Raw genomic sequence first — 70306 nt, 5'->3', positions numbered from 1 at the left:
CTGTTAACTAATGTGCTGGCATTTCAACATGATGATTCACAACATCTTGGTTTCGTTTGGACTACTGAACCCAAACTCTGGCTCTTAGACAAAGCTAAGGCCGGATCAGATTAAACTTTTGTCTAGGCCCATGTAGTTCAGGCCTGGGCCGAGAAACACGAGTGACAGGTGGGGCCCACGGAAATGCTTGGAGAGAGGTAAAAAATCAAGGGGTCCGAGATATCCTGTGGCTTCCCCGTGCTCTCGCCGTCGTTGCCGACCACGCGGACGGACGGCGGCACCGCACGCCGCAGAGGAGAGTGGAGTGGGGAGATTCCGAGAGGAGATGGCGAAGCGGCTGCGCGAGGCGGCGCCGTGGGCCGAGTCGCCGGGCTCGCCGGCGAATAGCCTGGACGACGGCTGCCTCATGCATATCTTCAGCTTCCTCTCCCCGATCCCAGGTTCGATTTGCTTCCCCCGCCTTATCAGGAGAGAATCGGCAGATGTTTTTACATGTGTGGTCGCTTCGCCGCCTGATTGACTTCGGATTGGGTTGAGGGTTGGTGGGGAGGGTAGGAGGTTGGACAAAAAATGGAGTTTGACCTGCTTCTTGGGGGGTGCAAGATAGGATCATATGGCGACTTGTTGTATTGGACACTGATTTCACGCAGCCGTGCTGCTAATTAGTGGGATCTGGGGAATTTCTGTTGGACGTGATGAGATAAATACCTTCAATAATGAAATATGTCTCTAAATTAGATCCTGGATTGGATGTAAGACAAGGGAGTTTTTGCTCAATTGGCTAGCAAACTGCCAGAGTTTGATCACGTTTCACACTCTGAGATTGACAAACTTTATAGGTTGACACCATATTGTCCAACCTAATGTGTTTTGTGGACTGCCGGGGAGGGGATTAGAGTTAGGTACTGTTCTTACATGCCCATTGGTTAGTTGCTGGTTTTGTGGAAGGAAAACAAAATAATCTTAATATATATAGGCCACAATGGAAATTGATTTGGTGGTTTTGGAAAATTTGTCTCATTATATTCCAGATAACAAAACCTAACTTGCTGGTGATGTCCTTAATTGTGTTTCTGCTATCTTTTCTGTTCCATCAAATATGGGCTTTTTTTAGCATTTCATTTTTGAACCTGCAGATAGGTATAACACCGCCCTCGTTTGCCACAGATGGCGCTACCTTGCATGCCATCCTCGGTTGTGGTTGCGTGTCGAGAGGCCACTTAGAAATGTAACGGAGCCTGGAGTTTATACGACTCTTGCGGCTGCTGTTTCTGCTGCTAGGTTAGTTTTATCCATCTGATTTTACATTGCGGACTCAAGGATGTTGTAGATGACCTCTACTTTGCTGAAGGCCTGGTGACACTATTCTAATTGCTGCCGGTAGCACCTATCTGGCATGCAATATCCAAATAAAGAAGCCTCTTTGCATTGTAAGTTTTGCTATCCACGTTCCTTGTTATCTCAGTAGATTTTTTTCTTGTGAAATGTTCTCTTGTGACTGTCGGTGCAATTGTGTGCTTATGTTTGTCATTTTCTATTCGATCAGATTGGCGGAGGTGAGCTTCCTGATGACACTATATTAACATGTTCCCGTGGGTCTGAGAAGTACGTCTCTTTCTTCTGTTCTTGTATTTCCCTGTTTTTTGTACTTACCTACTGCTGCTGCCACTCCCCCCCCCACCCACCCACCCAGACACACACACACAAAGAGTGCAATTGATATACTCGATTATGCAGATTCGTATCATTCACATTACCCGACCTGATGACTAGGGTGCTATATGCTAGTGCTGCTGACACCACACTTATAAGGGATGCTCTGTTTCACATAGCAGTTTTCTCTCTCAGAGCACTTTCTTCCTTCTGTTTTTTGGTCACACTTAGTTGAAAACACCTCTTGTGGGATGTGCTGTGGTAGAAAGGAAAAAGTTTTTAGATACACCTGAATTTAGATTACTCTAAACTAAGTAACTAACAATGTGGAATGTTGAAACTGGGGATTATGTTTATATGTCAGTAAACTAAGTTGGTATAGAAGTTCAGTTTGCTTAGGAAAGTCTGCAAACTGCTATGTGTTGCCTATATACCTTGCCATTTCCCCACTTTATCTCATGTCTTTGTGCACTAACCTGTGTAAGCAGTGCCTTGGAGTTCCTATCCACCTGCAAGATTGCGAACCTCACTATTAAGGCGGAGCTGGGATGCTGCTTGCTTCATCGAAGCGGCAAGTTGACTATTGAGGAATGCTTACTGCAGTGCGAGGAAAATCCTTTGGACTATCTGTCCTTCCCTATAGTTAGCACAGCGATCGAATACAATTCTCTATCGTTGCTCAAGGAGCAAGGACATGGCCTGACTGTCGTTCGCACCCGGATCGAAGGGGGTGCGAAAGCTATCAGAACCAACGGAACCCTAGCATTGCAGCGTGTGCGGGCCATCTACGCCCGTAGCTCTGTTTTCTTCTGGTTCGAAGTAGGAGAAACGTAGGGATTCTCTGTAAACTAATAAGCTTTTGTATTCTGTATCAAAACTAGTGTTCTGCAAACTGTTGTCTGTTGTAAACTATGATGATAGATTGTACTTGACATTTGAATTATCAAGGGCATGTTGTCCTTTGCAAGTGAACCGTGAAAAGTTTCGTGGCACCTCGCTTAGTTGGTTGTTCATGCCGTTCTTCATTGCTAATTTCTGTGATGACCTACTGTACTAATTTCTGTGCGGATCACTTAGACTAGGGTCTAGATACATTCAAATTTATATAAAGTTAAGATTCATAGGATGGAGGGAGTACTAAAGATATAGACCATTTTAAAACCTCGGTACCCGATTGCTATGGATTCTTTGCTGCTTGGTTCATGCATTTACGTAAGTGTAAATTCTTGTGTTGGGTGTGGTGATTTGATACACAACACACACATGACAAAATGTTAATCCAACGCAGGAGTGCTACCTCTGTTCATAAAATGATGTTGAAAGTTTTTTTTTATATTTAGATGTATCTAGACACCTTTTAGTATATAGATAACTTTGAATTTAGACAAACCTTTAACATCCTTTTATGAATGGAGGAAATAAGTAGTTTGTATCTCTTAGAGACTGAACTCACTGAAACTGAAAATGGTGAGTTCAGTCTCCCAAAAATATGAGGTTAGGTTGATTTTGGCACTCCCGCATAATAGAACCTGTAATTGAAAAACTGAAATTAATTTTTTGCGGGGGAATTTGGTGATGCACACATATTAAGACGATAGTTGTTGCTCTGATTGAACATCATACTTACATAATTTGTACTACGCACATAAAATTAACTTCAAATCCTCCGCAGCGCGACCTAATTTCACCAAAATTCGGCCCCGAGGGCCTCTACGTGCGGCGGCGGAGGGGGTGGCGAAGGAAGGCGAGGCGGCGGACGGCGTTGCACGGCCTACTCCGAGTCGAGCTCGGCGATCTCGAGCTTCACGCGGCGGACGCGTGCCTCCCGGCGCGCCGCCTCGTATTCGTGGACCTAGCGGACAGCGTCGGCCTCCTCCTGACGGAATCGTGCTTGAGCCTCCGCCTCGGACACGGCCGCGACCTCCGCGATCACGGCTTCCCCCTCCTGGTCGTCGTGGACGTAGTCGCCGGGGGAGAAGGTCGGAGCTGGCGACGCGTCCTCCTCGTCCTCCGATCTGTTGTCGTACACCGGCGAGGGAGGGGGGCACGACCCGCCGGAGGAGGAGCCCTCGCCACCGTTTGCGTAGCGGGCGAGCTTCCTCGGGGGCTTGAGGCCCCAGTTCGTCCACCGGGGGCACTGTGCATGTGTGCGCCCTCGGACCGGTTCCATTGCCGGTGCTCCGCCTCCTCGCGAAAAACGGGGGGCCGCTGCGACGAGTCTCCTCCGCCCAACCGACCACCTCCCCTCGCGGAGCTTCTGCGGCTAGCCATGCGGAGGTCGTGGTGGAGCAAATGCGGAGCTGGCGGTGGCGTGATTTTTCGTCGGAAGAGGTGTAGGAAGACGACGGAGCGGCGGCCGCATCGAAGGAAAGTAGGGTTCAAAAATCGAACTCCACTCCGTGGCTTGTTTTAATACGGGCCGCTGCTTCTAGCGGGGTTTTTGGTCTCTGTTAAAGTTGCTCTTAGGCTTTCTCCACTACTAGTATTTTAATCCAGTATCGTAGCTAAAATGCTGACGAGCCAAATTGCGAAAGTAAGCAAAATGTTGACGAGGCAAAATGCTGAGGAGTACGGCGCGCCGAGGAGTACATACTTTAATTGGCACTGCAGTCTGCAGTGTCGATGTGACACCGCGAACTGTCTGAAGCAGCGGTGCCTAGTTAAGACATGGTCGTTAAGTACTGTCCAGTATACTACTAAGTGCGTACTAACTCTGTGATTAATCACACACCGATCTCTGTCCTTTGCCTTTGTACCGGAGCGGGGGAACGTACAGTAGGTAACCCACACTGTAATGTCCTCATTGTTTTTTAACCTTTGGAGATGGATTTTGTGCTTGTTACTGCCGGCTCAAATGAGGTAAACCACGCAGGTAAAAAAGGGTTAGCAGCTGGATCCGGTGCAGTTATCGGGGGGTGTCATTCAATCAATAGCTTAAATAGGTCGTTGGCAGGTAGCAATTCAAACCGGCCTCAACGGTCGGTAATCCCAGACCCACTGGACCAGTGAAACAAATTCACGTGTACTGCTCTGCTAAAATAACAACGGTGGCTCCCTCCCAAGCAAGAATTACTGTTGCTCAGTCGACATAGTAAACGACATCTACTATCTGACTGTCTTCCTGCTGATTGATTTTGTTCTGACGGAGTTTTTCATTCTTGGCAAGCCGAGCTTCGAGCGTTCAAATCTCTTCTGTCTTTTTACTGCTGCTCTGCAGCTAAAGCTGGCTCTCTGTGCGCGGTCTCTTTGGCAAGCGCCAAAGCTGACTCCCACCATTTAAAAAGAAGTTGAACTCTGAACTTCTTTTCTCGCCGGCCGGCAGATGCCGTCCGACATGTCACCGGAGCAGGCCTGAGACCGAGGCGACAGGAACAACACACACGGAGGACACGCATTGCTATTTTCCCTGCTTTTCCGTCCCCTGTATTTTGTCACCTCTCGCTTGACTTCTTTCAGCTTGCAAGCAAAATAAAAATCACATCTTTTCCCCCCTTTGAACTCTCACCATCGATCTTCGCCGGTCTAATTTCAGTCCTTCGTTCAGTAGGTCAGCAGAGGGGCGGAGTAACTGCTCCTCTTGACCGTTGATCCCCTGGCGATCAGGCCGGCGGCGGGCCCACGCGCCTTCAGATCACTATTAATGAACAGAGATTTGGGCAGATATAAACAGCCCCTCTCCCTCCAAACCCCGAGGACGAAAACTCTCCTCACAAGCTCGGCAGAGAGAGACGGAAAAAGGAAGGCTTTAATTCGAACGCGTTCGCCTCTCGAGCCCTCCGCCGCAGTATACATCACGCCAAACCCATCCCATCCTATCCAAGGTCAAATCCCCTCTTCCTCGCCGGCTTGCTTGGCCCCTCCCTGGTTTCGATCGCCGCCGCCGCCGCCGCTCCGTCCCTGCTGAGGTATTGCGCTTTCTTTCCTTGTTTCTTGGATGCGGGGTTGGGTTTCTGTGGGATTTTGAGCTGCGCGTGCGGGTTTCTGGTTCGGATGCGCGCGCGAGATGGGGAATGCCTGGCGCGCGGGTGGCGGCTGCCGGCCGCCGGCCGCCGGCTAGGGTTTTAGGTCCGAGTTTGGGGATTTTTGCGGGGCTGGGGGCTGACGGGGCTTATTCATGTCGCTGATCTACTTGTTGGGACACTTCAGCTCGGGAGACGGTCAATTAGTTGTTGCACATTACCCGGTTATCACCGCAGGCGTTCGTACGGCTGATCTGCCGGAGTTTGCCAAACTTCAGTCTGCTAGGTTCTGTTTCTTTTATCGCCAGTCGTTCGTACATAATGGTGTAGTATGCATTCGTGCCGTATCTGGATTCTAGAGTCGTGCATGCGTCTCTCTGATGCTCTAGCCTCATGATTCGGTCGCTGTACTGTTTCTGCATTCCCCATTGCCAAGACTCATGATTTCTAATCGGGAAAGGAAAACAAAAGATTCAGGATTTCCGTTGGCTGGCAATCATTACAGTTCCTGCATGCCGTTAGCATCTCCTTACATGGGTTGGAAAGATGCTTTGTGTGGTGGAGGTGGAGTGTGGACTGCCCCAACACTTCTTGTTTGGGTTGTCTGTTGCGACTTTATGCAGCGGTTTGTTGGCTTTGAGTGCAATGCAAGGTGTAGTGGAGGTCCATGGGAATGTCACCACCTTCTCGGCCTTCCCCTTCCATATTCTTCGACGCCATCATTTCTGTTTCCTCCTCTGGCAAGCTTGCTATTTTCATGTGAAGCAGATATAGCAAGATTAGCTGACAAACCAACATTTCCCCTACTTTCAGTTGATGTGTTTGTGGAAATGAGGATGTGGCACCCGATGTGGTTCTCTGCTGCGGGTGGGCACTGGCTTTTTTTTAGCAAAGTAAAGTTTGTAAGCAGTACTTGAATTCGATTGAAGTACATGGATAGAAACCAAAAAAAAGTAGAACGATTATCTGGCCAGAAAAGTTGAACCAAAAGTGCAGTGATGACTGAAAGCCACTAAATCTTTTGCTGAAAAAGCATTTTATGTTTATTTGTTGGGTGTGTAGTCTTGTAATCTAACAAGACTTGCTGGTCAAATCTCACAAGCCTGTTCTGAATTCCAAGCTATATATGTGCTCATGATTTCTGCATTGGTCATCATCTTCTTTACATAATCTAACAAGAAATGATGTCTGCGAATGAGAAGGGTTTCTGTTTTCAAAAAATAATAATATATTATTTCTCATTTACTTCCAAGCTTAATGTTTCCCCTTGATTTCTTTTTTCCTCCATACAGGATTCTGTATCTATAGGGTTGGCCATGGCATCAGCTGCTTATCTTGATGACACCGATGCTGAAGTTATTGACCCTCCAAAGAACGAGATGTTAGATGTCGCCGAACTCGTCGGTGATCTTATCAACCATTCACCGAAACCAAATATGATAGTTTCTAGCAATGTGCGTGAGCTACTGGAATGCCCTGTGTGTTTGGTTGCCATGTATCCTCCAATCCATCAGGTTTGCCTTTTTACTGAACTGTTTTCGTTTAGCTGGAGCATCTTGGTTGCACTGTACTAGTATTATTCTAGGATTTTAACTTGCCATGTGTATGTCTGTATACATGTGATCAAATAAGAACGTGCAGTTGTAGAAGAATATGAAAATGCTGGTTTACCTTTAACGTAGGCAGAGCTAATATATGTTTTCTGTTGGTAACTTATCATAAAAATCTCTTTCATGCTGCCGCTAACAAGTGTCATCCCTTCCTTTATGGTAACCATCCGATGCATCAGGACCACCTGTGCTTAGCTCTTGATAACATTTTGAACTTGCACATCGCCATGCTCTTCTTTTTCATTTTAGACGTTGTTCAGATTGTATCTTGTCAAATGATTCTCCTAGGAGGGCCTGATAACTGTTTTGATTATATTGAATTTTCTCTCCATACCCTTAAGCTCAGAAAAGAAATTGAAATATGAATTTGTCCATAGGTTTTTTAACAATTTTTTCACATTTGTATGTGCAGTGCTCCAATGGCCATACCATATGTTCTGGATGCAAGCCAAGGGTTCATAATCGCTGCCCAACTTGCAGGAGTGAATTGGGTAACATAAGATGCCTTGCTCTGGAGAAGGTTGCTGCATCTCTAGAAGTTCCATGCAAGTTCCAAAACTTTGGATGCTTGGGAATATATCCCTATTATTGCAAGCTGAAACATGAATCCCAGTGCCAATACAGACCCTATACTTGCCCATATGCGGGATCTGAATGCACTGTCGCTGGTGACATCCCATATCTAGTGAATCACTTGAAGGATGATCATAAGGTTGACATGCACAGTGGAAGCACATTTAATCATCGTTACGTCAAGTCAAATCCTCATGAAGTTGAGAACGCCACATGGATGCTTACGGTAATTATTACCTATCTCTGTATTCTGTGATCTGAAACACTACGGAAAGTTAAGATTAAATTGATTGGACCTATAAATTTTGTTTTCCTTGGATAATAGTACATTACTCCTCACGACCCTCTGTCAATGATCCAGACACTGCAAAGTTATACAGTATCTATGATAGTATTTGACAACATGAGTATATATTTCTGATTGTGTTCGTGAAGTGCCCGTGTGCTTAATGGCGCAGTGAAGCTGCTCATGACAGCGCATGATTGGTTGCTAGCTTCAGCTTATTGCTCAACATTGTTGAACTACTGGTTTGCAGCTTCTGTCTTTTGTTTTTCTCCATGGTAGCTAACTCTGGAATATTTGTACAGGTTTTCAGCTGCTTTGGCCAGTACTTCTGCCTGCACTTCGAGGCCTTCCAGTTGGGGATGGCGCCTGTCTACATCGCCTTCCTCAGGTTCATGGGAGACGATGCTGAAGCTAAGAACTACACCTACAGCCTGGAGGTTGGAGGCATTAATCGTAAGATGACCTGGCAAGGTATCCCTCGAAGCATCAGAGATAGCCACAGGAAAGTTCGGGATAGCTACGACGGGCTCATCATCCAGCGGAACATGGCCCTGTGCTTCTCTGGTGGCGACAGGAAGGAGCTCAAGCTGCGGGTCACTGGGAGGATTTGGAAGGAACAATGAATTGTAACTGCATGCTGAAACGATGCGCTCCTTTATTCTGGCGATCCAAGACAAACTGAAGCTAAATGCGTAAGTAAATCGGTGCGAGGACTTAATTAGGACTAAGTAATGGTGTGTAGATTTGTCTTATGCCAGTGAGCTTGTAGTAGTTCAAAATGGTTTAACGGATGGTTGTCAGTGAACCGAGGTGGTACTGATGATGTGGTAGAACTGGTTGTCATGTGAACCGAGGTGGTACTGGTGTGGTAGAGCTGGTTGTCATGTGAACCTAGGTGGTGATGTGGTAGAGCTGAAGGCAAATCTCCTGTTTTTGCTTTTTACAAGAGCTGGCTGGCCATTGCGCCGCCGTTTTGGGTGAGATATTGTTGGTGATTGTGGAATGTAAATGATGTAGCTCCCCTCCGTATGAGACTCTAATGATATCAGCCCCTCCGATTGCTTTGAATCCCTGGTGTTGGTCATTGAGACGGCCGTTTCTAAGGCTGCTCGGACTGGAATTTTTCTTTCTTTTGTGCATCAGTTGGCCACAACCCCGCAGCTTTACTAGATCATCAAAAGTATATATAATGAACTTCTAGCTGCATCAATCAGAAGACGTTTTCTCTCTTGAGATCATCAAGAGTTCTCCTGGATGAATTGATCACTATTCACCAGGCTTACATTAATGTACAATGGAGAGGAAAAAAACGCAAGGAAGGAGGTTTACTAAGATCATGCAAAACACAGTCAACTATAAATCAAAAGTTTTCCTCTCTTTTGAGACATCAAATATCCTGGGTGAATTGATCACTCTGTGTGGGAGTGCTACATCAATCAAACGACTGCATGAAGAGAACAGCTATAGAGGACGACATGATTAAGGACCCTTAAGATCCATATGTGCATGAAGAAATCAAACAGTAGATAAGATGGATTAAATTAAAGCAAGTAAAGATAAGAGGAGGGAAAAGCAAGAACTAGACAAGAATTAATCAGCCACAAACTCAAGACTTGTTCTTTACTTTAGGTGATCTTCATAAAGAACAGAAGAAAGGTCAAATAGGGCCCTGACCCTCCGTGTCGCACCCCAGGCGGCACCGGGGACGAATCCCAGCGCCGCCGCTGCTGCCGGCCTTCGTGCCGCGGTGGCGGCGGCTCCCCGCTGCCAAATGGTGCCGGGGGCGTCTCCTATCTCGGGGTAGCGCGCGGACGCCAGACTTGGATGGGGCGACGACGGCGGTTCGTCGGGCGCAGTGGAAGCCGAGCGGCAGCCCGGCCGTGGGGTGGCGAATCGGGGCCTGCGCGCCCGGATCTGATGGGGAGGCGGGCTGTGGCGGCGGCTCGGCAGATGTGGCGGCGCTCGGGCCATGTGGATGGCCGGGCGGCGATGCGCGCGGTCCTCGGCCGATGTGCGGTGCGGGGATGATCCCCTCGGTGGCGGAGGGGGTGGTGACGACGCGGTAGGTCCGGCGGGTGGACCGGCAGCATGACGGGTGCATCGGCGGCATCAGTTCCGGCGGCGGCCGTGCGGGCCCACTCGGGCCCGATCCGGCTGCGTGCGGCCGCGTCCCTGATGCGCCGTGCCGTCGCTTGGTTCTGCGGGGCTCCCATGGCAGGCTATGGGGCGGCCAGCTGTGGTGTGGTTCTGGGCCCCGGCTCTCAGTCCTGCAGGTGGCTGCGGCGTTCCCGTCGGGTGCATGGGGCTGGCGGGCGTCGGGCATGAATGGGCTCAGGTTGATCAGTTGGCCCTTCTTCTGGTGGTGGTTGAGCTGCAACGTCGGGCTAATGCCTTGGTCCCGTCTCGCGGCCAGGGCAAACGACGGCGGCGCTTATGGCGCCACTACCTTCTTGAAGGCGTCGTTGAGGCTGTTGCATGCTCCTCCACTTGGGAAGAGCTCCGGGGGAAACCTCAGATCCCGCCGGGGATCGGACGAGGGTGGCGTCTCGCATCACTCACCTCTTGAGGCCTCGTTCTTGGAGTTGGCACTGGCTGGAGGGCTTGCGGAAGACGGAGGTGGTCGGGTGTTCCGGGTGGAGGCTTACGAGGCAACGACAATGGTGATGACTAAGGGTTGGTAGCGTCAAGACCACGTTAGTCGGCTCCGTTCCGGCGTGTTCGAATGTCTTCGTGTTGGTCTCATCTCGCTGTGAAGTCGAAGCCGCTTTTGGGCGGTGTACGATGACCTTTGAGGGGCGGTCTGCTGAAGGTCCCATTCGGCGAGCGGGTCTTACGCATCTCCTCTCTGAGGCTCGTCTTCAGAATTGGAGTTGCCAGCCTCTACTCGAGGAGCCATCTGTTTGGTTTAGGCCGACTTGAGCTTCGCGGTTGTGTAGCTTTTGTGAGTAGCCAGGGTGGGTGTGTCCTTGGGGGTAGTCCTGGCTTGGGCGTGGCCCTGTTGTTTGTAGGTTTTTACCCGGTTTTCTCCTAAAAACCGTGCACCCTCTGCTTAGTTACAAAAAAAAGAATAGGTGGCTTTAGGTTACAGCACAGGGTCCAGGCATAGTAAGTTACAGTTAATGAGTACAGTTGAGTACAACAAATTATGACCTTAAATGACTTGAAGTTGGCACAGTTGGTTCATTTCTTGATGAGGATCGAGCTGTATCGAACTGTATTGCTCGAGGGATTCATGAATAAATTGATCGAAACATTGAACTAATCACTCCAAGCTTGAGTACTTACATCTGTTCTTCGTTTAAATTAGTCAAGCTAATGACAACTGACACTAAAGAATCTGTTCAGCGTTTGAAATATGAAGATGCATGTGAGCATTGCTACTTGCTGGCATATCGGACTGTCAGTACATCACATTTTCTGTTAGGTAGATTTTCACAACTTGGGTGCAAATTTGGCATGCAGTAGTAGATAAAAAGGGTGGCATATATATCACTTGTTCTGTTACATGGATGTTTTATTCATTCACTTGGGCTTGCATACAGTAGTAAGTAAGGATCACAGTACAGATAGAGCACACTTATTAGGACCGGTGGCTGAAGAATCAATACTACCAGTAGTTTACAGTTTCATTCAGGTTGCAAATTCAGCCGGTGTTGGTGTTGGTGTTGGTGGTGCTGTTGTTGTTGGTGGTGTGGGGACTGGTTCAACGACTGGGAGTCCGTTTTGCACCCACGCTATGTAGCCGCCTCCCACGTTCTTCACATTCATGAAACCCTGCATCCATCCATCGTATTCATTCATGTCAGTTCATTTTTTCTTGTCTTTTACAATTTGATCATAGCACAACCAGTTTAATCGTTGGTCTGGCTACTCACTGCTGCTTGGAGATCAACGCATGCTAGCTCCGACCTCTTGCCGCTCTGGCAACCCTGCTCAACATGATAAATAGGATGGAAATTCAGACAAGTGTAGATGCTTTCACAGTAGTGTAAGACGACGTACGATGAGTATGTGTTGGTCTGTGGTGAAGAGCGAGGCGACCTGCTCCACGAACAAACGGTTCTTCTCCCGGGTCCCTGCTGATGGAACACCCATTAGCTAACCTTATTATTTAGTTCATCAACTTTAATTAGGGATCAAGTTGGACGGCTACACGTCCAGGTACACGGACGCATACAGACGTAGTAGCAAATGGATGTGTCAAATTAAACTGAATTAATTAGTTAGCAGCTCAAGAAATAGGTTAATTAATTTGAATGACATGCCTTGGGGTGTGACGAACATGTAGGGCACATTGAGCGAGTTGTGCAGGTGACCCTTGGCCATCTCCTCCTCCGTCCTCACGTCCAGGTACTTCCACACCTGCTTCTCATCCTCCTGCGGCTGCTGCTTCAGCTCGCTCGCCGTTAGCACGTCCACCGTCACTACCTCTGCCGGCGCTGGTGCCGGCACTGATTCCGACCTGCAAATCAGTTAAGATCAATCAAAGCGTTGATTACCACGGATGGATGATCTGACGACGGAGAACCTGATCTCTTCGGGAGGAGGCGCCATGATCTTGAGCTGCTGCAAGCTAGTGCTCTTGATCAGTCAGTCCCTCAGGTGTTGGGACTTGGGAGCACTACGTTGATCCTCACGGCGCAGGCTACCTTCATATAGTATGCTCACTAGTAGTAGCTCAGCAATCAATTGTATGCATTAATATGTGTATGTCACTATGTCAGTTGTGACCTGGCTGTACATCACCAAAACGATAACTAGCACCAAGAAGCTATCCAATTTGTGTAGTATATCGCATGGAATGAGATTGTGGGAAAAAAAGCAATTTATCTAGTCACTTCCATGCCATTTTCTGGTCATTGTTGTTTCTGGACAAAGAAGATCACCTCAGTGCTATGTGGATGATATCATCCATTGCATCATGCTCCAACATGCATAATTGATCTCTAGATCCTTATAGGAAAGAATATATGCCTTTTTTCAATCATCGGATATTGGTCTATTTATGAAGAGTTATAAACTTTCATCACGAGCTTTAATATCATACCATAATGACCAGCTGTAGTGATGATGTGTTCATCCATCCACCCATCGTGTTTGGACCAGTTCGTGGCAGGAATCAAGCAATCATCCTCCTCCTACCTAGAGAGAATACATGACATGGCATGTGTATCCTTACTGTTACAGCATATCATTTCTTCACCCCACTTGGAGAAATTGAGCGCCAGAAAATGACGTTTAAATTATACCGAAACTAAGAGAGAGTTACTACGAACGCTAGCAATAGGCGGTGATTTACCTTTGTGCAAGAACCCTTTACTGTCCTTTTGCGTTGTGTGAAGCACGTCAAATACTGACATGGTTGGTTTGTGTGTTCCGCTGTAACACTGATAATGGAACATGGTACCATTTAGAATCGCGTGGAGAGAGAGAGAGAGAGCTCTATTATAGACCCCAACAAAACAAATGCAAATTAAGCCTCCGAGGCGAAATGAAGAAATGAAAAGAACTTGACATCAATGACATTACTTCCAACTGAACAAGAATCCATCGTCTCCAAGCTTGACTTGTAGAGTAGCCGGAAGTTGAATTTTTTTTCTTCGATAAAAGGTACTTTATTACTCAAAAGTTTTAAGCATTACACACAGTCTTTGCATAACTAGGACGCACGCAGCTGTTCGAGTATCCAAAAGGAACAAACAAAATTATAGAAGAAAATCAAAAGAGAGAACACGGCTAAGCTTCAGCTTGAACTTGAACTTGTTACAAGTAATGTATCTCTTCACATACATATCTACATTCCGCCTCATTTTTGAACAATAAAAGTGATCAGCGAGCATGAGTAGTGTCTTCTCACGTCCAAAGTGACCCATCAACATCATGTTGCGACCTCTTTACGAAGGTGTCTACATGGTTGGAGAATACGCCAAAAAGTTTATTTCTGAACATGGATGACTGCATAATACGTATTGCGACCAATGCGTGAGCTGTTGTGAAAAGCAGAAATTTTCAACGTATGCTAGACATTCTGGCCAAAAACTCTGGTAAGTTTCCTCCGTTCCAAACAGGAATCATAGAGGAAAGATAATTGTCGATTCAGTCTCAAGGTTCAGAAAACCACATGCAAACATGGATAGAATGAAAATCTATATGCTATAAATTCTACTCACTCCGTCTAAAAATAGATGTCTCACTTTTGTCTGGATACAAATATATCTAAATGCATTTTAGTTAGAGATGTTGTGAAGTGTATATGTGGATTTGAAAGAACATCTCTCACATTATGTTTTGTGTGTTTGATGTCAATATATATGATACACTAATGTTTGTTTAAGTGGTACAGGGATTACATAGATATTTATTCATGTGTGTTGGATTTGATCGTCTGTCAAAAGAATTCAGAAAAAGTTGGCCAAGCCGGATAATCCGGGCCGGATATTGTTGAAATATCCGGCCCCCTGTTTTTGGCTAAGTCGTCGAGGAAATGCAGCTCTGTATGGGGGCCGGACATTTGCCCGGATAATGTCCCGGTATTGTACCAGGGCCGGATTATCCGGGCCGGATATTTTGGAAATATCCGGCCCCCCCATTTTTGGCTAAGGACTGGAAGAAAAGCTTCTCTGGCTATGGGCCGGACATTTGGCCGGACAATGTCACACTTTTGTCCCGATGGCCGGATTATCCGGGGGGGGGGGGGCGGATTATCCGGCCCTTACTTAGGCCGGATTATCCGGCCCCCCGGAAGCAGCAACGGCTCCTTTTTGAGAGGGGGTATAAATACCCCCCTTCTTCTACCTTGGTTGCTTGCTCAATCATTGCACAAGAATTCTGCCAAGCCACCTCCATTAGAGCCACCTCAAGAAACTCAAGATTTGCAAGATCTCCTTCCTCCCCCAACCAAATCTCTTGATCTTTGGGGATTCGAAGGAGAAGACACCGATCTACATCCTCACCGAAGCGTTCTTCATTTCCCCCTCTCTTGTTTGAGGGATCTCATGCTAGTGTTCCTATTTGGTTCCCTAGTTGATTTGTGTTGATGTATTGTTGTTGATTGTTGTGTTGTAACAGATTTGGAAGCCTCCAATTTGGTTGTGGATGTGTGCCCCAAGAACCTTGTAAAGGCCCGGTTTCCTCCTCGAGGAAATCCCTTAGTGGAAGTGGGCTAGGCCTTCGTGGCGTTGCTCACCGGAGATCTGAGTGAAGCCTTCGTGGCTGTTGGTTTGGCTTGCGTAGCAACCACACTCCTCCAAACGTAGACGTACCTTCTTGCAAAGGAAGGGAACTACGGGAATCATCTCCGTGTCATCGCGTGCTCCACTCTCGGTTACCTCTATCCCACTCTATCTCTTATATATTGCGTAGCTATCTTGCCTAGTTGATAACCTTGTCATATAGGTAAATTCACTTAGTTGCATATCTAGAGAATTTACCTTTTGTGTCAAGCCTAAATTGAAAAAGAACTAAAAATTGGTTAGCACCTATTCACCCCCCCCCCTCTAGGTGCGGCATACGATCCTTTCAATTGGTATCAGAGCCTCGGCTCTTGTTTCGGGCTTAACCGCCTAAGAGTATGCCGGACGAGGAGTCCTCGGAAGGGGCCGCCAAGATGGTCTCCGTGGAAGATTTCAATTCGTTGAAGTCCTCCATGGAAGCCCAAATGGAAAGCATGAAAAAGATGATTGCCGAGCTTTTGGCTCCGGCCCTTCCCAAGGCTCCTAGTGTAGAGGTAAAAGACACGGGTGCGTTAGATAAGGGAGAGGCTTCGGACTTACCCTCATCTACCAAACCCGTGGAAGGTGATAACTTAAACACTATCAAATCCCCCATTGCATCTCCCAAGGGAACTAGTGAAAGTGAGAGCTACAATCGAGTACCTCCACCTTTCCAATCACCCGATATACCGGTTCCCCATCCCCATTTGAACATTCGGGGCGACCCACCTAAGTTCTCTATTGAAAATTTCGATACTTGGCGATTTGAGTTCCGCTCTCATGTTTGTAGTGCCTCCAATGAATTATGGAGAATCATCATGGAGGGCTTCAATCCATACAACCCCGACAAGTTGACTAGAAGAGAAGCGGTTGATAGTCAACTCAACGTCACCGCCTTGCACATGATTCAAACTAGTGTGGGGACAAAGGAATTGCATCGTGTCCGGAACTACACCACCGCCAAGGAAGCTTGGGATGGTTTGACCTCGAGTTGCATTGGAAGTGAGAGCACAAGGAGGAACAAGTATAATGCTCTCAAGAATAAAGCCGAAGGGTTCATGAGGCTACCGGATGAAGATCATGAAGACATGTATGGAAGACTTCTCACCGTTGCCAATGCCTTCCGGCTTGTTGGTGCCACCCACATCAATGATTCTTGGATCAAGGAGAAGTACATTGAATGCATGATGCCATTTGTACCCATTGATGTCAAGACTCTTGTGGGAAGGGAATTCTATTCCTCTCTCACCTCTCAACAAGTCGTGCACGAGTTGCAAGCTCTCAAGGTGCTTGAGGAAACCTCTCATGATTCTCGCAATCGTGCTATTGGGATGGCAAAAGGTTCCAACCTTGCCTTGGTGGTCAACTCCGTTGAAGAAGTGATTCCTCAAGAATCTTATAGGGCATCTTGGAGTATGACCTATCCGGAAGATTTGCAATGCCACTACCATGATCACATGGCCTTCCATGCAAAATCCTTTTGGGTTGATCCCTCCAAGGCAAAGGAAGACAACATCAAGAGGAACAACAAAAATGGGTTCACTAGCTTTGGTCCAAAGACAAGATCATGCTACAATTGTGATGACAAGCGCCACTTCATTGCCGAATGCCCCTATGAGAATAGAGAGCTTCATAATGGGAGGCTCATTCCCAAGGACAAGAGCAAAGACTCAAAGGGCAAATATTCAAAGCCCCTCAACAAGAAGTTCTACAACAACAAGACCAAGAAGGGCAAGAGGCCCTCAAGAGTTGTGCTAGTAACAAGGGAAGAATATTCTTCCGATGAAGTTGAAAGTTCTAGTGGTGATGAAGATGAAGAAAGCTCAAAGGAATTGGCCGCCATCGTCACCACCAACACACCCTCTTCATCTCTCTTTGAATCTCCCAATGAGAACCCTCTTATCAAGAATGCACATTGCTTCATGGCAAGGTCCTCCTTGGACACACCTATTGTGCTATCAACTCAAGAAGAGTATACCTCCGGAGATGATGATGTTGATGATGAAGAAGATGCAACCTCTAATGGATTGGTCGCTCTTGCCTCCCTCTCCACTAACTCTTCATCACCAAGTGAATCCCCCAATGAGGTCATTCATGTGGAGGAAGAAAGTTGCCTTATGGCTAAATCTTCCGAGGTATCATCTCCTAACCCCTCTATGCCTAGCATTGCTAATGATCTAGGGGTTGACCCCGCTAGTCTAAAAGTGAAACAAGAGATGCTAGAGTTTGATGAGTTCATTAGTAACCTTCAAGGTAACTCTAAGAAGCATGTTTCTAGCCTCATGGTTCGTATAGCTCAACAAAATGATATGCTTGAGAAAAAGGGTCAAATAGAGAGAGAAGATTCTCTTGAAATCCATGCCCTTAAAAATGCTCTTGAGGAAAGTCAAGAAACTATAGCTTCTCTTGAGGAGAGGCTAGATACTCTTGAAGAGCCTCAAGATAAAATTAACAAGCTCATTAAAGCTAGAGATCTTGCTAGAGCTAAGACTAAAGTGCTTACAAAGGAAAAGGCCAAATTTGGTGTTGATCATGAGAAACTTGTGAAGGATCTAGATGAACTAGACAAGGCTCACAAAGCCTTGAAGAGTGAATACACTCTCCTCTCCAAGTCTTATGAGCAACTTCAAATTAGGCTTGCTTCATATGACATACCTAGTACCTCTACTCCTTCATGTGATCATGCAAATATAATTGAGGAAAATGCTAGGTTGAAAGATGAACTTGCTAGGACCTCCTCTCCCCAAAGTAAACTTTCCTTGGATGATCTTTTGAGTAAGCAAAGGTCAAACAATGGGAAGGAGGGACTTGGTTTCAATGCCAAGGCTAAAAAGGCAAACAAGAAAAAGACCAAGCCCGCACATGAGAAAGCTAATGGTGAACCCCGAAAGGGCAACACCATTAATGATGATGGTGCGGGAATAGATAACCCTCACTATGTTCTCTTTAAAGATTATTATGGTGATGTTTATGCTAAATATGTTGGTCCATATGATGGTTATGTTGCTTGGTCTATTTGGGTTCCAAAGACCCTTGTTGCTAACAAAAGAGGACCCATTGAAAAATGGGTACCTAAATCCAAGAATTGATCTCATGTAGGACTATGCCGCCGGAGGTTCAAAATGGGTACTTGATAGTGGATGTACAAGTCATATGACCGGCGGCAAGAACCTCGTCAAGGAGTTGAGGCCTAACATAAATGATATCACCGTCTCCTTTGGCGATAATTCTACATCCGAGGTATTGGGTTTTGGCAAGGTTGTGGTTGCACACAACATTACTCTTGTGGATGTCATGCTTATCAAAACCCTTGGTTACAATTTGCTTTCCGTTTCCGCCCTTGGCAAGATGGGGTTCGCCGTCTTTATTGATAATGATATTGTGGTCCTCTTGTGGAGCAAGACTCTAAAAGTCGCATTCGTTGGGTATCGCGAACACAACTTGTATGTGGTGGACTTTTCGGGGACCACCACGTCAAGTGCGATGTGCCTATTCGGAAAGGCGGACGTGGGTTGGTTGTGGCATCGCCGCCTAGCCCATGTCAACATGAGAACTTTGCAAAGTCTTCACAAGGGGAACCATATTGTGGGACTAATGGAAAATGTGTCTTTTGCCAAAGATCGTGTTTGTAGGGCTTGTGTTGAAGGCAAAATGCATGACTCTCCGCATCCAAGCAAGACCATCATCTCTTCCAAGAGGATCTTGGAGCTCCTTCATGTGGATCTCTTTGGTCCCATTACTCATGCAAGTCTTGGTGCGAAGAAACATTGCTTGGTGATTGTCGATGACTACTCAAGATACACTTGGGTCTACTTTCTCAAGACGAAAGATGAGACTCAACAAATATTCATTGACTTTGCTACCGAGGTGCAACGCCAACACAACCTCCTCATTATGGCAATAAGAAGTGACAACGGCTCCGAGTTCAAGAACTACACACTCAATGATTTTCTTAGTGATGAGGGGATTCGTCATCAATATTCCGCTGCTTACACCCCTCAACAAAATGGTGTTGCGGAGAGGAAGAACCGGACTCTTATGGATATGGCAAGGTCTATGATGGCGGAGTATAAATCCCGCTATAACTTTTGGGCCGAAGCCATCTCCACCGCTTGTCACTCCTCCAACCGGCTCTATCTCCGCAAGGGCTTGAACAAGACTCCATATGAAATACTCACCGGGAACAAGCCTAATATCTCATACTTCAAGGTGTTCGGGTGTAAGTGTTTCTACAAAATCAAAGGGGTTCGTTTGTCTAAATTCGCTCCTAAAGCTTTGGAGGGTATATTTATTGGTTACGGTGCCGAATCTCACACTTATAGAATCTTTGATGTATCCTCCGGGATTATCATTGAATCTTGTAGTGTGAAGTTCGAAGAAAATGATGGCTCCCAAGTGGGGCAAGTTGATGTTTGTGCAGGTGATAAAATACCTCAAGATGCCATAGTAAGAATGGGTGTGGGATTTTTCCGCCCCATTGACGGACACGGTGTGGCGTCTCGGGAAGAACTATGCTCTACCACGGTGGAGCCCTCATCTTCTCAACATCAACAAACCTTACCTAGTGAAGCAAATGATGCACCAACCCAAGAACAAGAACAAGACCCTTCCTCTTATGTGCAAGATCAAGGACAAGATCAAGGTCAAGATCAACCAATCATTCATAATGGCTCCAATGAGGATCCAACCAACTCTTGCCCTTCTCCGAACATTGTTCAAGATCAAGCACATGAGATTGAGCAACCCCAAGCAATTGAGGAAGCTCAAGTTCAAGGTCAAGACGGGGACCCAAATGATCAAGTTGATCAAGTGACACCTCCAAGGCCAAGAAGAACCAAGGAGGAGATCGAGGCCCGTCGTCTAGCAAGAAGAGAAAGGCAACTTGAGCGTCTTGAACACACTCACGACAAGGTTCTTGGTGATGTAAGGGCAAAGGTTTCCACGAGAAGGCAATTGGCTAATTTTAGCAACCATCATGCTTATATCTCCTTAGTGGAACCCAAGAAAGTATTTGAGGCCCTTGAAGATTCGGATTGGTTGGAAGCTATGCACGAAGAACTCAACAACTTCAAGCGCAACAAAGTGTGGACTTTAGTAGAGAAGCCAAAGGGGTGCCGCAATGTTATTGGCACTAAATGGATATTCAAGAACAAGCAAGATGAGTTTGGGAATGTTGTGAGGAACAAGGCAAGATTGGTGGCTCAAGGGTTCTCTCAAGTTGAGGGAATTGACTTTGGAGAAACCTATGCTCCCGTGGCTCGTCTTGAGTCCATCCGTATCCTTCTTGCTTATGCATCGCATCATAACTTTAAGTTACAACAAATGGATGTGAAAAGTGCATTTCTTAATGGTCCTTTGCATGAAGAGGTTTATGTTAAGCAACCCCCGGGGTTCGAGGATCTCAACTTTCCTAACCATGTCTACAAGCTTGATAAAGCACTTTATGGTCTCAAACAAGCACCTAGAGCTTGGTATGAGCACCTTAAGGAATTGTTGGTAGACCGTGGGTTTGATGTTGGGCTAATCGACCCCACTCTTTTTACTAAGAGGGTCAATGGGGAGCTTTTCGTTTGCCAATTATATGTTGATGATATTATATTTGGCTCTACTAACAAAGCTTTCAATGATGAATTCTCAAAGCTTATGACCGATAGGTTTGAGATGTCTATGATGGGAGAGATGAAGTTTTTCCTTGGTTTTGAGATCAAGCAATTGAGAGAAGGAACCTTCATCAACCAAGCAAAATATCTCCAAGACATGCTCAAGAGGTTCAAGATGACCGAGATGAAAGGTGTTGCCACTCCTATGGTTACCAAATGTCATCTTGCACTTGATCCCAATGGTAAAGAGGTGGATCAAAAGGTATATCGCTCCATGATTGGATCCTTGCTTTACCTTTGTGCATCTAGACCGGACATAGTGTTGAGTGTTGGTGTGTGTGCAAGGTATCAAGCTTCTCCTAAGGAGAGCCACATGATAGCTCTCAAGAGAATCTTTCGATATTTGATTGATACCCCGAGATATGGTATTTGGTACCCCAAAGGCTCAAGTTTTATTCTCAATGGGTACACCGATGCGGATTGGGCGGGAGACAAGGATGATAGGAAATCAACCTCCGGGGCTTGCCAATTTCTTGGTAGGTCCTTGGTGTGTTGGTCATCTAAGAAGCAAAATTGTATATCTCTCTCCAACGCCGAAGCCGAATATGTTGCCGCCGCAAGTGGATGCACTCAATTGTTATGGATGAGGCAAACTTTAAAGGAATACGGTGTCATTTGTGACAAAGTGCCTCTATTATGTGACAATGAAAGTGCCATCAAGATTGCCTATAATCCGGTGCAACATTCAAGAACGAAGCATATTGAGATCCGGAATCATTTCATTAGGGATCATGTTGCCCGTGGTGATATTGAGCTTATCTATGTTCCTACCAAAGATCAACTTGCCGATATATTCACGAAGCCTCTTGATGAAGCAAGGTTCACTTATTTGAGGAATGAGCTAAATATCATCGATTCAAGGAGTATAGCTTGACCATCTTGCAAACACACCTTCGTCTCAAAACTTTATTTGGTTTAGATGTGGGCATGGAAATAGGGGGAGTGCGGTTTAAATTATTGAGCTATCCCTCCCCCCATAATGCCAACATTAAAGATTTCATTCTCGTTATATCATATGTTGATATGTGAGCTTAAATGATGAGTATTGGTTTGGACCCAAGATATATCTTCGCGGTGCCATACCATAACACTCATATATGGTGGCCTAGGCCACCACACTCTTCTTCGTGAAGAGTTGGAGTTGTTTGGTTGTTCATTGGATTTTATTGACATCTCCATGTTCTTATGGGAAATCACTCTAGTTTGGCCTTATTTGCCCATATCTTGCAAACTTGAGTGACCATGTACCATTAACAGTTTGTATCTTCTAAAACCTAAGCCTATTCTCTCCTATAAGCCATTTCCATCTTGCTCATTTGTCATGTTTGGTAAAAACTTGGAGTTTGAGGTTTTTCGGTCGGATGATCTAGGGTGCTCCATCTTATTGGTAAATTTGCACCTTATATGTGACGTGATACTTTATTACATCATATATGGGTCTTGCAAATAACCAACGAAAGATGGGCCGGATTCCCGTGATTCTCGGAATTTTCCAACCCGGATAATCCGGCCCCAGGCGACCCCGGAATATCCGGCCCGGCCGGATTATCCGCCCTAAGCTAGGGCCGGATTATCCGGCCTGGGCAGATCTTGAAAGGGTTGAGGTCGAGGGCGCAGGGGGCAAAACGGTTCATACCTTCCCCCCCTCGCGCCTCTCTCCTCTTTCTCCTCTCAAGACCGCCGGATCTCCTCCTCCTCGCCGGAGACGCTCCGTCCGCCCCCTCTCGGAGTTCTTGGGTGGATCGGGTGCATCTCCTCCCTAGCTACCTTCTCCTCCAAGCGGTTTCCACAATGGATGTGGGTATGATTCACAATCTCTAACCCTAGATGTTGTGTTTTATATGTGCTATTTTCTTGGTGGAATTGGTGTCTAGTTGTTCCAAATCACGTGTAGTGTACTCCTCTTGCATGCTATGAGGCCGATCTAGTCTTAGACAAGTTTTTGATTGAAAATCTGCACATCTCGCAGGGCCGGATTATCCGCCCCCCGAGCAGGCCGGATTATCCGGCCGGGCCGGATTATCCGCCCCCAGGGGACACCGGATTATCCGGCCTGGAGCTTCATCGCCGCTGCAGTTTTGCTTCAATCTATCATGTCTAGATTTGTACCGACTTATAGCATGTTTCTCGAGTATATTACTATATCTTACATGACTTATGAGCATTACCTTCTCTTTGCTTCCCGCCTTTGCTTCACACAGGTGGTGCTTCTCGGGGTGGTCGGAGACGCCAAAGGCATGATCGATCTAGTGACGAGTTTGCACCCAATGCACCTCGCAAGTCCGTCACTTCAAGAAGGAAGAACAAGGAAGTGAGGGAGAACTACAAGACCATGGATCCAGTTTCTTATTCCGCTATTCGTTTGAAGAACTGGTATGAAGATGTTCCAAGGGATGAAGAAATAGAGGGCAGGAGATTCTGGTGCATGGAGCAAGTGTTCATCTACAAGGACATCTATGAGCCTATGAAGAATCTGAGACCCATGCAAGCTATCAATGTGGACATTCTGGCTGAAAACAATCACTTTGAAGATGCTATCTGGGTAGCTGGAAGAATGGGCTTGAAAGATATCATGAAGATTCAATGTGACTATAGCCCAGAGTTGGTGAAGCAATTCTTTACCACTTTGGCAATCAAGAATGATGAGGAACGCACTTTGGAATGGATGTCTGGCTCCACTCACTGCAGTGCCACTCTGCACCGTTTTGCTGGTATTCTTGGAGTTCCTATTGATGAGGGTCGTCGTCTTCATGGACCACAACAGACTGACAAGAATGCTCTTGCTAATCTCTATACCTCAGCGGGAAGGATTGGTTATACTAAGGGGCTGCTCCTCATATACAGTCAGTTGCTCCGGTTCTTTCGGGCAACCATTTGCCCAAGTGGTGGTAACAATGATGCTATCCGGGGAGTCCTTGTGGATCTTATGCACCTCAGCTTTAAGTGTGCTCGTGATGGTAATGAGGTGCGGGACTACACTCTTGATATCATGGACTTTATCTTCCATGAGATCCGTGATGCCATGGTCTCCCGGACCACCATACCTTATGCACCCTACATCCAGCTTCTCATCAACAACTACAGTGATCGTGGAGTGAAGATTTGAGTGGGTATCCGTTGGTGAAGCACCATGTCAAGAAGGCCTACAAGCTTAAGCCAGTCTCTTCAGCTGTACCTGCACCTGACTCTTTCATGGGTGATGCTCGTTCTAGTGGTGTTGCTCCTGCTCGTCATCCTGATGTCCCGGCTATGAGGAAGGAAGTGACCCGGCTTAGTTGGTTTCAGCGTCACATCCTTTGCATGAACATTGAGATCCATAAGGAGAACTATGCAGCTAGCCGTGAGCGTTCTGAGATTAAGCATACTCAGGCGGTTATTCTACACAAGCTCAGTGGTGATCAAGGTCCCCCGCCTCAGCCTCCAGTTCACCAGGGTTACAGTGGATGGCACTCTGCACAGGTTCCATGGAGTGATCTTGATGATTGCCTTCACAGGTCCAACACCTCTCGTCGTTCTCCGGATGCTCCTGACACTGATGAAGAAGAAGAAGAAGAAGAAGAAGAGGCGCAAGAGTCCGATGATGATTATGCCTCCGAGTGATTCCCATGGGACGTGTAGCATCGCGCTTGTCCCCTTTTTGGCGTCTCGATGCCAAAGGGGGAGAAGTGTTCTATTAGGATTCTCGGGGATTTGCATGGTTTGGGCACAAGCATATGCGTTTATCATTCTTATATTGCTTGTGTTCCATCTTATTTGAACTATTTGGTTTGTTTGTGTGCCGTTCAAAACTATGTGTTATGTGGTGTGAGACATTGTTATGGTTTTCGGATTTCTATGTGTTGAGATCAAGGATATTACATTATGTGTGATGCTATATCTCCGCATTATATATCTACACATGGGTATGATTTCTTGCATCCTATCTCAACTTCATATGTGTCAATGTCTTTTGTTAGAGCTCATGTTGGATATCTCTTGTGTTGAGGCACCATACTCCTATGTGTTGTGTATTTGTATTCAAATGCAAATTACTTATATGCACACATGTAGGGGGAGTGCCTCTATGTTTTGCCATCATGCTTGTCTCTATAGTGATTCCCTTGCAAATCCGTATATTGTCATCAAACACCAAAAAGGGGGAGATTGAAAGAACATCTCTCACATTATGTTTTGTGTGTTTGATGTCAATATATATGATACACTAATGTTTGTTTAAGTGGTACAGGGATTACATAGATATTTATTCATGTGTGTTGGATTTGATCGTCTGTCAAAAGAATTCAGAAAAAGTTGGCCAGGCCGGATAATCCGGGTCGGATATTGTTGAAATATCCGGCCCCCTGTTTTTGGCTAAGTCGTCGAGGAAATGCAGCTCTGTATGGGGGCCGGACATTTGCCCGGATAATGTCCCGGTATTGTACCAGGGCCGGATTATCCGGGCCGGATATTTTGGAAATATCCGGGCCCCCCATTTTTGGCTAAGGACTGGAAGAAAAGCTTCTCTGGCTATGGGCCGGACATTTGGCCGGACAATGTCACACTTTTGTCCCGATGGCCGGATTATCCGGGGGGGGGGGGGATTATCCGGCCCTTACTTAGGCCGGATTATCCGGCCCCCCGGAAGCAGCAACGGCTCCTTTTTGAGAGGGGGTATAAATACCCCCCTTCTTCTACCTTGGTTGCTTGCTCAATCATTGCACAAGAATTCTGCCAAGCCACCTCCATTAGAGCCACCTCAAGAAACTCAAGATTTGCAAGATCTCCTTCCTCCCCCAACCAAATCTCTTGATCTTTGGGGATTCGAAGGAGAAGACACCGATCTACATCCTCACCGAAGCGTTCTTCATTTCCCCCTCTCTTGTTTGAGGGATCTCATGCTAGTGTTCCTATTTGGTTCCCTAGTTGATTTGTGTTGATGTATTGTTGTTGATTGTTGTGTTGTAACAGATTTGGGAGCCTCCAATTTGGTTGTGGATGTGTGCCCCAAGAACCTTGTAAAGGCCCGGTTTCCGCCTCGAGGAAATCCCTTAGTGGAAGTGGGCTAGGCCTTCGTGGCGTTGCTCACCGGAGATCTGAGTGAAGCCTTCGTGGCTGTTGGTTTGGCTTGCGTAGCAACCACACTCCTCCAAACGTAGACGTACCTTCTTGCAAAGGAAGGGAACTACGGGAATCATCTCTGTGTCATCGCGTGCTCCACTCTCGGTTACCTCTATCCCACTCTATCTCTTATATATTGCGTAGCTATCTTGCCTAGTTGATAACCTTGTCATATAGGTAAATTCACTTAGTTGCATATCTAGAGAATTTACCTTTTGTGTCAAGCCTAAATTGAAAAAGAACTAAAAATTGGTTAGCACCTATTCACCCCCCCCCCTCCCCTCTAGGTGCGGCATACGATCCTTTCAGGATTGCCTAGCCCTTTCCATCAGTTCGGACTTTTGTTCAAGTGGCTAGTGCATGAAGTTTAACATGGTATCAGAGCCCCAGGTCTCGAGTTTAAATCCTGGTTTTCGCAATTAAGCCTAAAAATTGTTGTTGCCCCCTCTTTAGTCACCGCTGTTTCGGTGTGCTCTTCTTCTTTCACGTGTTGACTTTCTCTTCTCCCGTCACACGTGAGTGGGGGTGTTGTGAAGTGTATGTGGATTGCCTAGCCCTTTCTATCAGTTAGGACTTTTGGTTCAAGTGGCTAGTGCATGAAGCTTAACAAGAGATACATCCGTATCTAGATAAATTTGAGACATGTTTTTTTAGACGGAGGAAGTACTATATTAGTAGAGTAAGAAGATATATAAACTACTCCCTCCATCCCAAAATATGTTGCATATAATTTTGGGAATTGCTAAGCTAGTGCTCAATAGATTCTTGCAATATCGGATTTGCATTGTGGTTTCTGCTCTTGAGTTGCAAGTTAGGTTGCAACAGTTGAAACTGGTGTTGCAAGTTGCAACTGAAATATTTCACTTGGAAGTGAGGTTGTAAATAAAAAAAATGCCTCAAAATCGTTAGAATTTTTTCGTAATCCGTGCTAATAGTGAGTTGGAGCATGAATTGCAACTAAGATTCGATGATGTCATTCTACTGATAGCTAAGTTAGTTCTCATCAGTATATTGAGAACTAATCACACCCTATAATTTTTAGTCAAAGTCAACTTTGTTGAGTTTGATTATGTGCATAGACAAATATATTAATTTTTTCTATATCTAATGCGGGCAACTAACTATCGAATCGAAAGTTCCCCCGTAAGCAACCCATCTCCCACCCCCGTGTGGCGGCGCCCCGCGCCGCACTGGGGTGCCCCCGCCGCCTCTCCTCCTCCTCTCCTCTTTGGTGCCTCTCCTCCTGCCGCCGCTGGCGGAGGCATCACCGGGCAAAGCCCGTGTGGTGTGGTGGCGGTGGAGATCCTCGGTCCCCATGGAGGCGCAGCGGCGGTGCCCGCTCCGGCCATCTGAGACCATCTGCAGGCGACGGAGGCGGCCTGGGATCCCGGGGGTCTTCCGGTGACGGGTGCAGCGTGGGGCAAGAGGGCCCGATCTGAGCCCAGATGGGTTTGGCCGGGCCATCCGCACCTCAACGACCTCAACGTTGGCAGCCGATGGTGCTCCTAGGGTGGTCCTGCAGCATGAGGAATCCATGGCGGCGGTGGTCTCCTCTTTTGCCGGAGGGGATCGGCCAGTTTGTGGCCATTTTGGCGGTTCTCGCGATCCGGCAAATAGTACCGGACGGCGAGGCGTGGCTGACGGTGAAAGCCGGCCCTGATTTCGGTCATGGCGGACGATGGCGGCGCATGTTCATCGCTACCTTGTTGAAGGCATTGTCTCTGCATTCTACGTTTTCTTCTCGCCTAGGCTGCTCCGGGGGAAACCCCAGACCCGGGTCTCCCGGATCGTACGATGGCGGCGTGTAGCGTCGTTCTACCTGTTGGGGGAATCATTTTTGGAGCAGACAACAGATGGTTGGTGGTGCTGAGGTGGAGCGGTGTAATTCTGTTGTGTCGTCGTCGTCGAGTCTCGGCAACATGGTGCAGTGGTGTCTCGGAGACAAACACAGTATGATGGACATGTGCATGATGGCGGTAACGTCTGGCACTGTGACGACATCGATGGCAGGCCTGGCAAGATCAATGCGATGATCCCTCTTGGAGATGGGTTCGAGGAAGATGGTGATAGCGATTTCTGCGGCGTGTGCAATGGCGTGGGCTGAGGATATGCTTAACTGGTTGTGGTTCTCACCCGCTAATGGGTGGCTTGGGAAGGCACTCAGTTTTAGATGATGTATGTTGGTGTATTGTCAGGGTAATGGCTCTGTTCATGGTCGCCTCCTTCATCACTTTTGTAGGTATAGCGAGTTGTCGCTGGAAAGGTGACTTCGAGTTGATATTTGTATCTTCCTTGTAAACCTTTGTGAATAATCTAATAAAGAAATTTGTGTGCATCCTTTGGATGCAAAGGCTGGGGCTGTGCTCCCATTTCGAAAAAAAATCTAATGCGGGCACATCATTAAATTTATAATGTGGGCACCTCATAGTCAAATAATTAATTCTTGCAATATAAATTTAATATTATAGATGTTGATATTATTTATGTATATTTGATCAAACTTTATAAATTTTAAGGTTGATTATAAATCATGTGCAATATAATTTAGGATAGATCCAACAGTGTTGTTGAAAAAGACTCCAAAAGTCCAACGTTACGAACAGACGATCCTCGACAACGGTCATCAATAGGGCTTTTCACTTCCCCAAAACTTGTCGGTCTAGAAGATGAACAAAACACAATCCGCGTAAAATTTTTAGGAGATGGACTAGGCGCTTTTTTTTGAACATCATATATATTAAACTGAGCCAGCAGGCCGCCTCATTAAAATCCTTCCAGTCCCCTTAGGTACCCTGAAAGGAAAAGAGTGCGTCTGGTACCTGCTGCTCTTAATCAGTACATAGTTACATCCTTAAGTACAAATGGCAGAATGAAGCTAGGAGGGACTCATCCCATCTAAAAACAGAATTTGTTGTAAAAGCATATCTAGCTAACAGCATGTGCCACCTGATTAGCCTCACTAATACAATGGGTAAAAGCAATATGATCAAACTCTTGAGCCTTTAAGAAGCAGTCATAAAGGATGGCCGAATAGGGACTCCAAACTTCCACCTCAGCATTGCATGCTTGAATAACCTCCAGTGAATCAGATTCAATTGTTACTCTTGTAACACCTATGTCCAGAAGAAAAACCAGCCCTTTGAATAGAGCAAGAGCTTCAGCTGTCGTAGCATCATGTACATGCGATAATGGGCATGCAAGCCCGGCGATAGCCTCCCCTCGGTCATTTCTCAGCACCACCCCGGCAGCACCTCTACCATTAGAGTGGAAATTTGCATCGACATTCAATTTATATGTTCCGCGAGGAGGTTTGCTCCATGAGATGTCCCGCACCATACAAGATGATGAAGCTGCAGGGATAAAATTAGATGTTAGTGCTTGAATTGCGAACGCCGATTGTCTGAGTCCTGCAACTCTCTCCCCCTTCACTATTTCTCTTCTTTGCCACCATAGATACCAACAAGTAACAGCAATAGTTTCCTTAATTTGCAGATTACCCAAAATTGGTGATTTTCTGGCTTGCCGACAGAGTAAGTCCTCAAGAATAGTGGACCCTGAACGTTCACCAATTGCAGCTTGCTTAATATAATCAGAAAGTCCCATTGTTTTCCAAATCTCAGCCAGCGCGATCACAAGTAAAGAGGAGATGTCGCATATCTTCCGTTCCTCTCCTACACACAGGACACTCTGGATTTACGTTTATATGTTTGTCGGCTAGGATCGAGCGTCCAGGTACCACTCCGTGCAAAAATCGCCACATAAATATTCTGATTTTATTTGGTACTGCCAATTCCCAAACCTGTTTCCATACTGGATTATCGGAAGCAGCTCATTGTTCATCTTGTCTACGGATCTTGTTCCCAAATTGGTGATCCCACTCTGTGTAGTAAGCCGACCGAACTGTAAAGTAATATGTTTTTGTATTATTCCATGCAATGAAATCCTCAGGCATAGCATCGCTGAGCGGAATCCGCAATATCTTCTCAGCATCAATAGCAAGCAGATTCTCCCTAATTAAATCTTCATCCCACTCACTAGTAATAGGGTTTATAAGTTCATCAATAGTTCAGAGAATGCTTTGACCCCTCCTTGAAAGAACTTTCCTTGATTTATTATCTGGAATCCAATGATCCTCCCATATATTTATTTTACTTCCATCGCCCACTCTCCATATATGCCCACGCTTGAAAGTCTGTAACCCAGCAACAATACTTTGCCAAGAATAGGAGGACCCCTGCTTAGGACCTGCTTTTAAGATATCGCCATGCGGATAATATTTCGCCTTTAATACTTGGGCGCACAATGAATGAGGGTTAACAACCAGACGCCAGACTTGCTTAACTAACATACCCAGGTTAAAAGAATAAAGGTCTCTAAAACCCATTCCTCCAATTTTCTTCGGGATACACATTCGCCACCAAGCAAACCAATGGAGTTTCTTCTGTTCTTCCGTATCACCCCACCAAAAGGCAGACATTGCATCATTCATCTCTTTACATAAGCTTTTTGGGATTTTAAAGACTCCCATAGCATAGACTAGAATTGATTGAATAATTGCTTTAAGTAATATTTCCTTACCGCCAAGTGACAATTTTTTTTCCTTCCAACCTTTCAACCTCTCAATAATTCTTTCAAGGAGATACAAAAAACTTTCACTTTTGTCCAGGCCAATCATAGTTGGTAGACCCAAATACTTTTCAGCTATTGCCTCTGTCATGATATTCAATTATGTACATATATCCGCCCTTGTACCCACATCAACATTGGGACTAAAGTATATACTGCATTTTGCCTCGCTTATCATCTCTCCTGAACTTGCACAATACTCTTCTAGTACTTGTCTCAATGAGGTTGCATTAGTCATGTCTGCCCGCATAAGAATTAGGGAATCGTCAGCAAAAAGTAAATGAGATACTGACGGTGCATTCCTGCACACCCTAACGCCTTCGATGCCACAAACCTCCTCTTTATGAGCCAGTAAACTAGAAAGACCTTCTGCACATAACAGGAATAAGGAGACAACGGACCCCCCCTGACGGAGGCCCCTGCTAGGAATAAAACCATCTGTCTCTTGATCATTATACCTCACCTTATACTTGACCGACCTTATACTAGCCATGATGAGACCGACAAAGTCCTGATGAAACCCCAGCCTTATCATCATTCTCTCAAGAAAAATCCACTCGACTCGATCATATGCTTTATGCATATCCAGCTTAACTGCACAATAGCCCTTCTTCCTGTCTTTTTGTTTTTGATACAATGCATACTTTCATAAGCTATTAAGATATTATCAGTAATTGACCGACCAGGCACAAAAGCACTTTGAACATTAGAAATAACATCATCCAAAATAACCTTCAGCCTCAGGGCAATCATTTCTGATATTACCTTGTATAGAACATTTCATAGGCTTATTGGTCTGAATTGGGATATTTTCTCTGGGGAGTCCACTTTAGGAATTAGGACTATTACTGTATCATTCCAGCCCTCTGGTATCACCTTGTTGTTTATAGCCTCCAGGACTTCCTTTACAATTGAATCCCCAAGAATACCCCAACATTTCTTAAAGAATAGTGCATGCAAGCCATCCGCCCCAGGTGCTTTTGTATCTCCAATGGAGAAGAGGGCCTTCTTTACATCCTCTGGTGTATAATCAGCTATCAGACCATTGTTCATCTGTTCAGTAACTTTAGGAATCACTCTAGATAATAAAACAGGGTCCGGCTCATCTACTTCAGTAGTAAACAAACCTGCAAAATAATCAGAGATAAGAGGGTTTAAGTATGATGTGCCCTCAATATGATTCCCATTATCATCAATGAGCTTTTTAATCCGATTTTCCTTCCTCCTAGCGGAAGCAGCATTATGAAAATAGTTTGTATTACGGTCACCATATTTCAACCAATCAACTCTACTCCTCTGAGCCCAGTGCTTCTCCTCCATTTCAAGGAGTTTTTCAATTTCATCCGCTAACTCCTTCTGGCGAGCTAGGTTCTCTGGGGACATCGACTGGCGCACTACATTTTCGAGCTCACGTTGTGTTTTCCTCATAGTGTTTTTATTTCTTTTCAGAACAGACATGTCCCATCTATGAAGATGATCATGAACTTTCGCCAGTTTTCCCGCCAATGGGAGATTCATATTTAGCGGATCACTTAAATTCCAAGCACCTTGCACAGTATCCATAAAGTTCTCCTCCTTTAATCACCGTGCTTCAAAACGCAAAACAGGAGCCCCCCCCCGAGTTTCCTCCACCATTGGTTCGTCAAAGCACATCAGAATCGGTCTATGATCCGATCTGTAGTAGTCTAGGTGATGAAGGCATGCGTCAGGGAATTTATCACTCCATGCCTCATTTGCCAGAGCCCGTTCTAGCCTCTCTCTAATGTTGCCACGCTGCCAAGTGAATTTATCTCCAGTATATCCCATGTCCATCAGATTACAGTCATCAATCGCATCTCTGAATGCTTGCATATAGTTAGTAGGTCTAGCTCTCCCTCCTTCTTTTTCAAACTGATATAGAATATCATTCAGGTCTCCCATCACTAACCATGGCATATCGGATATCAAGCTTAAATATCTTAACCTCTGCCACGTTAAGTGTTTATGTTCCCACCTCGGCTCGCCATACATTCCAGTAAACCGCCATATATTGTCATCCAACCCCAATCATCACGTCTATGAAGTTATCAGTTTTGTCTCTCACAGACAACACAACCTCTTTCTTCCAATAAATAATCAGACCCCCACTTCTCCCATCGCTAACAACCACTTCTTTGAAATCCATACGCAGTTGTCTCCTAAGCATCTCTGCTGGAAACAATTCAAGGTGAGTTTCCAACAGAAATACAATGTTGGGGCTCCGTCTACTCATAACGTCGAGGCGGCCCTAATTGCCGCAGCCTTTTTGAGGCCACGACAATTCCAACTTAACAGTTTCATTGCTCCCGGACAACCTCCATCCCGGAGGCCGCCGATAATGGGTTTGTTAGATCACCACTTTCACTTGAACCATCTCCCTTCCTTGTCCTCTTTGGCGGATGTACCTTGCCTGGGGTATTTTCCACATTTTGCACATCCATAGTAGGTCCATTATCAAATTTCCCAATTATGTCTGACACCTTGTTACCCGGACCAGATAACATCAATGTCCCTTCATTAGTGACAGATACATAAAAATTCAGTCGTTTCCTGGGGTTTAAACCCTCTCCCAAATTGGTTTCAACCAAGGCAGATTTTCCAGAATATCTCCCATGCTGCATTCTGTTCTCCCATCCTTCCTCTTCCTCTCCCCATGGACGGAGCACGTCCTGGAAAGCTACGACCACCTCCTCTTCCTCTACCCAGGCCTCTGCCTCCCACAGCTAGTATAAAGTCACCCCATGCAAACTTCGCTTCATCGTGAACTCCATCACCACACTCCTCATGCCAATGTCCAAGGTAGCCGCGGTTGTGGCAAAAAGTCGGCAGTTTTTCATATTGAACTTGATACCACTCCTTATGCTTATCTTTGGTCACCGATACAAATCTAGTAAGCTTCTTGTTCACATCAATTCTCACCTGAATCCTTACAAATTCACCCACATATCCAGCTGGCAATTTAATTTGGATTTCCCTCATCTCAGCCCGGGCATGGTTTGGTGCGAAACCGCTGAAACCATCAGCCCGCACCGCACCACACCGTATGACTGGTTTGTGCCGGTGTTTATTGGTTTACGTGTTCAAACCGTACTAGAGAATCTCCTGCTGGTTTGAGATGGGTTGGACCCAGATAAACTGGTCAAACCGTTCTAAAACAGCCACACAAATCCCGTGCCCCTGGAACGAGGGTGGGCAGTTGCCGCGGCGGCGCCGCCCGAGCAGTGGCGAGGCGTCGTGGAGGCCGCGCTACCGGGCACGCCGGCGGGCGCCGCGTGGGCGCACGTCGCCGCCTTCTTCTCCACGCACTGCTACCTTCGCGGCATCGACGTCTGCGAGCGCGTGCCGGACGGCGCCAGCAGCGAGGACGACGGCGGCGGCCACCAGCTGATGGGAGCCTACTGCCGAGAGATCAGTGGAGGCTGGCGGCGATGGCGCCTTCTCGGCGGCGGACGGCGGCCGTTCCTTCTCGGCGGCGGACGGCGGCCATTCCTTCTCGGCGGCGGACAGCGGAAGGTGGCCGTTCCTTCTCGGCGGCGGACGGCGGCCGTTCCTGGCCGTTCCTTCTCGCCGGTGGACGACGGCCAACAGCAGTGTGATGAGGAGGCAGGGCTTCCCGTGCCATGGGCCCTGGCTGCCGAGCGCCCGTTCTGTCTCTCTTTGAGCGCTGGAACGGTGCAAAACCGGTTACACCATCAAACCAGCCCGCACCGAACCAGCTAATCACCTCCTGTCTTGAACGTCTAAACCAGACCAAACCAAATAAAACTGTGGTAGACGGTTTGGTTTAAGGAACCGCCAGAAACCAGGTCAAACCGGGAATGCACAGGTTGACCCTCATCTCTCCCATGTTTTTACATATACCAAGGATAATAGGTTCCTTCAGCAACATATCTGGCAGTTTCAAAACCTGAGCCCAAACTGTAATTTTATCCAAGATCACCGATCTAGGGTTTGAAAATCCGTCGTATTCTTCTATCATCACCGCCTGGTTTCGGAATACCCAAGGGCCTTGATTCATCGCTTTATTCCAATCACCAAGACACGTAAATTGGATCGTAAACAAGTTGTCTTCAATCTTCCTCCACGTCACATCCTGAGCAGAGTTCCACGCCGATCGCATATCTGCAAACAACGCGCTAGGGCTGAAGCCGCGGTTCGTGTGAACCTTCGCAATGGCCAGCCACTTCGCCTTTCCTTCCGGCTCATTCACTTCATCCTCCCAGACGAACCCTGCGTCTTCTTCTTCCTCCAGATTGAGCCGCCCTAGCAGATCTTCCACAGAGCTTCGAGAACCCGACGGGGCCTCAGACGGAGCTTCCTTCCCAGGAGCAGCGTGTGGATCTGCTGTCCTAGAACCACCCGTCTCCCCGGCGGGATCCTTTGCCGATGCCATGCGTGATGGCAGAGAATTGCAGACTCTCGACGGGTCGCCGTCGGAGGATAGGAAACCTTAGATATTACGCTAGGGGAGTTAAATAGGATGTTATCAACGATGCTTTTATTGACCAAGAGCTCAATTTGGCTCTCGTACCTCGACGACTGCAGTAGAAATCCAGGAAGTATGTGAACGCTATCTCTAAAACATGGACTGAGATCCAGTGTCGTGCCCTACCTCCTTTTTTAGACGTTGGATAGAGAATCGACGGATGGATGAATATGAAAATGGGTTGCTATAGGGACATCTACAGTGATCATCCGTGCACAGTACGTGCTACAGTAGCTCCCCCAGCAGTGCTATAGTACTTAATCTTGTCTGTTCGTTTTCGATCCAATGACCAAGCAGGCAGGGCACGACACTGTTCATCCATGCCTTGCCTGTAGCGGGGCACTGGATCTCAGTCCCTAAAACATAGTAGAGTACGATGCACAAAGAGACCAACACATTTTGAGGGGGATATGTGTTTTTTTTCTGTGGGGCTGTTATTCAGTTTGTCTACAAGTACTAGGAAGAAAGATTGTGTAAACCATCAAACAGAAAGAAACTGCTTCTATGAATAATGCAAATGGGAAACAAGGATCCCTACAACAATGCTATACATCTATCTCATTTATTAATTGTCGCGCCAATCTTCGTTTGGAGTAATTAAGCCCCTGTTTGCCACTACGATGGTTGGATTTTCACATCGGTGCAGATTTCGAGGACACTTCCATTTTCGCTCACCACCCTTTCAATCTGACAATCATCATTTCTAAACATTTGTTGGCAATGTGGTAAATATTTTCTTCAGAGCAGCACTGTATCGGTTCAATTCAAATTGTGCAAGGCATTTCAAAAGAAAACTTGAGACAGACAGAGGATTTGAAAATGATTACCCAGTTGATCAACCAGAGCTCCCATAACACTAGCATCTGATAAACAGATACACCTGATTGACCTCAGCTCATATCAGCGTGAAACTAGCTGAAGAGCAGATGCAATGGCAACCGTGGTGATCTCTGTGAATTGTAATCTATCAAATTTGGTTTAATTCGGTCGGTGCAACGCATTTGAAAGCAAAAAAATATGACAGAAGATCACAATTCAATTGATCCAGCAGAGGCACTCACTGCTACAAGCACTAACTAGCATCTGAACCCCAATCTAAAACTAACTGAAGAGCAGATGCAATGGAGTTGAGCAAGCTGAATGGAATTAGTCAGGAGCAGATGGGGCAGAAGACTAGGCCGTTCTCGTTGCAGCCGCATGAGCATTTGTTGGCAATATGGTAATCTTTTTATTGTGAATGACAGTATATAGTATATTTAGTTCGGTTCAATTCAAATCTCTCGAGCCATTTCAAAAGAAAATTTGAGATGGACAGAAGATTTCAACATGTTTACCTACAACCAGAGTTCCCATCACACAAGCATATGAGAAACATTTTTGTTTTGTTTTGGAAATGGGTAGAAACAGATACACCTGACTGATCTCAGCTCAGATCATTGTGAAACTAGCTGAAGAGCGGATGCAATAGCAACCCTGGCGACCTCTTCTTTGGGAATGCCAATCTATCTGTTTCGGTTTAATTAGACCCGTGCCAAGCATTTGAAAGGAAACAGGTTATGATAGAAGCTGGTTTCTCCCAGTCTTGTAGAACATATCTTTTCAGCACCGCACACCTAAAAATACTTGCCAAACATTTGCTTTTCTGTAGTGTGCAACATTTGCAGAACATCATCCTTTCAGAACATTGGTTTGCAATGTGGCAAAATCTTTTTTTGGTGAATGACACTGTATCCAGTTTTGATCAGTTCAAACTGGGGAGACATTTCAAAAGAAAACTTCAGACAGACAGGACACGGAAGATTTTCAAATGATTACCCAATTGCTCCACCAGAGTTCCCATTACACAAGCATCTGAGAAACAGATACACTTGGCTGACCTTAGCTCGGATCAATCTGAAACTAGCTGAAGAGATTCGTGAATGATATTGATCCAATGCGGTTTATTCGACTCGTGCCAAGCATTTGAAAGGAAGAATTATGACAGAAGATCACAAGTCAATTGATCCAGCAGAGTCAATCGCTGGTACAAGAACTAGCTAGTATCTGAAACTAACTGAAGAGTCAGGAGCAGATTGGGCAAAGGACGAGGCCGTTCTCGTTGCACTCGCCGCAGCGCACGAGCACGCCCCTCTCCCTGCGCCCCTTGACGACCGCCCCAGCAGCCGCCGCCACGACGACCTTGCGGCTGCCGGAGCAGTCGAAGCAGGGCAAGAACCGCATCCCGCCGCAGCCGTCGCAGCACCGCCCCCCGGGGCGCGCGCGCGGGAGGCCGTCGAGCAGGGGCCCCAGCGCGCCCTCCTCGTCCATCCGCAGCACCTCCGCCGCGCCGCCCACGTGCCGGCCCCGCACGAAGAGGCGCGGGAGGGTGAGGGTGACGGGGAGCGGGAGCAGGGCGCGGAGCTCGGCCCGGAAGCCGCGGTCCATGGAGAGGTCGCGCTCCCGGAAGGCGACGCCGTGCGCGTGCAGCGCCGCGCGCGCCGCGTTGCAGGCCTCGAAGGTGTCGCGGAGGGCGCGGAGGGTGGTGGTGTAGAGCACCGCGCAGTGCGCGCCGCCCGGCGGGCAGCGGGGTTGTGGAGGGGGTGGGGTGGGGATGGGTGGGGGGCGTGGGGTGTTGCCGTCGATGGGGCGGAGCGGGAAGCGGATGCTGCGCGGGGGCTTGAAGTCGGGGTCTTTGGTGTATGGGCGGTGTGGGGAGGCGGCGGGCTTGGGTTTGGCCGGGGTGGTGGGGTCGTGGAGGCCCGCCATGAGCTCCCAGGAGTTGATGACCTCCGCCTCCGGCTGCTCGTCTTCCGGAGGCGCGTCGGCGGGTGGCTTGGGCTTGGACCTGGAGGGCGGGGGAGGCGGTGGCGGCGGCGGAGGAGTGGATTTGGGGGCGGAGGGGGTTGGGGTGTAGGTGAGGATGCCGTAGGTGGAGGAGGTGAGGGAGACGATGTGGGAGGAGGAGGAGGAGGCGGAGACGCCGATGATGCGGCGGTCGTCGTCCTCGAGGAACGTCGACGAGGCGCACCCCATTGACGGAGGATTCGATCAGGATTCGGAGCTGGGTGGCGGCGGTGGAAGGAAGAAGAAGGGGGGAGAGGGTTCGTGCCTCGAGGATTCAAAATTTCAACTTTGAGAGACTAAAGAGTGGGAGGAGCAATAATTAAGGACGGCGCGGCGGGCGGGACTGCACCTGCCTGCAGAAGAGTGCAGAGTCTCAATAAAGCCGACACCTACCTCGATAGGCCCGCGCCCGCGCATACAAGCTCTCAAAAGTCTTAACCTGGAATGGACTGACAAACAGGGTCTCAAAAAAAAAAGAATGGACTGACAAACATGGTGGTTTCTTTATGGGCTGCCAAGGCCGACCATTTCTTGGGCCAGGCCGTACCAATTTCTAACAATACTTTGTTGTGTTTAAGATTTTTTTTTTGCAAAACACTATAAATACATGTATCCACATCCTACCATATGAGCACCTCCGAGGAACTAAATCCAAGAAATTGATCTAGCGAGTCTTGAGATTGACTAAGTCACCACACGCGTCTCGCTATCAACAGAACATCGTTTCCAATTGAATAATATTCTATCTTTAATGAGACACCAAAGTGTTAAACCTAGAAGTGAGTTTTGGTCAATGACTCTCCAATGATGATGGGCTCCCGATTTGCCAATAGTACGATGATGAACCGGACATGCCAAGGAAGGGTGTGTCATTGGCCAAGTATGACATGCTCAAAAATATCAAGTTATCACCTATTGGAGCGGCAAATTCCGACGGCTTTTCAGAAAGAGCAAATTTCACAATACTATGATTATTGGAGCGTTGGTTCCACATAACCACTAGAATTGTTCGGTAAGATGTTCCAAAAAAAAAACCAGACCTCATGTTTTAGATTGACTGGCAACATTTCTTATCAGATATCGCACTTTCAAGTTTCCAAAAAATGTGAAATAAAATCGTGGATATGGGTTATGTTGTATCGTGTGCACATATACATTCTTGTTCCAAAATATGATCATATGTGACTTGTGAAAAAAAGAAAAGACCAAAGTGAATAGTGTTCCATAACTATTGACAAATCATTTATCTTTTTTGTGCAGACTAGACATTTTCAAATATTTTGATGAAACTTCGCACACGCATAATGCACAACATAATATATGTTCTAGATTTCTTTTCGCATTTTTTGAAAACTTGGAAGTGTAACATCCGAATATGGGGTGCGGGTGCAACTAGTTGCAAATGAGAGTTTCCCCTTACTCTTTCCCTACCTCCCTCTCCCTCTCCCTCTCCCTCTCCCTCTCTCCCTCTCTCTCTCTCTCTCTCTCACTTGTTGGAGATATGCCCAAGAGGCAATAATAAAAGTGGTTATTATATATCTTTATGTTTATGATAAATGTTTATATACCATGCTATAATTGTATTAACCGAAACATTGATACATGTGTGTTATGTAAACAAACAAATGAGTCCCTAGTAAGCCTCTTAACTAGCTTGTTGATTAATAGATGATTAGTTTCATAATCATGAACATTGGATGTTATTAATGACAAGGTTATATCATTATATGAATGATGTAATGGACACACCCAATTAAGCGTAGCATAAGATCACGTCATTAAGTTATTTGCTATAAGCTTTCGATACATAGTTACCTAGTCCTTATGACCATGAGATCATGTAAATCACTTATGCCGGAAAGGTACTTTGATTACATCAAACGCCACTGCGTAAATGGGTGGTTATAAAGGTGGGATTAAGTATCCGGAAAGTATGAGTTGAGGCATATGGATCAACAGTGGGATTTGTCCATCCCGATGACGGATAGATATACTCTGGGCCCTCTCGGTGGAATGTCGTCTAATGTCTTGCAAGCATATGAATAAGTTCATAAGAGACCACATACCACGGTACGAGTAAAGAGTACTTGTCAGGAGACGAGGTTGAACAAGGTATAGAGTGATACCGATGATCAAACCTCGAACAAGTAAAATATCGCGTGACAAAGGGAATTGGTATCGTATGTGAATGGTTCATTCGATCACTAAAGTCATCGTTGAATATGTGGGAGCTATTATGGATCTCCAGATCCCGCTATTAGTTATTGGTCGGAGTAAGTACTCAACCATGTCCGCATAGTTCGCGAACCGTAGGGTGACACACTTAAAGTTGGATGTTGAAATGGTAGAACTTGAATATGGAATGGAGTTCGAATATTTGTTCGGAGTCCCGGATGAGATCCCGGACATCACGAGGAGTTCCGGAATGGTCCGGAGAATAAGATTCATATATAGGATGTCATTTTATGTGATTTAAAATGATGCGGAAGGTTCTATGGAAGGTTCTAGAAGGTTCTAGAAAAGTCCGGAAGAAACCACCAAGGAAGGTGGAGTCCCGGAGGGACTCCACCTCCATGGCCGGCCAACCCTAGAGGGGGAGGAGTCCCAAGTGGACTCCCCCAAAGGGGGCTGGCCACCCCCTCCATGGAAGGTGGAACTCCCACCTCTAGTGGGAGTCCTAGCTTGGGTAGGTTTTCCTATCATAGGGTTCGGGTCTTATTCGGAGACTTGTAGTCCAACCCTTGGGGCTTCCACCTATATAATGAGGGACAAGGGGAGGGGGCCGGCCACCTCAAGACCACCACCTGGCCGCACCCCCCAAGTGGCCGGCCACCCCCTCCCAAACCCTAGCCGCCCCCTCTCCTCCATAGCTCCCGCGTGCTTTAGCGAAGCTCCGCCGGAGTTCTCCACCGCCACCGACACCACGCCGTCGTGCTGTCGGATTCAAGAGGAGCTACTACTTCCGCTGCCCGCTGGAACGGGAGGTGGACGTCGTCTTCATCAACAACCGAACGTGTGACCGAGTACGGAGGTGCTGCCCGTTTGTGGCGCCGTGATCAAGATCTTCTACGCGCTTTTGCAAGCGGCAAGTGATCGTCTACCGCAGCAACAAGAGCCTCATCTTGTAGGCTTTGGAATCTCTTCAAGGGTGAGACTCGATAATCCCCTCGTTGCTACCGTCTTCTAGATTGCATCTTGGCTTGGATTTCGTGTTCGCGGTAGGAAATTTTTTGTTTTCTATGCTACGTTATCCTACAGTGGTATCAGAGCCGTGTCTATGCATAGATGGTTGCACGAGTAGAACACAATGGTTTTGTGGGCGTTGATGCTTATGTTGTCTTTAGTTTGAGTACTTTGCATCTTTGTGGCATAGTGGGATGAAGCGGCTCGGGCTAACTTTACATGACCGCGTTCATGATATTTGCTCCACGCTCGACATGCAACTTGTATTGCATAAGTGGCTTTGCGGGTGTCTGTCTCTCCTACTATAGTGAAGATTCAATTTACTCTTCTATTGACAACACTAGTATCACCGTTGTGGTTCATGTTCGTAGGTAGATTGGATCTTACTCGAAAACCCTAAACCACGTAAAATATGCAAACCAAATTAGAGAACGTCTAACTTGTTTTTGCAGGGTTTGGTGATGTGATATGGCCATAATGTGATGATGACTATGTATGAGATGATCATTATTGTATTGTGGCAACCGGCAGGAGCCTTATGGTTGTCTTTAAATTTCATGTTGAGTAGTATTTCAAAGTAGTTGTAATAGTTGCTACATGGAGGACAATCATGAAGACAGCGCCATTGACCTTGGTGCTTCGCCGATGATGATGGAGATCATGCCCGTTGTTGATGGAGATCATGTCCGTGCTTTGGAGATGAAGATCAAAGGCGCAAAGACAAAAGGGCCATATCATATCACATATGAACTGCATGTGATGTTAATCCTTTTATGCATCTTATTTTGCTTAGATCGCGACGGTAGCATTATAAGATGATCCCTCTCACTAAAATATCAAGATAATAAAGTGTTCATCCTTAATAGCACCGTTGCCAAGATTTGTCGTTTCGAAGCATCTCGTGATGATCGGGTGTGATAGATTCAACAAGTGCATACAACGGGTGCAAGACAGTTTTGCACATGCGGATACTAAGGTGGCCTTGACGAGCCTAGCATGTACAGACATGGTCTCGGAACACGTGATACCGAAAGGTAGAGCATGAATCATATGATAGATATGATGAACACTTTGAGTGTTCGCCATTGAAGTTACATCTTGTCTCGTGATGATCGGACTTGGTGTGGTGGATTTGGTTCGTGTGATCACTAAGACAATGCGAGGGATATTGTTTTGAGTGGGAGTTCACCTAGTTTTTAATTATGTTGAATTAAAATTTGAACTCAATTTGTCATAAATATTAGTCTAAACTATTGCAAATATGTTGTAGATATGGCATCCTCAATCAATTTTAACCAGTTCCTAGAGAAAGAAAAGCTTAAGAGCAACGGTAGCAACTTCACCGACTGGTTCCGTCATGTGAGGATCTTCCTCAATGGCGGAAATCTGCAATATGTGCTTGATGCACCGCTAGGTGACCCTCCTGCAGAAACTGAAACCGATGAAGTAAAGAATGTTTACGCAACTCGGAAAACTCGGTACTCTCAAGTTCAGTGTGCCATCCTATGCAGTCTGGAAGCCGATCTTCAAAAACGTTTTGAGCACCACGATCCACATGAGTTAATCAATGAGTTGAAGACTATCTTTGAAACTCATGCGGCCGGGGAATGCTATGAAGCATCGAAACACTTCTTCAACTGCATGATGGAAGAAGGCAGCTCCGTTAGTGAGCACATGCTCGCCATGACCGGGCATGCGAAGAAACTCAGTGACTTGGGAATAGTGATTCCTAACAGACTGGGGATTAATCGTGTCCTTCAATCACTGCCACCCAGTTACAAGAACTTTGTGATGAATTACAATATGCAGAACATGAACAAAGAGTTACCTGAACTCTTCGCCATGCTAAAATCTGCTGAGATTGAAATTAAGAAAGAGCACCAAGTGTTGATGGTCAACAAGACCACCAGCTTCAAGAAACAGGGCAAGTCTAAAGGCAAGAACAAGAAGAGTGGCAAGAAAGCTGCCACGCCTCCTGTGAAACCTAAGACTGGCCCTAAGCCTGATGCTGAGTGCTATTACTGCAAGGAGAAGGGACACTGGAAGCGTAATTGCTCCAAGTATTTGGCGGATCTGAAGAGTGGCCTTGTCAAGAAGAAGAAAGAAGGTATATCTGATATACATGTTATAGATGTTTATCTTACAGGTTCTCGTACTAGTACCTGGGTATTTGATACTGGTTCGGTTGCTCATATTTGTAACTCGAAACAGGAACTAAAGAATAAACGAAGACTACTAAAGGATGAAGTGACCATGCGCGTTGGAAATGGATCCAAAGTCGATGTGATCGCTGTCGGCACACTTCCTCTACATCTACCTTCGGGATTAGTTTTAAGCCTCAATAATTGTTATTTTGTACCCGCGTTGAGCATGAACATTATATCTGGATCTTGTTTAATGCAAGACGGTTATTCATTCAAGTCTGAGAATAATGGTTGTTCTATTTTTATGAATAATATCTTTTATGGTCGAGCACCTGAAAAGAATGGCTTATTTCTGTTAGATCTCGATAGTAGTGATACACATATACATAACATTGATGCTAAGCGAATTAAATTGAATGATAATTCTACTTATATGTGGCACTGCTGCCTTGGTCATATTGGAGTGAAACGCATGAAGAAACTCCATACCGATGGATTACTTGAATCACTTGAATTTGAGTCACTTGATAGATGCGAAGCATGTCTAATGGGAAAAATGACTAAGACTCCATTCTCTGGTATTATGGAGCGAGCTACTGACTTATTGGAAATCATACATACCGATGTGTGCGGACCAATGAGTGTAGCATCGCGCGGTGGTTATCGTTATGTTCTAACCTTCAAAGATGATCTGAGTAGATATGGGTATATCTATTTCATGAAACATAAATCCGAAACTTTTGAGAAGTTTAAGGAATTCCAAAGTGAAGTAGAAAATCAACGTAACAAGAAGATTAAATTTCTACGATCTGATCGCGGAGGTGAATATCTGAGTTATGAGTTTGGCATGCATTTAAAGAAATGCGGAATACTTTCACAATTGACACCGCCGGGAACACCACAACGAAACGGTGTGTCCGAACGTCGTAATCGAACTCTCTTAGATATGGTTCGTTCTATGATGTCTCTTACTGATTTGCCGTTATCATTTTGGAGTTATGCATTAGAGATAGCCGCATTCACTTTAAATAGAGCACCATCAAAATCCGTTGAAACGACACCGTATGAATTATGGTTTAATAAGAAACCTAAGCTGTCGTTCCTGAAAGTTTGGGGTTGCGAAGCCTATGTAAAAAAGTTACAACCGGACAAGCTAGAACCCAAAGCGGAGAAATGTGTCTTCATAGGATACCCTAAGGAAACTATAGGGTACACTTTCTATCACAGATCCGAAGGCAAGATCTTTGTTGCTAAGAACGGAACCTTTCTAGAGAAAGAATTTCTCACTAAAGAAGTGACTGGAAGAAAAGTAGAACTCGATGAGATTGAAGAATCTCTGCTCATTGATCAGAGTAGCGCAGTACCGGAAGATGTTCCTGCGCCGCCTGCACCGGCAACAGAGGAAGCTAATGATAATGATCATGAAACTTCAAATGAGATAGCTACCGAACCTCGCAGATCGACAAGGGAACGTGCCACTCCAGATTGGTATGATCCTTGTCTAAATGTCATGATTGTGGATAACAATGATGAAGACCCTGCGACGTATGAAGAAGCGATGATGAGCCCAGATTCCAACAAATGGCAAGAAGCCATGAAATCCGAAATGGGATCCATGTATGATAACAAAGTATGGACTTTGGTAGACTTACCTGATAGCCGCAAGGCTGTCGAGAATAAATGGATCTTCAAGAGAAAAATAGATGCTGATGGTAATATTACTGTCTATAAAGCTCGACTTGTCGCAAAGGGTTTCCGACAAATTCAAGGTGTTGACTACGATGAGACTTTCTCACCTGTAGCGAAGCTAAAATCTGTGAGGATTTTGTTAGCAATAGCTGCATTTTTCGATTATGAGATTTGGCAGATGGATGTTGATACGTCTCCGACGTATCGATAATTTCTTGTGTTCCATGCCACATTATTGATGATATCTACATGTTTTATGCACACTTTATGTCATATTCGTACATTTTCTGGAACTAACCTATTAACAAGATGCCGAAGTGCCGATTCTTTGTTTTCTGCTGTTTTTGGTTTCGGAAATCCTAGTAAAGAAATATTCTCGGAATTGGACGAAATCAACGCCTGTGTTCCTATTTTGCCCTAAGCATCCGTAACACACGAGAACCGCCAGAGAGGGGGCACAGGCCACCAAACCCTAGGCCGGCGCGGCCAAGGGGGGCCCGCGCCCCCTATAGTGTGGGCCCCCGTAAGTCCACCGACCTTGCCCTTCCGCCTATTTAAAGCCTCCGTCGCGAAAACCCCGATACGTTCGACGAAACCCACGTAAACCTTCCAGAGCCGCCGCCATCGCGAAGCCAAGATCCGGGGACAGAGTCTCTGTTTCCGGCACGCCGGGACGGGGAAGTGCCCCCGGAAGGCTTCTCCATCGACACCGCTGCCATCTCCACCGCCATCTTTATCACCGCTGCTGTCTCCCATGAGGAGGGAGTAGTTCTCCATCGAGGCTCGGGGCTGTACCGGTAGCTATGTGGTTAATCTCTCTCCTATGTACTTCAATACAATGATCTCATGAGCTGCTTTACATGATTGAGATCCATATGATGAGCTTTGTATCGCTACTAGTTGTGTGCTACTCATGTGATGTTATTAAAGTAGTCTATTCCTCCTGCATGGTGTAAAGGTGACTAGTGTGTGCACCATGTGATTCTTGTCGTAGGCTATGATCATGATCTCTTGTAGATTGTGGAGTTAATTATCATTATGATAGTATTGATGTGATCTATTCCTCCTTCATAGTGTAATGTGGACAGTGTGTGCACTATGTTAGTTCTTGGTTTATTTTGCAATGATCTATTATGCTCTAAGGTTATTTAAATATGAACATTGAATTGTGGAGCTTGTTAACTCCGGCATTGAGGGTTCGTGTAATCCTACGCAATGTGTTCATCATCCAACGAAAGAGTGTATGTAGCACATATGAGAAAGAGTTATTTATTATGTGATCAATGTTGAGAGTGTCCACTAGTGAAAGTATGATCCCTAGGCCTTGTTCCTAAATACTGCTATCGCTGCTTGTTTACTGTTTTACTGTGTTACTACTGCTGCAATACTACCACCATCAACTACACGCCAGCAAGCACTTTTCTGGTGCCGTTGCTACCACTTATTCATACCACCTGTATTTCACTATCTCTTCGCCGAACTAGTGCACCTATTTGGTGTGTTGGGGACACAAGAGACTTCTTGCTTTGTGGTTGCAGGGTTGCATGAGAGGGATATCTTTGACCTCTTCCTCCCTGAGTTCGATAAACCTTGGGTGATCCACTTAAGGGAAAACTTGCTGCTGTTCTACAAACCTCTGCTCTTGGAGGCCCAACACTGTCTACAGGAAAAGGAGGGGGCGTAGACATCAGATGTCAAAACGGCGTTCCTTAATGGAGACATTGAGGAAGAGTTGTATATGGTACAACCCAAAGGTTTTGTCGATCCTAAAAATGCTGACAAAGTATGCAAGCTTCAGCGTTCAATCTATGGACTAAAGCAAGCATCGAGAAGTTGGAACCGACGCTTTGATAAGGTGATCAAAGACTTCGGGTTTATACAGTGTCATGGAGAGGCCTGTATTTACAAGAAAGTGAGTGGGAGCTCTGTAGCATTCCTGATATTATATGTAGATGACATATTATTGATTGGGAATGATATAGAACTATTAAGCAGTGTAAAGGGTTATTTGAATAATAGTTTTTCAATGAAAGACCTTGGTGAAGCATCGTATATATTAGGCATCAAGATTTATAGAGATAGATCAAGACGTCTAATAGGGCTATCACAGAGTACATACCTGGACAAGATTCTAAAGAAGTTTAGAATGGACGAAAGTAAGAAAGGATTCTTACCTATGTTACCAGGCAAGGTCTTGAGTAAGACTCAAGGTCCGGCTACGGCAGAAGAAAGAGAAAGGATGAGTCAGATCCCCTATGCCTCGGCAGTAGGCTCTATCATGTATGCCATGCTATGTACAAGACCGGATATAGCACATGCCGTTAGTTTGACTAGCAGATATCAAAGTGATCCAGGAATGGAACAACTGGACAGCCGGTCAAGAATATCCTGAAGTACTTGAAAAGAACTAAGGATATGTTTCTTTGTTATGGAGGTGACCAAGAGCTCGTTGTAACAAGTTACACCGATGCAAGTTGGAACACCGATCCCGATGACTCTAAGTCACGGTCACGGGTACGTGTTTATATTGAATGGTGCTGCAGTGGCTGGGCAAGCTCAAGCGATGCACGGTGGCGAAATCCTCAACAGAATCGGAGTACATAGCGGCTTCAGAGGCTTCATCAGAAGCGGTATGGATGAAGAGGTTCATTGTAGAGCTCGGTGTGGTTCCTAGTGCATTGGACCCACTAGTCATCTACTGTGACAACATGGGTGCCATCGCCAATGCACAAGAACCAAGGTCACACAAGAGGCTGAATCATATCAAGGCTGCGTTATCATTCGATTCGCGAGTACATCGAAGATGGAGAAGTAAAGATTTGCAAAGTACACACCGATCCGAATATAGCAGATCCGTTGACTAAAGCTCTCCCTAGGGCAAAGCATGACCAACACCGTAATGCCATGGGTGTTAGGTACCTTACAATGTAATCTAGATTATTGACTCTAGTGCAAGTGGGAGACTGTTGGAGATATGCCCAAGAGGCAATAATAAAAGTGGTTATTATATATCTTTATGTTTATGATAAATGTTTATATACCATGCTATAATTGTATTAACCGAAACATTGATACATGTGTGTTATGTAAACAAACAAATGAGTCCCTAGTAAGCCTCTTAACTAGCTTGTTGATTAATAGATGATTAGTTTCATAATCATGAACATTGGATGTTATTAATGACAAGGTTATATCATTATATGAATGATGTAATGGACACACCCAATTAAGCGTAGCATAAGATCACGTCATTAAGTTATTTGCTATAAGCTTTCGATACATAGTTACCTAGTCCTTATGACCATGAGATCGTGTAAATCACTTATGCGGAAAGGTACTTTGATTACATCAAACGCCACCGCGTAAATGGGTGGTTATAAAGGTGGGATTAAGTATCCGGAAAGTATGAGTTGAGGCATATGGATCAACAAAGTGGGATTTGTCCATCCCGATGACGGATAGATATACTCTGGCCCTCTCGGTGGAATGTCGTCTAATGTCTTGCAAGCATATGAATAAGTTCATAAGAGACCACATACCACGGCATTTGTAAAGAGTACTTGTCAGAGACGAGGTTGAACAAGGTATAGAGTGATACCGATGATCAAACCTCGGACAAGTAAAATATCGCGTGACAAAGGGAATTGGTATCGTATGTGAATGGTTCATTCGATCACTAAAGTCATCGTTGAATATGTGGGAGCTATTATGGATCTCCAGATCCCGCTATTAGTTATTGGTCGGAGTAAGTACTCAACCATGTCCGCATAGTTCGCGAACCGTAGGGTGACACACTTAAAGTTGGATGTTGAAATGGTAGAACTTGAATATGGAATGGAGTTCGAATATTTGTTCGGAGTCCCGGATGAGATCCCGGACATCACGAGGAGTTCCGGAATGGTCCGGAGAATAAGATTCATATATAGGATGTCATTTTATGTGATTTAAAATGATGCGGAAGGTTTTATGGAAGGTTCTAGAAGGTTCTAGAAAAGTCCGGAAGAAACCACCACGGAAGGTGGAGTCCCGGAGGGACTCCACCTCCATGGCCGGCCAACCCTAGAGGGGGAGGAGTCCCAAGTGGACTCCCCCAAAGGGGGCCGGCCACCCCCTCCATGGAAGGTGGAACTCCCACCTCTAGTGGGAGTCCTAGCTTGGGTAGGTTTTCCTATCATATGGAAGGTTTTGGGTTCGGGTCTTATTCGGAGACTTGTAGTCCAACCCTTGGGGCTTCCACCTATATAATGAGGGACAAGGGGAGGGGGCCGGCCACCTCAAGACCACCACCTGGCCGCACCCCCCAAGTGGCCGGCCACCCCCTCCCAAACCCTAGCCGCCCCCTCTCCTCCATAGCTCCCGCGTGCTTTAGCGAAGCTCCGCCGGAGTTCTCCACCGCCACCGACACCACGCCGTCGTGCTGTCGGATTCAAGAGGAGCTACTACTTCCGCTGCCCGCTGGAACGGGAGGTGGACGTCGTCTTCATCAACAACCGAACGTGTGACCGAGTACGGAGGTGCTGCCCGTTCGTGGCGCCGTGATCAAGATCTTCTACGCGCTTTTGCAAGCGGCAAGTGATCGTCTACCGCAGCAACAAGAGCCTCATCTTGTAGGCTTTGGAATCTCTTCAAGGGTGAGACTCGATAATCCCCTCGTTGCTACCGTCTTCTAGATTGCATCTTGGCTTGGATTTCGTGTTCGCGGTAGGAAATTTTTTGTTTTCTATGCTACGTTATCCCACCTCTCTCTCCGTACCCCTAGTGAGAAAATCCCAAATTGAAGAATCAAGATCGAGGCCGAACCCAAGATGCCAAGAGATTGCATTTCTTTGGTTTTGTGTATGGGTGGATCATATCACATCGATTGTAATCTAACGCTTCGGTCTTTCTTGCTAGCACTCGTAGCAACGATGGTGTTAAAATGGGTATTGGTCAAGGATTGCCCCATTTCAATCTCAACGGCTCCCTATCGTGTTTGCGATAATACGATGATGAACATGCGGTTTGACTACTTGTCATGCAAGGGTTTGTCAGCACCACTAGCCACCGCACCACACGTTCAAAGATATCGGGTTATCATTTATCACATATTAGAGAAGGGGATTTCATTGTATTTAAAAATATTTCAAGGATAGCCTACGCCAAATTGTTTGGGAAATGGCTTTGATGTTGGTTCGGTTTTGTATTGTTTTCTCCCTCGAGTGTTGGAGGTTGATATGCCAAAGCCAACATCACATAACCTTGATGTAATTTTACATCTGGTGTGGTGTTCGGAATATTTTGAAAAGATGTTCGAATTGATCTAATGCATTTAATTCATCTATAAGTCTGGCCTTTTGATAAAAATAATACAAAAATACTTATGGTCAATTTTATTTTTTTATTATAGATTGCATTTCCTAAAATGCATTCATCTACTTTGGTCTAAGAAAAATACATAAATACATAGGGAAGAAAAATAAGACATGCTATTAGCATGATGATGCCAATGCCTCTCTATTAGAAGGGGTCAACCTCCAAGTCGGTGAATACAGAGGCATCGACATTAGCGGCAAGCTTGATTGACGTAATACAACATGCTAATAGGAGGCGTATATAAAATGGAAAGTGAAGAAAAATAAGGCATAAGTCTTGATAGATCATGCGAAAATACAATAGCTATCGAATACCAAACCTTTTGGATTGAGGGCGAGTAGAAAGCAAATACTTTTTTTCAAATTGAGAAGTATCAGCGCCTAATTTCATTGACAATGATACTGATAGCACAGAGTATGAGTTCACAACCACTCCAAAAGAATGATACCTTTTGGATTGAGGGTGAGGAGAAAGCAAATCCCTATAAGAATTGAAGTTGACAACCATATTTCAAGTGGACGTGCAACAAAGAAACCCATCCATTTTAGATGGAAGTATGTATATCTACCCTAGGAAGTGAAGATGTGCGAGTTCACACGTAAGGTTCCGTAAAAATAAAGGTTCACAAGTAAGGAAGTTCCTACCGAAGAGCTTGATTAGAGAGTATGGAATGCAACATTAGACATCCATTCATTTCATTAGGAAGCATGCCTATTTGTCTAGGAAAGTTAAGATCATAGATTAAAATTGGGGCGGAGAAAGTAAGCACTTGCAGTTATTGAGAGCAACATCCTCAGGCAGCATTGCTTAGTTCATCGTAACCACTATTTAATTAGATGGTTGTGTAATAGAGGCTAAACCTTGCTTTTTCAATAGGATTAGTATGGATCTCCCCAACGTCCAAGCGGGACTCCAAAACCCAAACCCGACACTCGTTGGACGCAGATGGAGGAGCAAAAAGTGATAAATCGGGACTCCAAGTCCCAATCCTAGGCCTCGCTCATCCCTCGCTACGTAGGAGTAGTACAAATCCTGGTCATCGCTAAAACTATGTTGCCAACCTATCTTGCCTTTCGATCAAGCATCCTACTGAGAAATCCGATTTATCTTGTGATCATCAAATGTGTTGGATAAGTTGATCAAACGAATCCGTGTGGGACTATTTATTTTTTGTCTTTTTGAAAAGGAGGTTGATACTCTAGCCTATGCATTGAAAAGATACATACAAATTTTATTTATATTTGGGTTTTTATCACTCTTGCCACTATGATCGGCTCGAATCTCAGCTTTGCCATTTGACCAAGTGAAACCTCATATTTGCCACTACTCCGTTACAAGAGTTCGCAGTTTTGCCACTCCATCATCTGCACCGTTAGCCTAGAATATTTTTTTTATTCCATGTTCTCCATTCCTTAATCTTTAGTTTATATCTCATTAATTGTTTGGACCTACATGGCATCCCCTTCAACAAATGCAAAGCAGGGTTCACCACGCTATGGTGTCTCCGGCAGCCCGCAAAATGTCTGTCTCCGGTGGTTTTTTCCCTCCACCCACCTATGTGGAACAACAATAGTGAGAAGGCCGACTCTATCCACAGAGAGATGGGCCAATTGAAGCATTACACCAGAAGATTATATATTCAGTTTGAAGAAGCAACACATAGCTCATTAGTTGTTGCAAGTGCTTTCTCGAGAATTTTCTTGCAAGACTCCCTAGAATTGCAACTTATCATAATTTGTATCGTGTTGTTGGTCAGCAGACAACAGCTTAAGAGTAGCACTAGATATTGTGGTAGCATTATCATTTGCTGACTTTGACGCCTCAAATTCAGACTAGCTCAATTCATGCATACAACAAAACTTGTTATTAGACCAAGTGATGGAATTTGTAGAGACATGCCTTTGTAGAAAGAAAATTTCCCAGCTATTTGTTGGTGATTATAAACATTGATTGTCTGCACCATTGGCATATAAAATGCGTTTCTTACTGCCTCCACTCCTCAAATGGCAAAACTGAATAATAGACTAACGGTGAAGATGACGGAATGACAAAACCGAGAAGTGTGAGCAATGATAAGATTGAGGTTTCGATCGATCAAATGGTAAAACTGAGATTCAGGTTGAACATAGTGGTATGAATGATAAAACCCATCATTTATATTGTATTCAATTAACTTGTGGGAAGAGCATAGGTTAACCATGCATGCTTACATTAATATACTTCGGTGAACCTTCCATAGAGAAAAGAAGTCTGTAACTTAGAAAACAGATAGAAGACGACATGATTAAGGTCCTTTAAGTAAGTACAGTTGGATCATGATTATTTCCGGATGAAGATCACATTGCTTTTAGCTGTACCAATAAACATTGTTTCTTAGCTGTAACAAGACAAAGAATTAATCTGTAAAGAAATTAAACCATGGAGCAGCAAAGATAAGAGGGGGGAAAAGCAATAACAAGACGAGAACTAATAACCCCCAGCTCAAGACCTTACATTAAGAACAGAAGAGGTGGCTTTAAATTAGAGCACAGCTACAGGACATCATGATTAAAGTTTCTGGGTACTACTACAGTTGATCACAGCTAATCTAGTCATTAAAAGACTTTAATTTGGTACAGTTGGATCATTTCGTGATGAGACTGCTCATAGTGGGAGTAACTTAGGTAGTAACATCACACATTTCAAGGTGTTTTGGTGACATGGCATAGCAATAAATGAAGAAAGAGAGGGAGGTGGTAACTAGCTATGTTACCATAACATCACACACCCCAAGATAAAATGAGTCTACAAACTAATAAATGAGGCTTTGCATGATACCATCTCTAAGTTACTTTCCACTATGAAGGTAGTAACTTTTGTGGAAAGTATCATGCATAAGTTACTAGTCCATGTTACTACCTTCATAGTGGAAAGTAACTTAGAGATGGTATCATGCAAAGCCTCATTTATTAGTTTGTAGACTCATTTTATCTTGGGGTGTGTGATGTTATGGTAACATAGCTAGTTACCACCTCCCTCTCTTTCTTCATTTATTGCTATGCCATGTCACCAAAACATCTTGAAATGTGTGATGTTACTACCTAAGTTACTCCCACTATGAGCAGTCTTATGTTACTCCCCACTATGAGCAGCCTGAGGATCACATTGTTTCAACCTTGTTTCAAACTGTATTGCTGTACATCCATCTATTCATGAAGAAAACCAATCAAACCATGGATAAAGATGGATCAAATCAAGTAAAGATAGTATGAAAAATAAATAGCTAGACAATAATTAGACACTCCAAACTCAAGTGACCTTACATAAAGAACAGAAGAGGTGGCTCTAGTTACAGCTAATTTCGGCCTGATTATGTTTTCCGAGTACAGTCAGATCACAGCTGATTTCGGTCTTACAAGGCATTAAGTTAGTACAGTTGGATCATTTTTTGAAGAGGATCACACTGTTTCCAACTGTATTACTGTACAGCTATCTGTTATTCAAGAGAATTGATCAAACCATGGATAAGATGGACGATGAAGTAAAGTTTATAGAAGAACAAAAGAGCAAACACTAGACAAGAATGAATAACTCCAAGCTCAAGTATTTACTTACATTAGTTGTTCGTTTACATTAATCAATCAGGCTAATATCAGTGCCAATTTTTACACACATATACAAGCACCGGCTCTTATTCCTCAATCGCCATCACCGCAATGGCAATTCCGCAGCTAGGACCCAAGAAGAACAATTCGTTCTCTTCCATGAGCTGCTAATCCGATCCCCAAATCATCGGACTGAATTAGAACACAGAAATCAAGAACACCAAGAAACCGAAATGCGCCTCTCTGACGACGAATCTAACCACCTACCATCCTTCAAATTAGCAGCGCGAATCGAGCGGGGGGCGATTAAGAAGAGCAATTAGGGCAGCGCACCAATCCGTTCTCGTTGCAGTCGCCGCAGCGGATGACGCGGTCCTCCTCCTCGTCGAAGACCTTGCGGCTGCCGGCGCAGGCGGGGCAGGGGGCGAAGCGGACGCCGCCGCAGGCGTCGCAGACGAAGGCCGGGTCCTGGCCGGCGGCGCCCTCGAGGAGGCGCCGGAGCTGGCCGGACTCGTGCAGCTGGCGGACCTCGTCGGCGCCGCCGACGAGGCGGCCGCCGATGAAGAGCTGCGGGAGCGAGAAGGCGCGGCCCCGCGCGTCGAGCAGGCCCTGCAGCTCGCGCCGCAGCGCGGCGTCCATGGACACGTCGCGCTCGTCGACGGCGACGCGGGACCCGCGCAGGATGGCGCGCGCGGCGGAGCAGTCGGCGAAGGTGCGCCGCACCCCGCGCAGCGACGTCGTGTAGAGCACCACCGCCTGCGGCCGCGCGCGGGGCTCGTCGGCGAGCTGCGGGCGGCGCCACTTGGGCATCAGCCGGTGGCCCTGGTGGTGGTGGTACGTCAGCGACCGCGCGAACTGGCGCGGCTGCTGCTGCTGCTTCTTGCCGCCGTCCGTCCCGCCGGCCGCGCCGCAGCCGACCTCCATCTCTTCTCGGTTCTTAGCCCTCACCGGCGCCGGTGGCGACGACGTGCAGCCGTGTCGGGGTAGGTTCTTGTTGGCTATGGCGGTTACCTTGGCTTGGGTTGAGGCGACGGAGGGGGAAAGGGAGAAAGAAAGAGTCTTGCGAAAGCGAGCAATGGAATTAGCTGGGAAGCAAAAGGTGGAGGTGGGGTTTAGTCGTGGCGTATATATATTTCCTTCTCTCGGTGGAAGTTCAGTTGCTTTTTGTTTGCTTCTTCTTTCTGCTGATTTTTCTTTGAGTAAAATACATGGTTAGTACTCAAACTTGTCAGCCTGATTCAGATAGATCATCGTACTTAAAGAATACCAATTTACGGTACCTAAAGACGAGCGACAGTTCATGTACGGTCACTGGTGCTGGGAACTGGACGTATTCGTCGTTGTGGCACTCATGGGGCCCGCTTGTCGGTCCGTCAGTTGTGTTACGTTTTACAGAAAACACCCGACTCGTCCAACTATCTAGCAAAACAGCGTATTGTCTCCTTCCCCCACCTGACCTGACCCGAGTACCCGACCGCGACCCAAAACTGGGGCTGCCGCCACCGGAGCATGCCGGCGCGCGTCCTCCCTCCTCCCCACGCTGCCGCTTCTCTCGATTCCCATCCCGCATCTGTTCCACTCGGCCAAGAGCTCTCATGTACCACCCGTTCATATCCGTTGTTGGCAACAACTCAGTTCGGCCCGGGTCGGCGCGTCGGAGAAGAAGGCGTTATCCACCGCTGCAAGCAGTTGAGAAGCACTCGATCTACGCTCAGACTCCATTGACACGTCGTGCTCGTACGCGGCCGCACTGAAGCTGCGCTAGGCACAACTCGTTGGGAGGAGCAGAGGCGGCCATGCCGGCAGAGCAGGGGACGTGTTGACGCCGCCGGGCCCCGTGATGATTTGTTGCAGAGCAGGGGTCGTGTTGACCGCATCTGTCTCCTCTATCCTCTTTCCGCTCCAGGTCTCACTCCGCGAGCAGCCAGCCCACGCTGCCGCCGTTTCGGCCATATCCGCGTCTAGCTGACCACCGGTACTTCTCCGACGCGTCGAGCAGCGGATCCCCGTTGAAGGAATCGGGCTGGGTAGCTTCCAGCCGTCGGAATCCGGCCGTGCGGCGCCGCGGTCGATTCACGTCCATCCCGGAGCTACTCGGCCTCATGTCGCCCTGGTTCACCGCATCTGCCAAGCGCGGCGTGGCCCATGGCCTTTACCTGTTCGGCGCGAGAACGGCCGGGCAGATGAGCGGCACCAGCGCCGGCCTGCCGTGCCTGCTAACGGAAAAGGAAGAAGACGTTTCTAGTCCAGGAGAGAGAGAGAGAGTTGGGGGGGCCTATTACTAGTCAACTTATTTCCACGTCATCAAATACAATGCTGTACCAGACACGAGTGATCAGATGAACCATAGCGCGTATTTAGTTACCGTAAATTGGTATTTTATGAGTACGATGACCTATCTGAACCACGCAAACAAGTTCAAGTACTAGCCATGTATTTTACTCTTTTTCTTTCCATTGATAGCTGAAAACATAATCAGTTGTCACTTGTGAATAAGAATGGCACAACTAATTTATTAACTAATTTCTGCACTAAAATCAGTAACTAACTGAGACAGGGCGGCTGCACATAATGGCTAAAAATAACCTTTTATTCTTAGTTTTGAAGCATTTGGTTATTTTGGTTAGTCTTTTTTAGCTGCTAGCTTGTGAATAGACTGGCTGGCCAGTGAGTCCAGGTGTTGGTGCCGTTATTACCGGTGGGAATGGACTTTGTACGTTTGTACAAGACAGAGGAAGGTTCTTGAACATTGGTGTCGTGCTCAGCCTCGACGAGAGCCGGTCATTTTCTCTATATTCACTTCTGTTTTTCTCCATTTTGTGTGAACCATATTCCATGACGATGCATATAGGAAGAAGTATAGGGCACGCTTCTCGTCTGTTTTTAGTCACGAGGTAGATCTGGCCCAAGTCAGAATAGCAGCTCTAAATCGGATCAGAATAATTACAATTGGGTCGCAAATCGTAGAATATGCATGCTAGTATTTTAAATCCTAGATTGTACTAAGCAAAATCGTATAATCATCTTTATGAGTTGGATTTTCACCCAAAAAATAGTCCCAATTTTGCATTATTTGAGCTATCTTGTGCAAGATAATATTTTACTAGTTTTTCTAAAAAATATTATTTTGGGGCACATGGGCTTACAAAGATATATATCTTTTACGACACTCTCTAAAGTGACTCTAAATAATTATCTTTTGAGTCACTTCTAAAAATGGTATAAAATGTATCTGCAGTGAGGGAACTTCAAACAAGTGTCCTGAATTGGAACTTCTTTGCCACTTCAGCGAATTGCCCTTACCAAGTGCTCTAAAAGCTTGACCGTAGCCTAGTGACTGGAGAGGGAAATGGATGGGTGGTAGTGCCCTGCGAAAACCTCTTTTTAAGGGCAACGATACCTACATCAGTGACATCAGCGATGACATTAGCCATGTGATGAATCAATTCTCTCACAAAATTATGAAACAAAACTGAAACATAATTGAAACATGATTATTTTGTGAAACATACCAGTTTCACTTTTTGTCAAAATGTTTCGCAGCGTTACCTATGTATCAGTTCAGTTCCAAATTTCACTTAAGATGAGATTTAATCTCTCCCAAATCACCCCAATACTCTCAGGGATTGGTAAAACTGAACAAGACTTTATGTTTCAGTTATTAGTCTTATATACTACGTATTAGACAAATGTCAAAAGGCTCACCAATCTTAAAGCAGTAGGCGGACGACGGATGTGACTCAGGCACCTACAAATGGCAAAAAGCTCACCACTGCAGTCGATGCTTAGATGACCTCCTCCGAGAGCGGCGGGTGGGATCAGAGGTGGCCGGAGGCTAGTTTGTGGTGGCCTCACGGTTGGCTTTGGAGTTGCCCTGAGAGCATGGATTTGCCGGATAAAAATGATTTGAGCAATGTTCCATGCCACCACGTCCATGCCTTTTATCTGCCGGAGGGGGGCTCGAAACATGATCACTCATTTTGAAACTCACGTTTGGAGGTTCATCCGTACTGGGTGAGTGGCTGGCTTGGGAAACAGGTAGGGCGCGTTTGTTAGTTTGCATGGATTTTTTTGCCCACTCCGCCACTGAGATGAGCCTCCCTGCGCATCGCAAACGGGTCATGGGCCATGAAAGACGGTCGTTTGGTAGTCTGAACGGTCTTTTTCTGCGACGGAGAGGGAAGCTAGGTCCCATTGTTTGGTTGCCCGTTTCCAGTACTTTCTTCCCTGCTCGTGCAGCCTACAGCCTATTTGGTTGCAGATACCTGCGTCCTGTGGTAACTCCTTCACTTAGAGTGGTGAGGTTACCCTGTACTGAATAACAACACACATAAGAGCATCTCCAACAGACGCGCTAAAACAGTCGCGCGGCAAAAAAAACTACCGATTTGGCGCGCGCGGGCGCTCGCGCGCAGCTCCAGCGGACGCGGGAAAAAAGGGCGAGCGCTAAAATCTTTGTCGCGCGTCCGCGTTTGCGCTATCCCGCGCGGGAGAATTGCCGCGTCCGCTGCCGCGCACGCTATAAACGCGACACGCGCGAACGCGCCAACTGACTGAAGTTTCCACGCGTCTCCGCGCCGCTCCGCTCTCTCCCCCACCTCTCCCTCTCTCCCACCGACGCTCCGCCTCCGCGCCGACGGTCCGCCTCTCTCGCCACCTCTCCCTCTCTCCCGCCGACGATCCGCCTCCGCGCCGCCGACGATGCCTCCGCGCCGCCGCCCCGCCTCCGGCTACCACGGCGTTCGGGCGCGGCCGAGCGGCCGGTTCGACGCGGAGATCCGCTCCGGCGACGAGCGGGTCCGCCTCGGCACATACGATACGGCGCACGAGGCGGCGCGGGCGTACGACGTCGTCGCCTGGCGTCTCGGCCGCTCCCGGCGGACGATGAACTTCCATGACGTCTTCACGCAGGAGCAAGCGGAGATGCTCGCGCCGCCGCCGCCTGTCATCACGCGCGAGCAGCAGCGCCGACAGCGGGAGTTGGAGCAGCGCCTCCTCATCGCCGAGCGCGACGAGGCACTGCGCCTCGAGTGGGCGCGCCGCTTCCCCGAAGACGTCACCGCCACGGAGGCCTTCTGTGCGCAGAAGGAGGAGGAGAAGGCGGCGCTCAAAGCGAAGAAGAAGGCGAGCCGCGAGAAGCGCCGCGCCGAGTCCGCCGCGAGGAAGGCGGCGAGGGTCGAGAAGGCGGCGAGGAAGGAGGAGGAAAAGAAGAATGGCGCAGGGCCATCCACCATTGTTCTGTCCTCCTCCTCCTCCTTCGAGTGGACGACGACGCCGGTGTCGGAGACGACTCCGAGCACCCACTCGTCGGACTACGACTGGGAGTCGGACGAGTAGCTTTAGATTTGCATTTTCGTCCTCTATGTCGTGCTGTATCGTTGAACTTTTAATTATATTCGTATTTTCGATCAAATTTTCATTGTTCGTTTGATAAATTTTGAAAAAACGGTCGAAACGCGCTGCAAAATACAGCCTCCGGCGGAGGTGCTTTTTTCCCGCACCAGTGCGCGCTGCAAAATAGAGCCCCCGGCGGGGGAAAATTCGGTATCACGCACGCCAGCGGTTTGCAGCGCGCCAAAACGGAGGTTTAGCGCGCCGCGTTTTAGCGCACCTGTTGGAGATGCTTTAAGACTCAGTTCAACACAAAAGATGCTGGTAATACACAGCAACTACTTAGTGGACGATGCATCACGAGCGAAGCAACTACTTCGTGATGCATCACATGTTCATTACACGATGGGTTAGTAAATACCACATCGAACAAGTTCATCATTACAGACCGGGGATCAGGTTGTAGCAAGTCCTAGCTAATGGAGGAATACAAGATCACCTCCCAAAATCAGGAGATCGTGAAAAAGGAAGCAGAAGCACTAAGCAGGAAACTGGTTGCGGAGCCAGGTCCTAAGCCAGCTCCTCCTCTCCGGTGGCTGCAGGTTACGGTACTCTGCATACTCTGCTTCGTTGTCTGCAATGAAGTCGATAGCCATGACCAGCAAGTTAGGCTGGAACAGCTATGCCTTGCACACAAACCGGGGCGTGATCGGGATGCTGACGTACTGACGGTGCTTCCGGTAGCGATCCAATCCACAAGGAACAACTGTTAGTGTGGACGACATTCACATATATACTTTCAGATCTATGCAAGAATTCAATAAGGATTCGTACGTGAATGTACTCGTCCGCCGTCTCTTCATCACCGCCATAGAAGCATCAACCATCTTTGCTCCAGTCCAGAATGCGATCGGATTTCAGCTTCATAATGACGCTCCACTTTGTCCTCCAGTTTCTGAGTGGTTAGCTGAAGAGTGGTGACATGTACGTCAGCGAATAAAAGAACATCCGCGGCTACCTTCTTCATCTGCTGCTCCTTGAATCCCATGTTGAAGCAAACGCCGCTACGGACGAGCTGAACCAACCGGTTCAGTACAAACTTTGGTAGCTCAGGTTTCCAAACCATGGCTGGTTTGCTTGCAATCAGACATAGCTGAGCATTCACAGTAGGCGCATACAGATCAGGGGAGCCCAAAGGTACGATCGCCTAAATGACAAACACTAGCAGATCAATGAACTACCACTACCACATCTACATCTTTAAGCACTTGCAGATCAACGAACTATCACCACTACTAGTACCACATCCACATCCTTAAGCAGTACCACATCAATAAACTAGCACTACCACATCAATGAACTAGCACTACCACATCAATGAACATCGAGATAAGTAAGATCGGCCTTACAGTCAAAGAAGCCACACGCAACACCGAGGTCGGGGAAGCAGGGGATCTGGCGAATATGCAGGCAGCACCACCGTCCCAGTGGAAGAGTCAACGATGACAACGATTCCAGTGGTAGAGTCAGATGCAACCTGGACAACCTCCACAACCTCTACCGGCAACGAAGGAATGTCCTACAATGAATTCGTTCATACCCTCCCTTGTGTACCCAAAAGATCTGTATCTAAGGCTAGGGTTTGCAGAAGTTTAACACAACCGAAGTCATCGATGCGGAGGAAGAAGACGACCATCCGCGGCCAGTAGCCGCCGCCACAGCCTCTGCAAGCCTCGCCGACCATGCGGGTGAGGAAGAGCCGACCATGCCGCTAGATCAGCAAGGGTGGATGAGCTCGAAATGGGGGAAATGGGGGATTTGAATTTGCCGGTGAGAGAGCCGCCCTATATACGGTGGCGAAAATTCAAACGCGCTGACCGAATTCATCCCGTCGATATTTCGCCGTCTCGTGCGACCTCCCGCCATCTCCCGCGGTGGCTCCGCGAGGACGCGGCGTTCTCCAGTTCTGCGGAAACGATGGTGGCCCGCTAGAAACGGCCGAACCGGGCGTTCCTCCAGGCCTGACCCGAGGGTGCTTTGAGGCTCGGCCAGGTAACCAAACGGACCAAAAAATGTTGGACCGATGTGAGCCAATGATCATGCAGGCTACCAAACGCGCCCATAGTGGGTGAGTGGCTGGGTGAGTACAAGATCAAACACAATAGCAAATGTTGTTGAAGCTACAGGATCCACGCTTATGGGCATGGTCCTGGATCATGGACTCTAGCGTCCAGCTCCTATGAGTTAGGTTTTTGGGACCACTGTTGTAATCTAGCAAGCATCCTAGCTGTTCTTGATAAATGCTACACTACTTAGGAGCTCGGAGTGATTGATGAGTTGCTGGTTATGGGTTCCATGCCGAACAATTGCTGTAGCTGGATCTTGCCACAATTACGCGAATGAAAAAGGAAAACTATGGAACTGATATTTGTTCGGCAAGTTCAGCCGATGAGTTATTTCAGAGCTGCGTGCATCGATCAAATAATTCTTGTACTAGTATATAAATTTAAGGACTTTGATCTGGTTAAGACGTCGATTTTGGGGGTATTATGCTGGACGAATTCGGGACTCGAAGGTTCGTGATGCCATCGAGAATGAGCTTGGTCCACGTAACACTTCAGGACCAAAAGAATGAAGCGACGTATCTCTGAAACCTGAACGTGGGATTTGTGTTTCTTCAGACGAGCGCGTCCTGAACGAGCTACACACGTACGGACAATGACAGTTTCTGCATAGTATTGCTCTAACAGTCGTTATAGTCGTCGTTGAACGCGGTTGAGTTCGTCTGACTTTTCTGAACTCCCGAACAGAAAACCGGCCGGCTGATATACATGTAACCGGCGCTTGTTTCTTCCGTGCATGTGTGTTCTACCAAATCAATGACATGTATTATGTTGCGCTGGTGAATTCACTAGTTGTTCAAATGGTTTTTTTTAGCTTATGTTTTGTTGTTAGATCAGAAGATGCTGCTGCTTCGGCTAACCGCGCTCCGGGAGCTTGAAAACCGAGGTTGCACTAAGACGAAGGCGCACCCTGCCTGACGAAATTTTCAGTCATGTATCACTGTCGATGGCAAGGCTGTATCCGTGAGAGCTGACCGTGTTTTCAACCATTATCTTTCCCTTGCCATGAGAATTATAAACTTCCGTTTGAAATGTACAACACGGTGAAGGCTCATGGAAAGAGAGGCATTCTTGTGCTGTTGTGCATCACACGTTGTTTACAGGTCCATATATAAATCATGCCATATATCCGTTGGGGAAGCAAACCTGGAAAAGAAAACAAAACCGGCCGGCGGCCATATTTTGCAGCGATAGACATGGAGTTCATTTTTCACATATCCCTACCGTTAAAGCCCTCTAAAGAAAAGGCAGCAGCTGAAGATTTTCGAGGGCAGTACTAATTCTACTAAACAAGGAAAACGCTTTCGATACTTCTCTCTCTAGGAATCAAAGTGTAAGTAAATAAATAAAATAATATTGCAGAATGGGAGGAAGAAGGAAAGCATGGCTTATGAAAAGAGCAAGCCATACAAGCTTGGCACAAATTGGAGTTAATTTGCCTTGTAAGTAAAGCCAGTGAGTCCAAAAGATATAGAGCCTCTGGATCGTACGTTAGTTTCACTCAACGCTGAGGGCTGAGGCAGAGCAAGTGGTAGGTGATAATTATTGAGCAAATGAGGTAAGTACATGCTAATATGTCATGTACATCTGCACGGCTAACCAATCTCTAGGGACAGGCTGATAAGGAAACCTAATCTGCTCTCTAGCCGCCTGAAGTACGTTCTCAAGAAAGATTAAGGTGAGCTGTCTCCCGACTCCTGTTACTATCATCTGCCGGTCCATCTGTCCCTGTTTGTGCCTGTGTGGGTTGTTAACTTGCGAAGTTGTGCTACCTGTGTAATGATATATTGCCGTGATTAATTTTCACAGAGATTTCCCCCGTTAAATCGGTTGTCTTCGCTTCTCTACATTGTCCAGCGCGTGCAGATTCTTTTTGCATGAATCGTCGAAGGCAATCGGACAATTCAGAGGATCAGACCAAAGTGCTAATTGCTAAAAGTTGGGATCAACGGAACCAAGTTTAGCTCTCATGGGACTGTGCACCTGATCATGGTGCCCCATGCATGCACCTTACCGGATCATGGGTCGTTTGGTGGGCTATAGACTTCATTTCATCATCGGTCGTCGGCGTCGTGGTTACCCGACACTGGACAAGCGGACATAGGTCTTGATAAGCCGTCTCCCTCGCAACAGCGAATGGTGCGGAGGAGACAGCAGCAAGGGGACGAGAAGGATTAATTAGCACCAGGAAATAGAAGGCGCACAAGCGAGCGATGAATGGCCTGATAAGCACGAACGGCAGAAACATCAGAATAAGAACTCCAGGTCCACCGAGCAGCATCGAAGAAACATGCTACAGCAATACCGTTTTCCTCTTAACAGATTTGCTTCAGTAGATGTCTAGATGAACATAGAGCAACTATCAAAACAGTACGAAGAGATGTATATCCGACGTTGATACTGTTTCCAAGTTGTAGTCGTCAGAAACAAGATGATTGTAACGGAGGATTAAGGCCGAGAATTTTCACTCAAGAGAACCAAGAGCTGATGGTTTACAGCGTAGACGTGGACGAAGAGGGAACATAGATGAGACACGGCAAACACATTTAAAGAGCCTGCCGTTTTTACAGCAAAACACTGTAGAAAAGTTCCCTACTGCGTTGTTTTTATTTATAAGTATTTGCAGGAATACGGAAGGCAGGAAGAGAATTACAGTATCAATAAAGGTGGTAGTCCTAGCGTCTAACTTGCGAATCATGTAACGACTCGTTACAACGTCTGAATTTTTTACGCAGGGGTCAGATGTTATTTGTTGGAACTTACTGAGACTGGTGTTTTCTCACTCGCCTCTATGTATAATGCTTTAGCCCAACCTTATATCCCTATCGATAATAATCTAAAAATTTAGAAGATGAAGATCCCACTAAAAAATAAGATGTTTGTGTGGTATCTTCGATGTAGGATGATTCATACCAAAGATAACCTTGCAAAACGTAATTGATAGGGAAGCAAAAAAAGTGCGAACGAGACCATTAAACATCTTTTCTTCCAGTGTTCATTTGCTCGTTCTATATGGTCAGCCGTCCAAATAGGTTCTACCTTATACCCGTCGCGTAGTGTTGCCAATATTTTTTAGCAACTAGCTCAATTGTGTGGATTCTAGGTTTAACTTACGTATTAGGATGAGAGCAATTGCCGTTATTTGATCGCTATGACTATGTAGGAGCAATAAGATTTTTAATAATAAATGGTCTTCTCTTTTGTAGGTCATCAACCGTTGCTGGTGCATCGAGATCTATTTGCAAAAGTATCTACACGGTTACAGGATACGATGGGAGTTTTTTTTTCCAACATGGACGGCAGTGTGATATGTAGCTTGGTCCGCCTACCGCATATTTGTGCTTTCTCCCTTTCTACAGTGCTATCTAGACTTTTAGGTTTGTAATCACTAATTCTTCGCGGCTGTGTGCATCTTAGTTATGCATAGGGCGAATGTAATACTTATTCCAAGCAATAAAGCGTCTATTATCAAAAGAAAAATTGCATCAATATACATGGAGTTCATTTTTCACATATCAAGACCTCTAAAGAAAAGGCAGCAGGTAAAGATTTTCGATTTTCGAGGGCAAAGCGAACATAGAAACCGAAGTACAAAAACATAAAACGAACTTAGAAACAAAAGTATAAAAGTATACCGAAGTCCAAGGTACAATGAAAAGCTGAATACAGCTACAACCCTAATACAAGAAGTGCAGCAAACAACATCCTCGAAACATATCAACATGATATCAACATGATCTAGTTTTGAAGAAGGTTAATCTGGATGAACAGTTTACAAAATATTTTATTTAAACAACTTGAATCTTGAAATAAATGATCTTGAAATAAATATGTGTATGTACCAAGGTTGGAAAAAGCGCTAGGCGTAAGCGAGGCGATTGTCATTCGCCTAGTGCCTAGGCGATGCTTAAGCGGCCTAGGCGCAGCCTAGACGGGCATAGTTTATACCAACAAGTGTGTATAATGGTTATTATATGTGAATAAAAATTAATTTAGAGCATGTAAATGTGTAAATTTCTAATAAATACCTTGAAAATAATGCCCATCTAACTCGATCGTGAAGTATTCCATGATTTCTTATTGTAGAATACAATTTCTTGGTTACACTGCCTAGACTTCCGCTTATGCCCTAGGCGAGGTGTTTGTCCATCGCCTAGTGCGCCTTGTCCAACAGAGGTATGTACAGACAAATAGACAATACACATGACCCCTTGCGAAAGGATGAGAAGCACTTGGCGAGTAGAGAGAGCGGACAAGGTGAGCCCGACACTTCGCTTTAGAAGAGCGGGAAGCAGGACTTTTTCAAAGCTTGACCTTTTTCTAGCCATTTCGCACCCCATTTTCTTATTACCTCTCTTACATTTTCTGTCGGTTTCTGTCACTCCTATCTATGGGCTTCCCTCAGTTCATAGGCCTCGACTGCTTTCGGCCCGGCAACTGAAAAGTCCCTATACAGAATGGCGACCACATGCAGCATTCTAAAAAAAAAGGCTTGACAGCCTACTGCTTAACATTAGCAGTATTATTCATGTCTCAAAAAAAAGCAGTATTATTCGTACTGAAGGAATGCTACATTGTACATACTGGCACTAAAACATTTCAGCGCCGAGAACTTCTCCCAGAATGTGCACTCCGCACCTTCCTGCTCCTCCAGGAAACAGTTTGTGACGATGATGATACATTGGTGCATACTTCATAACTACGCGAGGCTGCAGGTAGAGTGGCTTAGTACCGTAGAGCGTCGTTGATGTCGATGTTCTCCTGATCCAGGTTCGAGGTCTTTAGAAGGGCATCCGAAGCGCTAGCATAATCCTAACAGTATCAAAAATCAGATGCCTTGTCCATAAGCCAAATAACGCGGCGAGGGTTACCACAGCTGAAACTGAGCATACGAATCTAGTTTTCGCTTCATCACCTGAAGCAAGTTGAAAGCCATTCGCTGATGGTAGTAGCCTTCTGCCAAGTCAGGCCGCAACCTGGTGCAGGCCTGGGCGTCTGAAAGAGCCTCGTCGCCGACACCGAGGTGCAGCCAACAGACGCTCCTGTTTGAATATAATACGGCGTCCGTGTCATCAATCTTCAGTGCCTACAAATGGAAAAATAAGTGTTCACCAAATTCAGAGCTTCAGAAATGTAGCCATGTGAATTGGGGATATTCTACATGAGGAAGCGCCATAAAAACTTCATAGTTTCTTCGTTCCCGTTAGTGAAGGCAATAAGAAGTTCTTCCTTTTCTAAGGCTTCCGCATACAAATATCAAGAACAGAATAGAAGTTAGCATTACCCAAAAAACAACTTCTGCAGAAAGAATAATTGTTACCATGCTGTACAGAAGTATGGCCTCATCATAGTCCTTCCTTTGGAAAGCAGAGTACCCTTGCTGTTTCAGTTCATCTTTACTGGTAGAGGCGACTATGATCGCCTAAATAAAAAAATCTTTTAAGTCAAACAATATTTAAATAACCATGGGTCTAACTAAGTAAGGCCATTTAACTAAGTTTGGCAAAATATATAACTGGATGCATTCCAAAGCATGTAAATTAATTAAATATAAGGCACACCCACTCCTTGTAAAAACAACAGGAGTCAGGAGTGTTCATGTGATGCTAAACAGTGTATGTACTTAACAGCAATATGAATATATGACATACCCACTTCTTGTAAGCTGCAGAATTTACATAGCTCACAATGCCACCAACAGTCCAGTCAGGCACTTTCGGAGCGCGTCGCGTTACTGGAAACAGAAGCTCAACGACTTCCATTTCAGCGTAGACTGCGGCGATTTCTACCGGTAACCTACCAAGCTGCCAGAGCAGAGAAGCCATGAGTTTCCAGAGAACAGTCTTGCACAGGGCCAAGTGTTGCAATGGGCAGAAGAAGAATTAAGAAGACTTTGGACACATACATGTAACTGAAGCAAAGATGAAATGTGACCGTAAATGAGGTTTTAGTAGGCTCACTTCATCACGCGCGTTTGGATCTGCTCCAGCCGCCAGCAAGCACTTGACAAACGGGGCGGTGCCACGACGGCTGCATGCTATGAACAGAGGGGTTGCTCCACTGAATCCACCGGCGTTAACATTAGCCCCAGCCTAGTTAACAACAGTTCCAGAGCAGTTTCAGTGCAGCGAATTGCTAAATCATGTGAGCTCGTGACCGAGCCGAGAATTGCTTAATAATGCAGCTCGTTCTCTCCTTATGTTCATGCGAAGCAACAGGTGAGTACTAATTAGCAGAAGACAGTGTAACATGGTAGTACCAGAATGAGTAGCTTCATGCATTTCAGAGAGCCACCAACAAGCGATGAAACCAAGGGCGTGAAGACGCCGTTTGCAACCTTATTCGGCTGCAAAATCGCAAGCGATCAACCTGATTGTTCATCCGACAAAGCCTAGAAAAAATGCACGCGAGAACGGCCGGACATACATCGGCGCCTTGGCGAAGTAGGACGCTGACGACGTCCGGGTGCGCCCGCTCGGCGGCGACATGCAGCGGCGTGCCCCGGGGGTTGGCCGCGCCGGCGTCGGCGCCTCTGTGCAGGAGCAGCATCGCCAGCTCGCGGTCTCCTGCAATAAGGCTAGCGCCAATTCGTCAAAATCAATGCGCACGCTGGCGACGCCAACAAGAGGAACACCGGGCGAGTTAGCTGAAGGTGTCGGCAGGCGAGGCAGTTAAGTACCGTTGTAGGCGGCCCAGTGGAGCGGGGTCTCGCCGTCGGCGTCCGGTGCGCGAGGGGAGGCGCCGCGCTCCAGGAGGTAGGCCGCCGTCTCGGTTTGGCCGAAGGTGGCCGCCAGGAGCAGGGGCGTCTCGCCGGAGGAGGAGGGGGCGTCGACGGGGAAGCCGAGGTCCTGGATCAGGTAGCGGCAGACGTGCGCCCTGCCGTTGGCGGCGGCCAGGTGCAGCGCCCCGCGGCCGCACGTCGACCAGACGCCGCCGGCGCCCGCGCCGCCCCGCGCCGCCGCGTCTAACTCCACCGCCATCCCTGCAAGTCCCAATGTCCGATCTCCGATGTACTACTGGTCGACTGCAATAGTAATACTAGTGCGAGCTTCGGCGAAGGCATTTGGGAAACGTACTGGCAAGGAGGTCGAGGTTGCCGTCGATGGCGGAATGGAGGAGCACGCGCCGCCGCCTTTCGTCTTCCCGCGCGTCCACGACGACATTGACGCCTATGCATCTCAGAAGAAGTATATCAAATCAATCAAAAGCGAGGACTGAGCCCCATAGGAGATAGGACAGACGGTCACCTGACGCGGCAGCGGTACACGACGGCGGAGGCGGAGGCGGCGCCGACGAGGGTGAACACGCCGCCGTGCGCACCTCCCTGGTCGAGTGTGACGACATTTTTGGGGTTATCTGGCCTGTTCGTTCTGATCTCTTCTTGGACGGAGGGGAACGGCGGTGTAGCCGCTCGGTGGTGTACAAAGGTGAGCTTCAAGCGTGGCGCGACGGCGTACAACGGCATGCCAGGAAACGGCACGCAATCATTCCACTTTCAGTGCCGTACGTGGCGAACGCTGCCAAATTTCGTTGCGTGCACGTCCACCCTGCACCGCTCTTCCATTCTTCAGTAAGAGCATATCGTCACCAAAGATTTTTTTGGAGGCATCCGACATATTTTTGGCCCAGTCCTCGTGTGTCACAAAGGCTCTTTCCATTCCCTACGGTCCAATACGGTATACGACGTTCTGAGCCCGTTCCCCCTCCATAGGAGACATTCCAGAGACGTCGGACACATCAAGAAGTGAGGCGGGGAGTGGTGGCTCGACGCATCATTGACACACGAACGAAGTGTCACATATTTGCCTAATGGCGACGGAGGGGTAGGTGAGACGTCTCATCGGTGCTACGCCTCCACGACGTGTCTCTGCACTCCTACACGCGTTGCCACCGTTCACACTCCACCGCGCGTTCCCGCTCTTCCTTCCCGCGGCTTCTGGTCTCTTCCCGCGCTTTCTTCCCGCCTCTTCTCGCGTCACTGGCGCCTATAAAAGGCCTCCTCCGTTCAATGATCGCCACCACATCCGCCGACATCCCTTTCTCGGCCGCAAACACATGCCTCGTCGCCTACGCACCACCCAATGATGAACCGCACCAGCGATGGCCAGTTGCCTCCACCACCGTCTCCACCTCCACCTCCATCGCCACCACCACATGAGTTCGACGTCGACCCAGAGGCTGCGGAGAACGAAGCGTGGGAGGAGGCGATGCTAACGGACACCATAACGATGTTCGATGCCGCCACGGCGGAAGAGGCGTGCCAGCGCCAGGCGGAGGAGATGGGCGAGCGGCAGCGTGCAAAGCAGCAGCAGCGACACCGTCGTGCGGACGAGATGGAGCTGCGGTGGCGTGCAGACGAGTTGTACGAGTAGCGGCGCATTGAGGAGTTGCAGGAGTGACTGCAGCGGGAGGCGCTGGAGCAGCAGCTGCGGGAGGAGGCGGCGGCAGCGGAAGCGGTGGCCTGGGCGGCGGAGGCGGATGCGTTGTCGGCAGCGCAAATGGAGGAGGAGGAGGAGGCGAAGGAGGAGGAGGATGATGACGACGACTTCGACCGGTCCGACGATGACGGGTCGGACCCGGAGGAGGCGGCGGCGCAGCAGAAGGCGCTCCTCGAGTCGTAGAAGAAGCTGCAGGACTACGCCCGTGCCCGCGAGGAGGAGCAGGTTCGTCATGCCGTCGAACTCTCCCTCCAGCAGGAGCAGCTTGGGAGGGTAGGCGACGACTCAACGAACGAGCACCGACGTCTTCTCGGCTCCGTAGGGAGAGGCGGCGGAGGGGATGCGACGACGGGGCAAGGCCGTCGAACGCACCGTCGGACGACCAGTAGGTTAGGGTTATATAATCAAGCCGTTTTCATTCAAACTTGTAAAACATAATCAAATTTGAATAAACCTTTAT

The 70306-nt window shown here is 46.8% G+C and overlaps 6 protein-coding genes across 6 annotated transcripts; 2 read left to right on the top strand and 4 right to left on the bottom strand.

Moving 5' to 3' along the window:
* The first annotated feature begins 226 nt into the window (after positions 1 to 226).
* LOC127331764 (F-box protein SKIP5) lies at positions 227 to 2645 on the top strand. The gene is made up of 5 exons (XM_051357951.2): positions 227 to 440; positions 1137 to 1281; positions 1352 to 1430; positions 1547 to 1605; positions 2142 to 2645. Exons 1-5 carry the CDS (start codon positions 326 to 328, stop codon positions 2485 to 2487), a joined length of 744 nt encoding a protein of 247 aa, XP_051213911.1. The 5' UTR covers positions 227 to 325; the 3' UTR covers positions 2488 to 2645.
* A 2685-nt stretch (positions 2646 to 5330) lies between these two features.
* LOC127331763 (E3 ubiquitin-protein ligase DIS1) lies at positions 5331 to 9149 on the top strand. Its single transcript, XM_051357950.2, has 4 exons — positions 5331 to 5558; positions 6905 to 7126; positions 7635 to 8021; positions 8384 to 9149. Exons 2-4 carry the CDS (start codon positions 6929 to 6931, stop codon positions 8702 to 8704), a joined length of 906 nt encoding a protein of 301 aa, XP_051213910.1. The 5' UTR covers positions 5331 to 5558; positions 6905 to 6928; the 3' UTR covers positions 8705 to 9149.
* A 2397-nt stretch (positions 9150 to 11546) lies between these two features.
* LOC127331762 (thiosulfate sulfurtransferase 18) lies at positions 11547 to 12760 on the bottom strand. Its single transcript, XM_051357949.2, has 5 exons — positions 12610 to 12760; positions 12347 to 12543; positions 12084 to 12157; positions 11957 to 12010; positions 11547 to 11855 (listed from the first exon to the last, which is right to left on the bottom strand). Exons 1-5 carry the CDS (start codon positions 12633 to 12635, stop codon positions 11712 to 11714), a joined length of 495 nt encoding a protein of 164 aa, XP_051213909.1. The 5' UTR covers positions 12636 to 12760; the 3' UTR covers positions 11547 to 11711.
* Positions 12761 to 36979: 24219 nt separating this feature from the next.
* On the bottom strand, positions 36980 to 38339 carry LOC127331761 (uncharacterized protein At3g28850-like). Its single transcript, XM_051357948.2, has one exon. It carries the CDS (start codon positions 38189 to 38191, stop codon positions 37241 to 37243), a length of 951 nt encoding a protein of 316 aa, XP_051213908.1. The 5' UTR covers positions 38192 to 38339; the 3' UTR covers positions 36980 to 37240.
* A 15579-nt stretch (positions 38340 to 53918) lies between these two features.
* On the bottom strand, positions 53919 to 55065 carry LOC127331760 (uncharacterized protein At5g39865). The gene has a single exon (XM_051357947.2). The coding sequence runs from the start codon at positions 54876 to 54878 to the stop codon at positions 54261 to 54263; it is 618 nt and encodes a 205-aa protein (XP_051213907.1). The 5' UTR covers positions 54879 to 55065; the 3' UTR covers positions 53919 to 54260.
* Positions 55066 to 65888: 10823 nt separating this feature from the next.
* On the bottom strand, positions 65889 to 68598 carry LOC127331759 (uncharacterized). The gene is made up of 9 exons (XM_071825960.1): positions 68485 to 68598; positions 68088 to 68390; positions 67835 to 67974; positions 67668 to 67754; positions 67369 to 67500; positions 67060 to 67212; positions 66729 to 66830; positions 66324 to 66494; positions 65889 to 66220 (listed from the first exon to the last, which is right to left on the bottom strand). The coding sequence occupies exons 2-9, from the start codon at positions 68386 to 68388 to the stop codon at positions 66134 to 66136; spliced, it is 1173 nt and encodes a 390-aa protein (XP_071682061.1). The 5' UTR covers positions 68389 to 68390; positions 68485 to 68598; the 3' UTR covers positions 65889 to 66133.
* Positions 68599 to 70306: the final 1708 nt, after the last annotated feature.

Source organism: Lolium perenne, chromosome 2 (assembly GCF_019359855.2).
Source record: "Lolium perenne isolate Kyuss_39 chromosome 2, Kyuss_2.0, whole genome shotgun sequence".
NCBI lineage: Eukaryota > Viridiplantae > Streptophyta > Magnoliopsida > Poales > Poaceae > Lolium > Lolium perenne.
Note: the sequence above shows the minus strand (reverse complement) of the source record. Positions and strands in the feature narration are given on the sequence as shown.

Bases quoted from the DNA above. Each gene is read 5' to 3' on its own strand.
- LOC127331764 (XM_051357951.2), top strand. From the start codon at position 326: ATGGCGAAGCGGCTGCGCGAGGCGGCGCCGTGGGCCGAGTCGCCGGGC. The intron at 441-1,136 runs GTTCGATTTGCT...TTGAACCTGCAG, and splicing joins CTTCCTCTCCCCGATCCCAG to ATAGGTATAACACCGCCCTC. The intron at 1,282-1,351 runs GTTAGTTTTATC...ACTTTGCTGAAG, and splicing joins GCTGCTGTTTCTGCTGCTAG to GCCTGGTGACACTATTCTAA.
- LOC127331763 (XM_051357950.2), top strand. From the start codon at position 6,929: ATGGCATCAGCTGCTTATCTTGATGACACCGATGCTGAAGTTATTGAC. The intron at 7,127-7,634 runs GTTTGCCTTTTT...TTGTATGTGCAG, and splicing joins TGTATCCTCCAATCCATCAG to TGCTCCAATGGCCATACCAT. The intron at 8,022-8,383 runs GTAATTATTACC...ATATTTGTACAG, and splicing joins ACGCCACATGGATGCTTACG to GTTTTCAGCTGCTTTGGCCA.
- LOC127331762 (XM_051357949.2), bottom strand. From the start codon at position 12,635: ATGGCGCCTCCTCCCGAAGAGATCAG. The intron at 12,011-12,083 runs GTACGTCGTCTT...CATGTTGAGCAG, and splicing joins CAGACCAACACATACTCATC to GGTTGCCAGAGCGGCAAGAG. The intron at 11,856-11,956 runs GTGAGTAGCCAG...GGATGGATGCAG, and splicing joins GCGTTGATCTCCAAGCAGCA to GGTTTCATGAATGTGAAGAA.
- LOC127331761 (XM_051357948.2), bottom strand. From the start codon at position 38,191: ATGGGGTGCGCCTCGTCGACGTTCCTCGAGGACGACGACCGCCGCATC.
- LOC127331760 (XM_051357947.2), bottom strand. From the start codon at position 54,878: ATGGAGGTCGGCTGCGGCGCGGCCGGCGGGACGGACGGCGGCAAGAAG.
- LOC127331759 (XM_071825960.1), bottom strand. From the start codon at position 68,388: ATGGCGGTGGAGTTAGACGCGGCGGCGCGGGGCGGCGCGGGCGCCGGC. The intron at 67,501-67,667 runs GTACTACCATGT...GTTGTTAACTAG, and splicing joins GCATGAAGCTACTCATTCTG to GCTGGGGCTAATGTTAACGC. The intron at 67,213-67,368 runs GTGAGCCTACTA...CTGCTCTGGCAG, and splicing joins ATCCAAACGCGCGTGATGAA to CTTGGTAGGTTACCGGTAGA.